Here is a 65771-nt window from a genome sequence, read left to right as displayed (position 1 = left end):
TTTGAATTACAACTTCTCTTTTCAGTGAGCCACATGCCAGACTGGTGTGGATGGGGTTGGGCAGAGTGGAGTCAGGAGCTTTGGTGGGACGTCTACATAGTAGGGGTGTCACACGGAGGCAGGGTCTGTGCCTTGCAGGCCCGCAGCACTCTTGTCTCTCTCTTCATGGCTGCAGTATTTTGAAAAGTGCGGCATGCAAGTCTGTCACTTCATTTACCTCCCTCTGCTGCTTAGCATTCTCGCTGTTTTGGCTGGAAGCATATCTGGTTCTGCTTTCCTCCACTCATAATGCCTTTTTAAGGCCCTTGACCTATATTCAGAAAAATGAGTAACAGTGGAGGATAAGTGTTGTATCTTTAAATACCAAGGCTAGTGGAGAGTTATATTCTCAATCACTTGAAAGTATCCTGGCAGGTATTTTTAACTTTATGTTGAAGGAGCATCTGGTTGTGCAGCTTAATATTCCTCCACCTCTATTTGCCCATTTTCTCCCTATGGTAAATGAAAGTAGCCAAGAGCTGGCCGTTTACTGTAGTATATCTTTCTATTAATACTAATGACATAGCTGTTTTTCAAGACCTGTTATACCGAACTATCTTTTAAGATATGGACAGTCTTGAAGGAATAAATACTTCTGAGTTAAAGTGAGAGTTGTGTTTTCTCCTGTGCATTTTGGCAATTACTATACAGTGTGAACTGCCGTTACACTCTTCAAATGTAATAGGGCTCAGAAAAGAACTACTCATTTGAAATTATAATATGATCTCGTCCTGTCCATACTTCGGCATGCTCCCTATACCCTGTCAACCTCGGCCTTCTGGTTCCTCTGTGATGACCTCAGGCGTCCTCATTTGCCAAGGCCCACGTGCTTTCTACAGAGGGAAGCATGGTTATGCATTTGAGAAAGCAGTGTCTCAAATCCTTTGCGGAATGAGGTTAAGTTTGACACCAGCTAGAAAGCCCCCCGAACCTGGACTTCAGTGCCCGCCTGCTTGTGCTCACCGACCTTTGCTCTACGTTTTTCCTTCCGCTCTTCTTTCCACGTTATCTCTTAAGTCAGGCAAATGGACAATGAAACTGACCCTTGAATAACAGCAGCTTCGCTGACAAGACTTGCAGCGGGCCCAGACCACCCAGAGTAATTTGAGAGTAACCTCTGACTCGTGCCTGTGCAGATGTGACCCTGGAGTGCCCTCTAGAATGAACAACGACTACATTTACCTCATTATAATACTACAACTCCCACCCAAGGAGGAGCAAGAGCCTCATTCACATACATACAATGCAGGTACAGGCCTGTTTCCTTATGCCCACCCCTACATACATACAAGGCTTCCTTATCTAAATATTTATCTTAACCCTAAATAAAAGGATCACATCCACCCTTGCTCTGGGAGTCACAGCTTTGAAAGTCATCCCCCGTGATCTCCTTATCTGTTGCAAATAAAGTTTTCTCTGTGCCACAACGACCCCCGTGCAGTTTACGACTCCCCAAGGAGTGAAGTCGTGTTGTTTCAGTTATAATCTGGGTGGGGCTTAATCTGGTCTGACTGGTGTCCTTCTAAGTAGAGGACACCCACAGAGGGAAGGCCATGTGAGGGCACATGGAGAAGAAGGTCATTGGCTAGCCAAGCAGAGAGGCCTGAGGAGAAACCAAGCCTGCTGAGACCTTAATCTCAGGCATCCAGCCTCCAGAACTGTGAGACTATAAGCCCTGGTCGTGGAGACCCCCAGTCTGCTACTCTCTGTACGGCAGTTCTGGCAGACGAATAAACCACCCATGATGCAATGTTCCCCGTTAGGCTCTGCGGTGCAGAGTGGGTGCTGTCATGTGCAGGGACAGTTCTTCATCCAGAACAAGAGGTCTTTCCCAGGAAGAGACTTAGATGCAGAAATAGACAAGGAGCGAGACATCTCAGGCTTGGGAAATCACGGAAGACTTCCCAGAGAAGGTGGTGCCTCAGCTATAATCAGACAGCCAGACTGAGGCCCAAACTGATCATGTGTTCAGTTTCTCACAAATGATCGCTTTTGAATTAGGACTGGAGACTCGATGTCCTAAGGTTGTATTCATTTACCCCAAACGCGTCTGTCCTAATTTGGAAGTGGAGAATGCTGTCCTGTCTTTCAATAACCAGATTTAAACAAAAGTGTAGAGATGCTACGGCTGCCTTGCCGACTCAGCATTACATCCTTCAAAGTGATTATTTTTTCTGTCACTGGTGTGTGCTGTCTTCATTAGTTAGTTGTGGATGAAAATTTTGTATGAAACCATTTTTCTTTGTAAGATTAATTCTTCAATGCCATGATTTTGGGGACACTGGTGGTCCCGAAAGTGCTTTTAGCTGAAGCATGGGCGGCAAGGGGCAACTGGGAATGGTGCCCTGAGGCCCTGCATCTAGAGCTTCCCACAGAGTGGTTTAGGGCTCTGTTCAGCTACCACAGATCGAATAAGTTTAGGTGGGAGTGATTAAGAAAATCTCTCCAAGGCACTTTGTGGCTTGCAAATCCATTCCCTTCAAAATGTCTGTCACTTCTCTAGTGCAGTGGTTAGAAATGGCCACCCCAGGTCAGCCCATCACACCCGCAAACCCAACTCTGGCACGGCAATGATTCAATGACTGACCTCCAGCCCGCTATTCAACCTCAGTTTTTCCATCCATAAAGAGTAAATGACTAATATCTCTATCTGCTGAGACAAGGGTCTAGATACAGGACACAGGAAACACTCAGAAAATGTGAGCTAAGTTCATTTTCACCAGGATCAAACCTCATCATCCCACACAGGAGACATTCTATTCTTGTTTTTAAAGGCTTATGACAAACAGCTTCCCAATTGTTCTGTCACAGGCTTTGCCTTCAAGTTTAACAAACTGCTCCTGCCCCACTGGCAAGGACATCCAGCCACATGTTCCTGGGGAGAAAAAGCAGTTCAGAGAGACACTGTCTGACATCTCTTCTGAGTGGTATTTTCCAGAACCCCAGTACTGAAAAGCACAAGTCAAACACATAGAGAGGGGCTTTGGCAGTGAACCCCGAGAAAAGCTAGCAGGTGGGTAGGAAGGGGCCATTCCACATGAAAAGCAGCAGAGCCGTCACAGAATGAGTACATATTCAATGCCTCCTACACGCTCCACAGGTTCCCGCACGGAAAGAGGGACAAGCCTATCCACATGTCTGGTAGTCTGGGAGTCTGGTAGGGAGTGTGATAACCTTGTGTACAGACATGGACATGAATGAGACAGGATGGGCGTGACAGGATGAAGACGTGGGAGAGTGGAGTGGAGGGAAGGGGTCAGGAGAGTCTCTCCGGAGGCAACCTCATGCAATACATAAAGCAAGGATGAGCAGAGTAACCCAGCGTGGTGGATGGGAGTGGCAGCAGCACAGAGGAGGCCCCTGACCCTATGTAGCACCGGAGGGACAAGCAGTCAGGTAAGGCTAAGAGCTGGGAGTGGTGACACTGAGGTGTCACTGTTTTTCCTCAGAGCAATGGGGAGGCTTTGAAGGTTCCAGCAGGACGGTGGTATAATCCTGTTTGTCTTCAGATTCTTATAGATAGATTTGAGGGAGGCAGCATATCCCCTCCCACCACTTCCACCCCACAGGGCATGAGAGAGCATATGTTGAGGACTATGCTGAAAGCCTGAACAAGTTTGACAGTAGAAGCCAAAGCCCCCTCATTTTCCTTTGAGATTTAGTTATTTATTTGAGGGAGAGAGAGAGCACAGTGGGGTGGAGCAGAGGGGAAGGAAGAGAGAATCTTATGCAGAATTGCCACATAGCCTAGAGCCCAGTGTGGACCTTGATGTCATGACCCTGAGATCATGACCTGAGCAGAAGACAAGAGTTGGATGCTTAACCAACTGAGCTACCCAGTCACCCCTTAAGCATTCCCCCCACCATATTTAAGGTGAGAAACGGGGTGAGAATTGCAGAATGGGGGATGGAAGGTCACAGCCAATGAGACTTGGCTAATGAATGAATGAGTAACCAATCTTTTATCAAAGCCCAGGACAGAGGGACCTAGAAGAAAACACAAAGTCAAAAGAGGATTTTGAGGCATTTTCTAGACAGGTATGATATAAACCCTCTCCTCCATCTCGCCAAATGATATTTTCTAAACTTTGCAAAGCCCCATCTGCCAGTCAGTGCAGAGGGGGGGAAACATGTGAGCATGGAAAATTTCATTCAAAGAACCACCAAGCAGACAAAGGTAGCCAAGACTGAAAGGAGGGATCAAGGGCTCTAATGTGTATAGAGAGGCTGGGATCACAGAAAACAGCTGGCAGCCCTGGAGCTGAAGGGAAAGACAGATTTTCCAGGGTTTCATTTATTTAAAGATGATGTATCATTTTTGAAGCAATTTTTTGTGATGGCTACTTTAAAAGTTCTTGTCAGGTAATTCCAATATCTGATTCATTCTGTGTTGGTGGCCCTTGTCTTTTCTCATTCAAGTTGTGATTTTCTTGGTTCGTGATATGACAGGTCATTTTCCTGTATATTGTAGACATTTTGTCTGTCATGTAGGGAACGCTGGGTCTTTTTCAAATCTTTTACTTTAGCAGGCAGTCACCTATTTAAGAATGTATGCCCTGGCCTATTCTGTGCTCTATGGTTCCAATGACAGTGTCAGAGTCTCTGCCGTGTTATTTTCCCCTGTTGGTTTCTCTGATGTCACTGGATCTCCTATGGTCCCTGTTGATGCTGCCTGATGGACAGAAGGGTCTTCCCCCAGCCCTGGGCATCTCTTGGTGAGGCAGAGTGATCTGTGCTGGACAAAGAGGCCTCTCCAGTGGAGTTCCCCTGCAGGTCCCATTTATTCATCCGGTATCCCTAGGTGGCAAGGAAGATCTCAGCTTTTGAGAAGGGAGAGTGCCTCCCCTGACAGTTCTTACTGGGGGTTCTTGGGATCCATTTCCCTTGCTAGTGGTGTTGAGCTGGAATTGTCAGAAGAACATCCTTCATCAGAGAAGGAACACGTCCATCCTGCCATCTTCAGCTTCTGGGCTAGGATCATCTTCCATTGGGCTGGAGAAACTCAGGTCTTCCTACCACTGTTCCTTCCTTCCTAGGCTCCCAAAGCAGCCCTCCACCCTCTGACCACCTTTTAGAGTTCTCTGATTGCCTCTTGTGTGTTACTCTAAATATCTGGTTGTGCTTGGAGCAGCAAGAAGTGGTCTATGCATCTTGCCCAAATGGCAGATGGGGTAGTGAAATGGGGACATCTTACATGTTTATCATAGACTGTTTTTGGAGGGGGGAATGCATGGCCAGGAATTGTTGGGAAACATGGAGTCCAGGAAGTGTGAAGATATTGGATAGATATCCCCAGGGCTATGGGCAGAGGAGCATCCTAAGTGAGGGAACCACAGTGCAAGAGGCACTCATGAAGACAGACGTGGCCTCTCCATGGTCTCCTGGGGTTCAGTTTAGTGGCTGCAGCATCACCGCATCTTTAAATAGTGCAAGATATGATTATCTTTAGCTCAAGACCTTTTTATTACTTTTCCTTTATGAATCCCATAATTTGAAATATCTACCCACTTAATCATTTCCCAGTGTTTCTAAAGAACGTTGATGATATGTTATTCATCAATAATCCTGCAGTACACAAAAACAAAAGAAGTGCTAATTTAGTCATATTTTGCATCGATTATTACTGATTTGATATGGGAAAGAGCAATGATGGGCAGGCACTGGTCTGGCGCTCACAGCTGGGCCCTGTTGCTCTCCTGACAAACGTGAACAATCACATTGCATGCAGCAGGCAAAGCCGTTCAGTGTTTGTGATGGATCAGGGTGAGAGTGAGACCAGTACATCATCATGTCTGAATACAGACAAAGCAGGAGCACTGTTCAAGCTACAAAACTGGCCAAACATCCCCCTCTCCCAGATAAAGTGAGAGTGCTGCTTCCTTATAATTAAAAGAATGCCACCTCACTTCTGTCTGCCCTTCTTCTAGATGTGATTTATTAGGTCACCAAGCAAAGCATTATGCTTCCTGACAGCATCCAATCCAGAGCAAAGCCCCACTTCTTTTAACCCTCCTCCAGAGTCACCCAACACTAGCCCTAGTCCTGTAAGGAATCCTTTCTGGCACCCCCTTACCCAAATGCCCCACAGTTCCCCATGGAGGCCCATGGGTGGTTTCTCCAGCTCCAACGGAGCAAAAAGCCTGCTTTGCTCAAATGCAGGCATGTTCCCAGGGGGTCTCCCGCTGAAGGACATTTTCAGTTACAATATACTCAGGTAGCATTTATGGGCTAATTTCCATGAGGCCTTTGAAATATGTCAAAAAACTGACATATTTAACTCCCACCTGGCCACCAACTTCATGACAATGTAACTTTTGCTAAACCCTAGGATTCTGGAACACTCCAGATTTTAACTTCTGAGCTAAGAACATCCTTGTAATTTTTGTGGTATATGAATAAATAACAGGAGTAACTTAATGAGATTGGAGATCACATTTTCTTCAATTATTAATCTGCTGATTCTACTAATGACTAATGAAAACCACCTGATGCCTTTAAACTCTCCTTCCCACCTCTCCTGCTATTTGTCCCCAAGAGACACACTCCATTAGCTTCCAATTACTTTGTATCTGCTTTCAAAGAACATATTTTTTCAAAAAACAAACCAAAAAAAAGGTGCTATAATGGATATCCACCACCAGTGTGCTCACTGAGTTGCACAAAAATTGTTCATTTTAAATGTTAGCATAAGGAAACAAAATAAAATAAGTAACTAGAACTTACTTAAAGTTTCTGGTTATAGACTTTTAGAACAATGGCTCAAAGGACAATATTCAAAATCAGGGAATCTTTGCACATCATATGAAGCCTTTGACACACATGCCTGAGCAGCCTACATATCGACTGAGTCTGGAGTCGAAGATGAAGTTAGAGAAGCTTCCAGAAGACATTGTCAGTTCTGCACAGTGGCTCTCCCAACTCCTCCCAGGAGTATAAGATGTGGAGGAAATCTGAACATGGACAGTGTCTACCACTGGGTGATCCTCCCTTCAGGGAATTCACGGTGTGGGTATGAAATCATCACCACTGCATCTTACATAAAACCCTAATCTAAATAAACAAACAAGTAAAGCTTTTAAACATGTAGTTTTGATACTATACAACCACAATAGGATTTCAGAAAATATCTCCTTGAGTTTGGGAGAGGGGAATGAAGGAAGGTAGGGTTTGTAGATCTAGAAAATAAAAATACGGGATGGGATAATAGTACATGAGACATCTTTACACTAAAAAGTTATTCAATGGAAATTCAAGTTTCACTGGGTACCCTGTGTTTTATCTTCCCAGAGGTCATCACAAAAAAATAATATTAACAACCAGTCAGGTGGAAGTGTTGTTCTAAATTAAGAAAGGTTTGGCCTATGATGGGACTCCAGGTGTGCAGTTCCTGACTGCTCTGAAAATGATCCAGAGGCTTTGGCTGGAACAGGAACCAATGGTTGGGCAAAGGAGAACATGGGAACAGTGTGAGTGGCCCAGGATTGCCTGTTGATGGGTTCTAGATAGTCTAGTCCTAGACTTCTTTTTTAAAGATTTTATTTATTTATTTTAGAGAGAGATGGGGTGGGAGAAGGGGGAAGGGGTAGAGGGAGAGAATCCCAAGCAATCTCTATTGAGCATGGAGCCTGTCACGAGGCTCGAACTCACAACCACAAGATCATGACCTGAGCCAAAATCAAGAGTCAGATGCTTAACTAACTGAGCCACCCAACCACTTCAAGATCTCTGACTTTTTAGGAAGGTCTGCTTACCCATCAGAGCCTAGAATGGTAGGGCAGAAGGCTGAGGTATGTGCTGCTAAGTGGAGTAAATTGAGTCAAGTTTCTTGGCTCAAAAGTGACTGGCTGTGAGGCAGTGTTCTTAGATAAAGCAAATGAAGAGGTCCATGTCTTGCTTCTCTACCCCAACAGGACTCTAGTCCGCCCTTGGGCTCTCCTGAAAGCCTAATACAGACACTGGCCTGTAGTGCTCAGTGTGGACAAGAGGGAAGACAGAATCCTGATAGAGGGACTGCCTGCTTTTATTTTCCTTGTCCTAGCAGCCGTCCTGTTCTGGGCTGGCCATGCCTGTCTCTGGTTGGAGCTTGCCAGTTCCAGCAGATACTCTGTCTCAGGTCAGCAAGGCTGCTTTTAATGCAGAAGTGTCCTGCTGTGAATGATAAATTACATGATCATCCTATTCTTAGCCCAGGGGCCTCTCTGGGTTGAACTGATTGCATCAGCTTTGTTTTAACCATAGAATCCACCTTTGCAATAGGGGGGCAATATGATTCTGGCAGACAGAACAAAGATGAGGAAAAATGGGACGAAAAGGAAACAAATAAGACGAAGACAGTCAGGAGAGAAAATGGTAGGAATGCAGAGGAAAAATCCTACCCTTCCCTCCTGGGTCTCCTGACCTTTGCAGGCCTCAGAGGGACCGGTTCACTGGAGCCAACCTGAGAAACTCACTCCAGAAAAGGATTCCAGGAAGCTGTTTCTAGAGATACTGAGATCCGGCTCTGGGCAAACTGAGCCAGTGTGGCTGCATCCAGGATCCGAAGTCTGAAGAGGGATCTAGCCTGTTTCCCAGAGATGCTTCATTTAGGTGGGGCAGGGGGACTGGGGCCATGGATACTGGATTGTGCAAGGCACTTAGCACATGTCCTGTCAACGTTGACGGGGAACATACATACAAGTTCAAACTGCCTTATTAGAGTTTCAGATACTTCTCCTCTGTAAATTATTAAAATATTTCCCTTACTTTCTTAGAAATAATTTTATATAAAACCCACCTGTGTTAGTTTCCTAGGGCCAGTGCAACAAATGGCCAAAACTCGGTGGCTCGAAACAATATAAATGGATTCCCCAACCATTCTTGTGGTCAAAATGAGTCTCATGAGGACAACACACCAAGGTGTTGGCAGGACTGGCTCCTTCTGGAGGCTCTGGGGAGGATCAATGTCCTTGCCTTCTCCAGTTTCTGAAGTCACCTGTGTTCTCTAGATTGTGACACCTTCCTTGCAGCACACAGCCCCTTCTTCTCCTACTTCTCCATCATACTGCCTTTCCTTTCTCGTGTCAAGTCTTCCTTTGGTCTCTCTTGGAATAGCATTTATAATTACATTTAGGGCCCACTTGGATGATCCTGGATAATCTCCCCATCTCAAAGTCCTTCATTTCATCACATCTGCAGAGTCGTTTTGCCATGTAAGATATTTATAGATTCCAAGGATTAGGACAGGGGCACTGAAAGAGCCCATCATTCAGCTGACCACACAACCCTTCTCTCAGATTGAACTGGTGACCTTGTCTGTCTCTCTTTCAAGGCAGAGGAAGGACTTCTGGGTCCCCTGCTCCTCACAGAGCTATCTGTAAAGAGTCTCATTCACATACACCCAGTATGCTCTTCAAAACCACCCACGAGCCAGTAGTCAGTCACAATTCCTTTGCAAATGAGAAATTGGGAAGGAAACTAACATTTACTGAGTTAAATCAGATACCAATTGAGCATTATTATGTGCAAGGTCCTGTCTTTTCATTGCTTCATGCAATCCCTTTACAATCTGAGAAATAGTTTTGTTTTTGACTGTTTTTGTTTCTGTAGAGAAACCCAACAATAGAAAGGTGAAGCACTATAACTAAGGCAGCAGAGTCAGACATGAAGGTGCTGAACTCAAACAGGGATTCGTAATTTCCAACCCTCACATGTCCTTTAGCCCCCTTCTGCCCTGTTCAGCATTCCTTGAGCGAGGTCCTGCAATGGTTGGAGTACGGGGTGGCCGCTGGCTGCAGCGGACCCTGTGACTGTCTCTCTGTGGCACGCAGGCACATCTTTGGATGTATCCAGAACCACAGAACAGTAAGGCAGAAATGAGTCCCGCTGAAAACCCTCTGCATGTGCTGCCCAAAGTACAACATATACACAACTATGTGGTTGCTTTTAAAACGTAAAAGATTCTGAGCCCCATTCTCAGGAATGTTAACTTAGAAGGTCAGGGGTAAGGACCAGAAATCCAATCTTTAGCATGCCTAGAGCATTTTAACATGCTCTGAAGCAATTGGATGGAAAAGAAAGACATCAGGATGAGAGGGGTAGTGCATGTTTTCTAGAATGGAGCATTAGCCCTTCTGAGAACACGGGTTTGTGTGTCAAGGAGGCTAGTTATGGTGAATCATATGACCATAAAATGGCAAATAATTCTTCTTTTAAAAATATTTTATTTATTTATTTGAGAGAGAGTGAGAGCAGGAGAGAGAGAGGGCAAGAGAAATAGAGCATGAGCAGGGTGAAGGGCAAAGGGAGAAGCAGACTCCCTGCTGAGCAGGGAGACTGATGCAGGGTTTGATACTGGGATTCTGGGATCATGACCTGAGCTGAAGGCAGACACTTAACCTACTGAGCCACCCATGCACCCCATCTTCTCTTTTTAAAAAATATTTAATTTATTTATTTGAGAGAGGAAGACAGAGACAGAATCCGAAACAGACTCCACACTGAGCACAGAGCCCAATGCAGGGGTTGAGCCCAAAACTTCGGGATTTGTGACTTGAGCTGAAACCGAGTCTGATGCTTAACCAATTAATCCACCCAGGCACCCTGGAAGGATTTTGGCAGTCTGGACTCTGATTTGAGTAAGAGAAACAAGTGAAAGGTGGACTTCAAGGTATGGAATGGGACATTTGGGGATGGCTAGCATCTAACTTGTGCATTTGCTGGAAAGAAATCTGGAGTGGCTGCTAGAGTTTCTACAGTACAGTGGGTCTAACTGCACTTTCCAGAATACAGGATCAACTGACTGTTGAGTAGTATTTCAAATCAGGGAGTAGATAGGCAGTATACAGAAGCCATATATTAGCCAGAGATTTTAGCACAGACTTGAGCTTTGTTACTGCTTAGAATATTGAGAAATGGAGCAACAAAACTTAATATTTAGGGCTGGGGGAGAATATGTCCAGACCAAATACCTTGACATCTGGTTGTCTTAGGCAAATTTGCCATATGGGCACCTGCTTTCTTTGTATTCATAAATTTACCAAGTCACCTGTTACTTTATGTTGCATTTCCCAAGCTGAATTCCTGGGGACAGAGATACAGTGAGTCTGTTTGACTGGCATATTCCTGGTGGTACAAATGAGACACATGAATGATGATTCACGGACTATGGTGAATGATAATGTAACTTACCACACTGGGATCTGACTCCATAGTTCACTTGGGCTTCCTACAAGCTGATTTCTTGAAAGAGCTCAGATTCCTGGCTCAGCATGCCTTTGCTGGAAGAGTATGCTCTGAATGGAAGAGAAGCAATAGTTTTGTTTTTTCTCAGTAGACAGCTTCTAAAGTCAAGTCAGAGTTTTAACCAATGTTCAATGTCTCCTTTTAAAATCCCCACGTCTCTGTTTCCCATAAGAAAAGATCCAGGCCAGAGTTTATGCAGTTTATTTTTTTGAGGGCAAGGTCAGCAAATTGTGCTAAGTATGTGTCCTATGATCTCCATAAAAGGAAATCATTGAATTTTCTGTCCACTTAGCAGTGTTTTTTTTGTTAATGATGGGCAAGAGGCTTGCATTATTTATGGAGAACTTTGACAACTCAGTAGTTTATGGAGTATTTATGAAGAAAAGGGGCTTTTTATCATCTAATAAAATGTTGCATAACAACTTCAGTATTGAACTTCTAAAGAAAGAATCCTGGATTATCATGCAGCCCAGTATAAAGGACATACTTTAGTCTCACATTCAAGCTAACCTCCCACCCTTTAAGACTGTGTGTCTATATGTTTGCTGGCAAAAGTGAGGTATTACTTCAAAGATAAGAAGATTTATTTTATCCATTATAAATCCTTCCCAAAGGAAAGAGCCATCTTATTAAAATGCTGTAAGTTCATCCACGTGGGATTTGGGTGAAAGCAATTTTGGATAAGCCACTGTGTACCGGTAATGAAAACAGAAATGAATTCAACCCTCTAATGGGAAAGTGACAAGCAAATAAATTAGTCTCCAGGTTATCCAATTTTAGAAAATTATCTAAGACAAAATATGACCAAAAATTGAAATAGAAAGTTAAAAGACACTCCAGTTTCTGTATGGATAATTTGTAATTTAAAATAGTTGGGGCGGACGGGGGTGTCCAGGGCAAATCTGAACATCAGAATTCGCCCCAGTCTCTCCAATTGCTGCTGCATAAACTTTTGCTGCACCTGTTCTCTCTGCACTTCCCCATAAGCGTTGGCAAAACTCACACGAAACTCTCACCAGCCTAAAGTATACAGCCCGCTGTCTGAGACCAGCCAGAGAGTCCCTTAGTTTCGTCTTTTACTTAAACAAGTTATCACCTCTGCTTAATTATAAGAAAAATAGAAACCATGTCTTGCAAGCCCAGGACATAAGACTAGCATTACATGACATCTTCATGTTTAGGGAAAGGAGTGGGAAGGGCCTATCTTGGACACGTGTTGCTCTTCTTCCTTAGGATTCTAGGACACTCCTTCCACTCTTTGTTCCTAAAATCCCGTCCTCAAAGTCTTACTTCCCTCAAAGTGCACCATGCCACAGAAGTAGCACCTGAACTTCCTCCCTTCACTTTGTCCTACCTCCTCCTCCTATAACCCAGTTTAGTCAGAATACCCAGAGTGCTGGCTTCTACAAGCAGGATGGTTGTACTGGTTTTCAAGACAGCGTGGCAAACTTTCCATTATAAAGTAAGTAAGTCATTACAGAGATACCAAGTATAGCTTGGGGAATATGGTCAATAATATTGTAATGGTTGGCATGGTGACAGATGGTGAGGACACTTACTGTGGTGATCACTGAGTAGTGTTTGAAATATCAAATTGCTGTGTTGTACATTTGAAACTAATATAATATTGTATGATAATTATATGTCAGTGAAAAAAAAAAAAGATCATGTTGAGACAAGTGTATAAAAAAGAGGTGGATATGGTTTTTCCATAGTTCCCCTCAGCTCTTCCTCCAGAGCAGTGGGACAAAAGCCAGGAGCGGTCCTAGTTTTTAATCCAGGGGTTCAGCCTGAAACCTGTCTGGTGCCAAACAGCTGAGATGCTGGAATGCCCAGACTGATCATGGTTTTAGGATACTCAAAGATCCTTCTTCCTGCCCCCAGGTGTTTTTTTAAGCCCATCTGATCAGATAGTCAGAAAAATCAATTTGGGGGCCTGGGTGGCTCAGTCATTAAAGCATCTGCCTTCGGCTCAGGGCATGATTCCAGGGTCCTGGGATGAAACCTGCATCTGGCTCCCTGCCCAGCAGGAGGCCTGCTTCTCCCTCTCCCACTTCCCCTGCTTGTGTCCCCAATCTCGTTGTCACTCTCTGTCAAATAAATAAAATCTTTAAAAAAAAAATTTTCTTTGTCCACAAAGAAAATCTTTATAAATTTCTGAAAGTAAAAATGATACATGCCATATTTCCTTTTATAAAACAATGAAATCAGAAATTAAGAATGAAGAGATAGCAAAAAAAAAAAAAAAAAAAGAATAAGATCTGTCCCCCTTTAACAAGCCCACCTTTCTTAATACTTCTTAAATTAGGGAGGAAATCACAACAAAATTTTAGATTATTTAGAAGTGTGTAACTGTGAGGACACCAAACCCAAATTCATGGAACATGCCCAGGCATCAGCTAGAACAAATCTATTGTCTCCACTATATACAATAAAAAGAATAAAAGTATGAACAGCATATTAATTATGTATACCAGTTTAAAAAAATTCAAGAGATTCTACTTGGTATAATAAATGGAGCTGATGTGGATGAAGTTCACTTTCAGTTCAAACTTTGAAATTCTACATAAAATATCCAAAGAGGAAAAAAAAGTATGTATTTCTCTAAACTGAGGCATGGGTTTTCCCCAATGGCAGAAATTTGTACACATTTTCCAAATACTGTTGACTCTTGAATAGCACATGGTTTCCAAGGCATCCTGGAAGGAGGTAGGAGGTAGGAGGTAGGAGGGGAGACCTTAGAAGAAAGTGTGATCATGTTTTAAGGGTCTGGCTTGGAAGTAACACCCATCACTTCTGCTCTACTGACTAAGACTTCAGTTACATCACCCAACCTAATTGCAAAGAGTGCTGGACAACAAGTCTGGCTGTTTGCCCAAGAAGAAGGGCAAACTAGATTTTAAACTTCCAGCAAATTCTGCCACAAATCTAACAAAGAATGTACAAGGCTTATGTGAATAAAACTTTAAAGTTTGCTAAAGGTCATTAAAAAATACTAAGAGGAGAAACATATTTTGTTCTTTTATGAAAGGTACTAAGTTCTCCCCATATTAGTCTAGAATTCACATGAAACCTCAACCAAAATCTTAACTGAATGCTTATGGAACCTGACAAAATGATTCTAAATTTCATATGATAGAAAATATCAAAATTTTAAAAGAGGACATTATAATGTTATTATCACTATAGATCTATCATAATTAAAACATAGTGGTATTCGTGCAAAAATAGTTGTGTAGACAGATAAATAGACTAAAGGATCCAGAAATCTGGATCTGTTGCACAATAATGTGAATATACTTAATACTACTGAATCATACACATTAAAATGATAAATTCTGTTACTCTTTTAACCACCATTTAAAATTAATTAAATTAGGGGCTCCTGGGTGGCTCAGTGGTTTAAACCTCTGCCTTTGGTTCAGATCATGATCTCAGGGTCCTGGGATCGAACCCCACATCAGGCTCTCTGCTTGGCAGTGGGGACCCTGCCTCCCCCTCTCTCTCTGCCTGCCTCTCTGCATACTTGTGAACTCTGTCTGTCAAACAAATAAAATCTTTAAAAAAAATAAAATTAATTAAATGAGTTTAAAAACAGATATTTTATTGTACTGATAAGACAGTAGCTTATGATAATAAAAAGGAGTGTTTCAAGTTAGTGGTAAGTGAGTAGTACATTTAAGAAATAATGTGATAGTAATTTCATACCCATATGGAAGAAAATGTTCCTTTATAAATAATTACAAAAACGATAAAGTTTATGATAAAAAGCAGAACTTGTAAACTTAGAAAAAATATTACAGAGTGTTTTTATAATATAGAAGTATTTCAAAAGCCAGATAAAAATCAAAATTGTGCACTTGATAAATAAAATATAGGGAACTGTTGCATTATGTTGGAGTGGCATAAAAGTATGCCCAAGCAAAGTGTAAAATTCAGAATCCACAAATAAATCTAATGAAATATTTGCCTTCATAAAACCTGAAATCTTTTGTAGAGAAAAAAGTTTCTGTAAAGTTAAAAGGTAAGTGATAGACTGGTGGGAGATATTTGCAACATAGTTTAATCAATAAAGCATTAATATGCAGAGTGTATAAAGATCTAAAAAAACAATAAAGAGGAAAACATTTTAATAGAAAAATTTAGACTATGGACATGATTCTCACAGAACTCTGAAACAGCCAATAAGCAAGCGTATGAAAAGATGTTAAGTCTCACTCAAAATCAAGAAATAGCAAATTACTACCATAATAAATTTTTTCCCTAATCTATTAGATTGGGATTAATTTAAAATATGAAGAATAATGGGTGTTCTTATTCATCTTCGGTGAAAATCTCAAAGTTCTGGTTTCAGAAAAAATGGATATATTTGTCAAAATCTAAAATGTGTATGTATTTTATTCATGAACTTTGCACTAGGCATCTATCTTAAATATTCCTATATGTGAATAGAGGTAAATATACTGAAATGTTCATTGCTGATTTAAAGAAATGTTCATTGTTGATTTAAAGAAAGATCTGAAGTTAAATATTCATCAACAGGGGTTTCACTAAATAAATTGTGCTACTTGCATATTGTGGGATACTATGTCACCATTAAAAATGATAAGGTTAGATTATATGTACTGACCTTGGAGGATCCCTAAGACATATCATTAAAAAAACAATGCATATAGAATGATCAATTCTGTAACTATGTAATAAAATGATGGAAAGGATGCATCTTGGATCAGTTAGATTTTGTCGCAATCCTGTCGTGTAACAAACTCAGTGGGCCTGAACAACAATCTCTTATTCTCGTGAATCTCTGATTTATGGAACAACTCTGTCTTAGCCTGTAAGCCATGTTTTGGTATGCACCACCTGTTTCTCCTCCTCTTTGGATCAACAGACTGGTTAGGACATATACTTCTCATCCTGGTGGCAGAAGCTCAAGCTCATGTTTGAACAGAAACATGCAAGACTTCCTTAATGCCCGGGTATGGAACTGGTGCACCATCACTCTCGCCCACCTTCTCTTGGCCAAAATGAGTGCTAGAGATGAGCCCAAAGTCAAGACATTGCTGGTCTGACATCCTTGCCTATAAGAGTGGAGGACTGGGGCCAATATGTCAATCTACTACATATACTAAAGTGTTAGTCCAAATCTTGTTAAGATAAGATTTTGCATGATTATTATATGCATTTATTTGATAAATACTTATTAGCTTCTACTGTGTACCAAGCTCTATTCTAGGCATTGGGCAATTAACAATGAACAAAAGTCATCACCCTATAAACGCCCTTCCCTCATGGACCTTACATTCTAGTAAAGGAGACACCATAAATGAGGTCAATAAGAAAATATATACTGGATTAGATAGTGATAAGTGTTCAAGAGGAAAATAAAACAGAAAAGAGACATATCATTTGGTCTGCAGGGAGAGGGAATACAAAAATTGAGATCACGTGTTAGGGAAGGCCAATGAGTGAGAAGATGACTTTTAGGTAAAGCTGTGAAGGAAGTCAGGGAAGGACCCATTTGTATATCAGGGGGAAAGTACCTTCCAGGATGGAGGAACAGCAAATGCAAAAGCCCTGAGGTAAGAGCACAGCCAAAGTGTTCATGGAAGAGGAGATGCCATGTTGCTGAAGCAGAATGAGCAAGGGAAAGAGTAGAAGGATTTAGTCAGAGAGGTCACAGAACTCAGTCATGTTCCTGACAAGTGCTTGCCAGGGACTGTAGCCCAGTTCAAAGACGTATACTTGGTAGGCACTTGGATTTTCCTGCTTTGGATTTTCAGGTATTCTCAGCAACTTATTTTCTGTTCCCATGCTCTGCTCCTAAGCAGGTGTTGTTTTGTGACTTTTTTGTGTCCACTGGACTAGGCTTTCCAATGACAGTAAATCCCTCAGAACTATTTCCTTGTTTATGTGGGTCTCTTGTCCTAGTTCAGGCTCCACAAAATAGTTTCTTCTTCCTCAGTTAACCAAGATGTAACAGATCAAGATCAAGAGGTCTATGGATTATGCCTTGACTGGTAGTAAATGGATCAGGGATTTGGGGAAACTGCTCTATGACTAAAAAGATTAGAATTTCTCTGATCAGAAAAAAAAAATTATGATCCAGATGATTCCTGAAAAGCCCAGTAAGTTATAAGATGGACAGATGGCCTAAGCATTTCTAGCCATGGCTACCATATTCCAGACACCAGAAGTTGCTTTCAGGGGTGACAGCAGGATTGAACCCAAATAAGAAAAGCCATTAGATCCATTGGGCGCAGAATAGCACTTGTCAGCCCAACACTGCAGAAATGGCCAGACAACAAAAACCCCTCCTGCTTCATGAAGCACATAATATGGGATATATATATATATATACATATATATATATATATATACGCACACACATCTATATACATATATACAAATGCACACATATATAATTATATATATATACGTGTGCGTTTGTATATATGTATATAGATGTATATAGATACACAAACACACATAATAAAAATGGCCCAGATATAACATTTTTCTTACTCTTTTAGTATCAAAAAAGTGGGGGTCAGTAGGGAGGAATTCTAAAAGACAAAGTATTTTTCCATTGCATTTAAGTGGTAGTGCATTTCAGCTAATTCCTATAATTACCATTGATGTAGTAGATGGAGAAATCTATTAAGTCCTTGAATTTTAATAACCTTAATGGTACAAGCCACATTAACGATATTAACATTGCTCCTTCTGAATAAAGAAGTTAACCAAGTTTGCCCTTTTGGGCCTTACAAAGACCACAGACTGCATCCAGCCAATATTGTTGAGTAAGGATCCTAGAGTTTAGATGTAAGCAGGGTCCCTATACACAACCACAAACAGGCGGTGATGTGGTGTGTGGTGTATCCAGCCTTCTGGATACTACCAGGACAGATATTTACTGTCCTGGAATATGGCTTATTCCATTCAAAGACACTGAGGTGGGGATGAAGTCAAAAGGGCACTCACTAATAAGTACTTATTGATGAGTTTGCATGGTAGTAGAGCTAATGGTTACAGTACAGGAAATCTGCACTGACCAAAACATACTCCTTTATCCAGTAAGTAGTGTTTAAAAACTGTTTTTTTTTTTTTTTTTTTTTTTTTACTTAAACAAGATAGTTCTCCTTTAGTAGAAGCGACTTTTTTTATAAGAGGTTTGACTTCAAACTGTCTTACTATTTCTCTTTTTGGCCTCTAATTTTTTGAATTTAATTTAGTTTTTTTCAGTGTTCCAAGATTCATTGTTTATGCATCACACCCAGTGCTCCATGCAATATATGCCCTCCTTAATACTCACCACCACCTGTATTTTTGAAGCTTAAATAATCGTTGAACACCACATCAAAAACATCAAAAACTAATCAAAAGAAAAACTAATCAACACATCAAAAACTAATGATATACTATATGTTGGCTAACTGAACATAGTAAAAAAAAATCATGAACTCCAATAACAATGAGTGTCCTTCCCCAGAGCTTTCCCACCCCTTTGACTTTTTTAAATTATTTTTTAAAACTTTAGTAGAGTTAATATCCAGTTAACTCTCTCTCTCTCTCTCTCTTCTATATATATATATATATGTATGTATGTATAGATATACACAGATCTATATCTACATCTGTATCATCTGTATCTTTATCTATATATCTATATACACACACAGCTAGTGTGAGCCTGTTACTAACATCCGATATGGGATTTCAGGATTGATTTGGCTATGCCCTTCACCTTGAATGTAATGCAGAGTGGAAAATGGAATTCTAATAATCCACAACGAGCAATGACATTAGGATTCAGTTGTCATCTGAGGTTGCCGGGGAAGAAATGCCTATTGAAGCAAATGCTTTGGGTGCTGTACTTGACATTCGTGGTGGGGACAATAATGACAAGACCTACATGGAGGGATGGGAAAACCACATGGTAACTGCGCAGGGAAGCAGTCCCAGACAACATGACTGACTTTAAACCATTGACTCCTGTCATGATCAGAGAATCAGAAAGCTTCTGCAGTGATGCTCAAAGCAAAAGAAGACAAAACATCTTTTTCCTTTTTTATTAGCAGGAGAGCAGATATGACTGCAAAATGGACTCAGAGTTTAATTAAGTGGATTGCACAATCACAACGACAGTTGAATTCTCAGACTCGTTTATACGTTTGCGTATAGTGAGGCTCTGATTGTGGTACAGATGGCACTTCTGAGACTTGGAATTGGGATATGTGTGTGGATTCAAGGAAAGCTGAGGACTTTGAACTCCCAAGACTCTTTGATCCACCCTTGCTGGAAGAAGCAGCTCACTCACCCTGTATGAAGAACCTTTCCTTATTTAAAAATCCCTTAATATTTACATGGGGTGATGCTTATGATCCACAAGAACTGCCCCTATCACTTGGTATTGACTTGGGACCTGAAATTAGGGTCACAAATATCAAGTAAGATTCAGGGAGACAAACGTAAAATCTGATCCATGAAGAGACAGTTTATGCTAAGAGAAAGGGGGAGGGGAGACAGAGGGAGAGAGAGAAAAAGGAATGTACAGAAAGAAAGGGAAAAGAAGGAAGAAGATAAAAAGGGAAATATTTGCTAATTTAAACCACCGGAGACATATGTGAGTATACAGGCATGGACTCTAAGAATGCTAAACCATAGAGTGAGAAATTCAGCACTGGGTGAGGCTGAATTTGTGCCCATGAGAGCATTTACAGAGATTCAAGCTAAATGGGTTAACTGAGCACCTTAGAGTAGTTCTCAGTTCGCTGTTTGGCAGAATGAAAACCAGATTCAACAATGCCCCACACCCAGTGAGGCCAAACTGTCCAGCTCTCTGTGATAGCCCCTTGTGCAGAAATCTCTGCCTTCTGTAGAAGAACATACTCCTCCCCTGGTATTGACGAACCTAGCAAGCAGGTATAGCAAGAACTTTAAATGTCTTAATGAGACACATGTGTAGCAAAGGATGAGAAATAACCCACATGAAATCTCAGGGGCCCAGACCTTGGAGCAGTTTCTAATGACCAGGTGGTCTGAAACATGTTGGAGCATTCCCTCCAAAGTAAAAGAAAAGTTGCTATTTCTTCTACTGCCTACCACTTAAAAATAGACCATTTAGGATGGGTCTCTTTGAAGACAACATATACCATATTTGAAAGTGCTGTTATATACATTTACTGAATAATCTACAAAATTCCAGATTTGAGTGGGACCTGGAACAGGTGTCTTGGGCCTAATGGACCAGCATAATGGTAATTAAAATGTCTGTTTCCAACAGGGATGCTGTATGGAACTTCTGGCAAGCTTAAATGAGAGAATTAAAATACAAATATCCAGGTTTGGGAGCAAAGCCATGTTCTATGCTGTATACAATTATTATTATTATTATTATTATTATTAATTTTAAGAATCAGGTCTTATATTGATATGCTACTAAACTTTGTAAAGACAGAATGGGGACTCAGAGACAATGTGATCTAAGCTACTCATCATGACTTTGGTGTACTCTGACACACCAGGCAATTGAGTGGAAGTTTTTTATAAGAGAGTAGATTTGAGCAAGTCTAGAGGGTACAGAAAGTTTCATGGCCTATTAGCTCAGACTCCTACTGCATCCTGTCCTGATTCTCTGCCTTTTTTTCCACAATTTACTTGTATAACTTCATGGGTATTCCTTATGGTAGTCAGGTTTATAGATGGTTCTGCCTGATACACTGGCACCAACCGTAGGTAGAATGCTGCACACTCCAGCTTCACTCAAGGGTGGCCCTGAAGAACAAGGGAGAAGGATATTCTCTAAGTGGACACAAGTTTTAACAGTACATTTAGTTTTTCACTTTGTCTGGATAAGAAATGGCCAGAAATAGAGATCTACACGAATTCATGCACAGTACTTTGACTAGATGGGAAAGAACAGAATTGGATGGTGAGTGACAAAGAAATTGGAGAAGCAGTATGCAAATGACCTCTGAGAATGGAAACAAGATGCCATATTTGTGTCTTATGTGAATGTTTATCAAAGGTCAAACTTCCCTCTATAGGGAAGTAATTAGGTGGGCAATTTGGTACATTCTATGGGTGTCATGAAAGGCTCCATGATGCCATGTACAAAGTGGCTAAGGCTGCAGTGATGGAAGCCATGCATGGGCTCAACAACACTGACCTCCTAGAGGAATCAGTCATATGGTAGCAAGCATATTACAACACTGATTTCCCTAAATTGCTTCCTTGTCCTTTTTGGAAAAAAAAACAAGAAACAAAAAACAAAAAACTTTCCAGATGTGAATTATGATTTTTTCCATATTGGTAATATTTCTCCCAGCCCTAACATTTCCAGATGTGGAATGCCATCTCCACAATAAGTTATTTCATACAACACTGCTTCTGATCCAGGAATTCACTTCATAATCAAAGGATTATGGCCATAGGCTTATACCCGATTTATACATCCTACTATATTCCTAGTCACTCAGAAACGGCTTGATATAATGTCAGAATGACCTGAGAAGACTCAGTTATTCCACCAATTGGGAGATGGCATCCTGGAAGTGGTATATACTTTGAGATAGCAACCAATGATCAGAATACACTAATCTGGAAATTGAAGAGACATTATTGGAAATGGTTCTTCTCATTATTATGCCTAATATAATTTCTGCAGGATTTTGGCTTCCCACCACTATAACTTTGTGCTTTGCCGGTTTGAAAGTTTTAGTTCCAAAGGGAGGAATGCTTTTGCCAGAAAACACAATGATATATCCATTGAATTTGAAGTTGAAGCTGTATCCTGTTATTTGGGGCTCTTTATTCTGCCATAAAGAAGAGAATTACTGTCCTGGCCAGGGTGATTGATTCTGATTACTAAGGAGGAGCTGCATTTCTGTTACACAAAGGATTTGGGAGGACTCTATCTGGAACACAGAGGATGCTCTGGAATGTCTCCGTCATGTCCAAGAGTAGATATTAGTGAATACTTTCATGAATTAAGTTGTGTGCCTCACAAAGATAGGCTGAAATCCTAAACCCTGGTACCTGTGAATGTTATCTTAATTGGAAATAGGATCTTTGCAGATATAGTCAAGTTAAGGTCATACTGGCTTAGGGTGAATCCTAATCCAAAGTGACTTGCGTCCTTATAAGAAGTGTAGAAGAAACGTAGACACACACACACACACACACACACACACACACACACACACACAATGCGATGTGCCAATGGAGAGAGGTTGGAGTTGTGTAGAAACAAGTCAAGGAATGACAAAGATTGTCAGCCACCACCAGAAACTAGGAGAGAGGCATGGGATAGTTTCTTATTCAAGAACTACAGAAGGAATTGCCACTGCTGACACATTGATTTGGGGCTGATAGCTTCCAGAGGTGTAACAGAATACATTTCTATTGTTGTAAGACACCCAGTTTGTGATGATTTGTTTGGCATCCTTTGGAAACAGATGCAGACAACAACAACAGTTTCATAAAGGTGGGACAGCTAAGGACACAGACCCTCCAGGAATTAAAGTTTAGGTCTAACTGGGAAAACAGCCACAACTATTTGAGACACATATCAGCTATGACCCCGTGATCATTACAGAAATAAGGACAGTAGCAACTAGGAGTTTGTGTGTGTGTGTGTGTGTGTGTGTGTGTGTGTGTGTGTGAGAGAGAGAGAGAGAGAGATAGGGAGAAAGAGAAAGAGAGAGAGAGTCTATTTGATCTTTCTGATGGGAGTATGTGAATGCTTGGCACTAAGATATACTATAAGGTGAGACACACCTTTAATGCAAAGTTGACAGAAACTGTCATCAATTTTACCAGAAGGTGCCCACCCAGCAGGGAACTAAGGTAATCTAATCACTGTTTCTTTTGAGCCATTTATTTGCTCACTCATTGCAAGTCTGGGTGAGACTACTGCCTTCATTCACTTAGTCCTGAACTCAGCATAGCAAAGCTCTTACCCCACTTAGAGATCAGGCTCTACATTCTGTATGCCCCTTATCAGCCCTCCACATGTCCCTCAAACCTCTCTCATCTTCTCCCTGATCTCAACTATAAGCTCTCCCTTTCATAGTGTAAACTTCTCTAGTCCTATGAGTTCTGTGATCATCAGGAGCTTTGATTTTAGTCACTTTTCCCCTCCCACAATACTACCTCCTACATATCCAAAGACCCATCAATTTCTAAATGCTCGGCTCGCCTACCATACCTGTCCCAAGATCTTCACCTGGCTCTAAGCCACTAGTATCACATAGTGAGTGCTTAATGCCCCTCCTTTCATTTGATGAGCTTTTGTTTCATCACCACATGCTTCCATATCCCATAACATGTCTTTCATCTGGCTTGAATGTTTCCTTCTTTCTCTTATGCCCCCTAAAGTTGAAAGGTCACCAAGTCACATTTACTGTCCTCCAAAAATGTTTTTATGACTGTTGCCAGTGCTGCTAACTCTAGTCCTTCTGCCACAGCAAGAGTAGGAACTTGTAAAAATAACATTATGTTCATCTAAGTCCTCTCCATGGGTCATTTTGTACAATCCTCAGCAAAACCTCATGAGATGGGTGTTCTCTTTATTCTTGCTTTACTCCCAAGGAAACTGAATCTTATGGAAGTTAAGCAACTTGCCCAAAGGCAGAAAGCACAGAAAACTAGAGTTTATTTGTGACAAAAAGTGCTTAAAACATAGACTGTCCACTCCAAAGATATTTTGGGTGGTCTAAATGTCTTAAAGGTTTGGAGTATCTAAGACCCACACTCACTGAACTCTCATGGTTCTTTTTTTTTTTAAATTTTTAAAATTTTTTTTAATTTTTTAATAAGCATATAATGTATTTTTATCCCCAGAGGTACAGGTCTGTGAATCGCCAGGTTTACACACTTCACAGCACTCACCTAGCACATACCCTCCCCAATGTCCATAACCCCATTCCCCTCTCCCAACCCCCTCCCCCTTGCAACCCTCAGTTTGTTTTGTGAGATTAACAGTCACTAATGGTTTGTCTCCTTCCTGATCCCATCTTGTTTCATTTATTCTTTTCCTACCCTCCAAAACCCCCATGTTAACTCTCATGGTTCTTAACGGAAGTTTGCTTTTTGCCAAATTTAGTTCCTAAAAATAAAATTTAAAAAAATTGTCCCTTTTCCTTCAAGAGATTTTGGTTTAAATAGTATTGATTCATGTGAAGGTCTGCGCTTTCAGATTTATTGGCAATATCGTTGGTGGAGACAGGCCTTTGACTTTGAATTGTAAAGCTTGGCAATTTTAGCAGAGTTGGGTGGAATCTAAGAATTTTGTGAAAGTTCCTGGGGTCACCATGAAAGCTAGACTGGAGACAGGTAATGAGTTTCAACCAAAACAGTTGTGCTTTTTATATGCATGCGTCTTTGTGTATCTACATGTGTGAATGTATGAATAGATATACATGTGTGAACATATACACATATGATATGTATGTATTTGTGTACATGTGCATAGGTATATAAATTTATGCAAATATGCATATGCATTTTCTGAGTTAATCTTCATTTGGAAACAGAATTCTTATGCTTTAGAAACAGTAAGATGCACTCATTGCAGTGAAAGGCAAGGATAAAAAATAAACAACTGAGGATCAGGGAGATTAAATATATAGCCAGCGACAACATGAATATTTAATGACAACTCCTCAAACTCACGTTTCCTCACTGTGATAAGATGATTGTTTTCTAAGGTCTTCTCTCTCAAAAGCCAGAGTGGGAACCCCTGGAGGATAAGGATGAGTAATTGGTACATTTCAGGCCCAGGGCTGGGCTGTAAGCTGTAGGTATGGGGTGAGGTTCAAGAACTCCTCAGTGAATGACTTAATGGCATGGAGCAGGCCATAGTATGCTGCCCAAGGCACTGACACCTCAAAATCCTCTCTTTGGGTGGGCAGGGGGATCGTGCTGCTTTCATTGCTCTACTTCTGCTAGTCTGGGGACCACGGCATCTTGGGGCTTGATTGTCTGTATATTGCACCTTTTATCTTCTGGATAATTTTTATAATTTGCTTGTTACATGCAGGCAGAGTTAACTGGTCCCTGTGAACTGAGCTGGGATCTGCAACTTTACTCTTAAATTAAGATCTTATTAAGAGAACAGGTCCCACAGAACTAGCATAAGGATGATAGAAGCCAATATTTCAAATTACAAAATGTTTATATTTTTTCACTGAAATTTACCTCTCACTGTCCCCAAGGGAAGAAGAAAATAACCTCAAAACTTGCAACCAGAAATGATGGATCTCTTAACTCGATGTCTAAGATAGCCTGACCTTTAGCTAGAAATGGCCAGTCCCTTCTCAACCCAAGGCAGGGGTTTCACATAGGGGTGGGGGTGGGGAGTCCTGCCAAGGTCTGCCTTCCCATCATTCTAGGGCAAAGGAAGTTCTATCCTCCTTTACAAATTAGCACACTGAGCTCATGAAATCAAGTATCCCTTCTAGATTGGAGCTGGCCTGGTGCCGTCCATTAGGTGGTTCAAAAAGTCCTAAATGTTTTGCTTGGGCAATATGACTTCCTCCAGACTCAAAGAGCAAATAAATATTAAAAGGCTGGTGCAGACTTTTGCCTTTTAACAGATACTAACAGAGCTTTAGATACTTGGTAAATATTTACACAAGAAAGCTCATTTTAGTCTTGATCTGGAACAGAACTTTTTGTGAAATGTAATGCAAAAACCTTGTCCTAGGAAGAAATAAGCCTTCTGCACAAACACTTTAGCATTTTGATAAAAGATTTTGATGGACTAAGAATTGTTCTAGATGCCAACATCAAATTCATTCTGCTGACCATCAGCCTTGAGAGGTGGCCACAACCTGGAGTTCCATTCTGCCTTAAGCAGCTGTACTGTTCCTTGCATCCATGCCTGCAACCATTTACCCATTGTTTTGTATATAATATCCCACCAGAAGTCAGTCTTGAAATAGTTTGATAGAAGTCTTGTCCCTTGTAGCTTGCATAATTAAAGTTATAAGAAACATATAACGTAGTGAAGAAGGAATGAAAGGCAGAGTAGGTGTACATTATGTTTTCCTTGACATCTACAATTATTTGCAAATACCCATTATCTCCTCTGACTACATCCATGTGTAGATGTTATCAGTGATCCCCCTTTAGTGGTGAGAAATTGTTAAGTTAAATGATCTCTCTGCCCCCAAACTCATGACTAACAAGGAAATGCTCAGGACTTACTTTGGCCCCTATTTTTTTTTTAATTTGATGTCCCCAGGTCTTTCCTTAATACCACAAATTCATTCAGAAGGATACTTATAAATCACCATTGACTATGGAAGTGGAAAGAAGCAAGTGTGGAGACCAACATACAGATTTATGGGGAATCAGACCTACTTGGAGTATACAAACCTGCTCCGAAACTCTCTCCTTGCTCCCTAGTCAAGGACAGCACATACAGGAGAGATGCCTAGGTGTCAGTATGAAACAACTTTGTGCCTGGGGACACACACCACACAAAGAAACGTGTGATACTACAGGAATTTGGAAATGAAGAGTCAGGGTACTTTCTTCAATGTGTGGTTTGTGTCCCAACTGCAATTGTTCTGAGGATGCAACTGGGCTCGTGTTTCCCGTCCTCTCCCCACAATCCCTCCGATGAGCACCCTCTGTCCTCATTCTGGAAGGAAACATAAGAAGGGTTGCTGACTTTTTTAACCTTGGTGTTAGTAGACATACTGATAGCACACAACTTGCATGGGCTTTATGGAGAAGCCATTTTTGAAGAATTGGCTCTGGAAATTCCAGAATACGTGCACTGATACATTATAAAACCAAGTCTTCCAAATATAATACTCTAAGAGATTGTTAACAGAAGGAAGGGCTTTGAGTCAGCCTTTTAAAGCTTTTTAATTTGTGTTTTTAAACTTTATAGTGGGAGTAGAGAGAAGCAAAATCTGCTCATCAGGCACAGAGATAGCATATCTGATTTTCTCCCACAGACTTGGAGACTGAGTAGAAATGAACCAGCCTTTAGGGACTCAATACAATTGCAGTTCTCTGAGAACCAGGCTTATATCACCATCATTTGAGTGCTGAGAAAGGGTGACAGCAGTAAGAAGGGCCTTGAAGGACCTTGGTATTCAGGCTGGCAAACTCTAGAGTAAGAATGCTGAATGAGGCAGAACTTCCTTGGAAAATTGTTGAATCAGTGAATTTCAATGAAACAGCCCTCGGAGGCATAATATTTAGTGATTTCAGCTTGCATTATTTATTGACTAGTGGGGAGTTTGTGGGTTTAACATTTTATTAATATAGCACCAGGTCATCTGAGAAAGTCATAGCCACTGAGAAAGTTCCCTAGAAACACATTTTCATACTATCAACAGTGCACTTTAAGGATTGAGCAGAATCTCCTGTGTGTCTTTGTGGACAGAAAGTGCCAGGTCTTGTACAAGCCATATCTTCTCCAAGGAAGTCAAATGGGAGTGAGGAAACTCCACAACTACTTCATTTCTTTCTTGATGATTTTGAGGTTCTTACTTTGTGCCTTCAGACTCATGCAGGGCTGGGCAAGCCATTATCTCTAGACCTAAGATAGATCTGGGCAACCGAATGAGTCACTTCTATTTTCATTCATTAAATGACCCTAGGATGTCTGGCATCAAAAACAGCTTATATGTAAAGGCTCATGGCCTTCTATCTCACTTAAAAAATGTGATGATCAGTGCCTAAGGACTCAGGTCCACTAAGAAAACCTTGAAATTTAATCACAAGATTATAGAACACTTCTCTCCTGCCCTTCTTCTCCCTACCCCCCTTTTTAAAAGATCGATTTAGTTAACTTATACTGTATTATTAGTTTCAGGGATAGAATTTAGTGACTATTTAGTTGCATGTAACACCCAGTGCTCATTACTTCAAGTGCCCTCCTTAATGCCCATCACCCAGTTACCTCATCCCCTCACCCACCTCCCCTCCAGCAATCTTCAGTTTGTTTTCTAGAGTTAAGTGATAAAAACAGAGAGGGAGTTAAACCATGAGGGACTCTCCTTCACTTCTCACCATTGCATTAACAGGACTTCAATATGTTAACAGTGAGTTACAAATAGAAGACCTAAAATTGCTGCAAAGAACAGACCCTATTTGAAAAGTTCTTAAGGAAACTCAGACAACAAGAGAAACAGAAACATGAACACTAGACAAATTTAAAACCACTAGCATCTACAGCTATAGAAAACACGAAACACTTCTAGTCAGATTAACTTAAAACCTTATACTAAAGGCAAATCTGAATAAAACTCACACCTGACATAGATTTTGGACTTATCAGAGAGGGAATTTAAAATAATTATAATTAATTTGCTAAGGATAATAATAGGAAAAAAGTAAACAATATTTAAGAACAGATGAATAAAGTTAAAAGAGACTGAAAGCTCTAAGAAAGAATCAAAAGAAAATGTTTAAAAAAATAAAACAGTGGCAGAAATAAAGAATACCTTTAATAAGCTAATGAGTAGACTGGAAACAGCCAAAGAAAGAATCAGTGAGCCTAAAAATGTGTCAATAGAAACTTCCCAAATTAAAATGCAAAGAGAACAAAAAAAGAATAAAAAAAAAAAAAAACCATAGCAGAATATCCAAGAACTTTGGGATAATTTCAAAAGATGTTACATGCATAATGAAATATCAAGAGAAAAAAGAAGGAATGGAGTAGAATAAATATTAGAAACAATAATGGATAAGAACTTTTCAGAATTAATGGCAGGCATCAAACCACAGATCTAGGAAGCTCAGAGAATACAAAGTAGGATAAATAACAAAGACTCTGCATCCAGGCATATCATACTCAATATATTAAAAGAAACCCCCCTTCAAATCTAGAATCTATATCCAAAAAATCATTTTTCAAAAGAGAATTAGAAATACAGACTTTACCAGAAAACCAAAAAATGATAGGAATTCATCACCTACAAGAAAAGAAGATCTACACAGAGAAGGAAAATCATAGCCCGGAAACTTGAATCTACATTTTCAAAAGATCAGAAAACAGATTGGAGAAGGAATAAATGAAAGTAAAATAAAATCTTTTATTTTTATTATCCTTAATTGATCTAATGGAGAAATGCTTGTTTAAAACAATAGCAGTAACAGAACAGTGTACTGTGTGATTACTTGATACAATAAGGGAAATAAATGACAGCAATTTTATAAAAGAGGCAGGGAGGAATTAAGAATATTCTTTTATAATTACTGTATTACCCATGAAGAGGTATCATGTTATATAAATTTACATTAGTTGTAAATATATATTGCAAATTATAGGGCAATCACTAAAATTTTTTAAAGTATAACCTATGCAAAGAGAGAAGAAAAATTTAATTATATGCATGCAAAATTAAAACTAGATAGGAGCAAAAGAAGAAAAAAAACCAGAAAGAACTATAATAAACAGAAAACTGTTCTAAACATGGTAGTTATCAATCCAATAATATCAACAATCATATTAAATGTGAAATATCTTAGTATGCCAATTGAAGGACAAAGATTGTCATACGGGATTAAAAATATCCAATTATATATTTTACACAACATACCCCTTTTAAGTTTGAAGACACAGACACATTACAGTAAATGGGTGGAGGAAGATGGCAGAGTATGAAGCGCCAAGAATCCCTCTCCCCACCTGGACAACAACTATCCTGCAGAATCTGTCCGATGTAACTGATTTGGAACTCTGGAATGTACTGAAAGTTTCAACTTCCAGGGGAAGATTTGAATGGTAAATGGCAGTTAATTTCAGTCCATTTCCGCTCATAGTAGAACTCAACCCTCACGCAGGCAACTGTGCAGGTGGTCCTAGGGCAACCTTAGGGGAGCCAGGATAGGCAAAAAGTTCTTCCAAATGTCAGGAATCAGTGCTGGTATTGCTGCTTCTGATCACAGAGCTGCAAACAGAGAGGTGGAGGACATTGTTGTTGCATGGACCCCATTTGTTGCAAGCCCCTCCTTCTCTGACTGAAGGTTGCTCCATGGCATTTAAAAGACTGGCACTCTTTTCTTTCACCTTCATTTTTCTCTTTTTTCCCCTTTGGGAAGGGGGCTACTAATCAGGCTTATAGAAATCCCAGATGTGAAGAAACCTTATAGACAAGCTATTAACCAGAGAGAAGGGAACCTAACATCCACCATGTTCTTTCTAAATATAGACAAGATATTCTCATGATACTTACAAATTCAGTACCTTTGACATGTTATTGACTAAATATTTATCAGTTTCCCTGATCAGTTTTCTTTTCTTTTTTTTTAACATCTTAATTTTATTTTTTTTCAATGTCCCAAGATTCATTGTTTATGCACCACATCCAGTGTTCCATGCAATACTGCCCTCCTTAATACCTGATCAGTTTTGTATAAAAGACCAACCATAAAACCCTCAGTGCTAATCCATTCAGGACACTTTTCACTCTGGAGAGCTTTTTTCCCTTTCCTTTTTGTTCTCATCTTTACTTAATAAACTTTCACTTCATTTCATCCATTTGTCCATGAGATTTATTCTTCGACTGCCTGAGACAAGAATCCTGCAACCCTGCAACCAAACTACCCTTCAAAAATAAGGGGAAATTTGAGACTTTTCCAAATAAACAAAAGCGGAGGGAATTTTGTTACCACTAGACCTGCCCTGTAAGAATTGCTCAAGGGACTCCTGCAAGATGAAAGGCCACTAGACATAACTTGAAGCCTTATAAATGAATTTACCAATAGAGATAAATAAAAGGACAACTTAGATGGCTCTGATGAAGAAAAACAGGAAAAAAAGAAGCGTTGGTGAGGATGTGAGGAATTGAATATTTTGTGCAATTTTGGTGGGAATATAAAATGGCACAGCTGCCGTGGAACACATTAATTGTGGTTCTTTAAAAAAATAAAAATAGAATTAATGTGTGATTCAGCAATCTCACTTTTAGGTGTATTCCCAAAAGGTTTGAAAGTAGGGTCTCAAAGAGATGTTTGTAAGTTCATAGCAGTATTATTCAGAATAGCTAAAGTATGGAAGCAACCCAAGTGTCCATAGACAGACGGATGATGAAAAATGTGGGATATATTTACAATGAAATAGTACTCAGTTTTAAAATGGAAATTCTGAATCATATAATATGGATAAACTTTGAAGACATTATGTGAAGTAAAATATGTCAGTCACAAAAAGATAAATATTATATGATTCCATTTATATGAGGTACTTAGAGTGGTCAATTTCATAGAGACAGAAAGGATCATGGTGATTGCCAGAAGCCTGGGAGGGAGAGGAATGGAGTTATTGTTCAGTGTGTTTAGAGTTTCAATTATGCAAAAAGAAAAGAATTATGAAGATAGATGGTGGTGATGGTTGCACAAATTTAAGAACATATTTAACACTACTGAACTGTATACTTACAAATGGCTATGAAGGTAAATTCTGTATTATGTGTATTTCACCGTTTTAAAAATGAACGGGAAAAAAGCCCTCTGAATGGAAGGAGAAAGACCTAATATGCTAACACTAATCAAAATAAATCTAGGGTAAATTAATTTAAGACAAGTTAATTAAAGACCTCAGGACAAGGAAAACTATCAAGAATAATGTAGATAATTACTTAATGATAAAAGAGGCCAAGTCTCCAAGAAGATATAATAATACTCATTGTATGTATTTATAAAAGAGTGTTAAGATACATGTGACAAAACTTGATAGAACGACAAATAGAAATAGATGAATTAATACTTAGAGTTGGGGACTTCAACGCCCTTATCCATGATTGGTAAATGAAAAGGAAGAAAATTAGTAAGAATATTGTGGAACTGAACAGTACCATCAATCAACAGAATCTAAACATTTATAGGCTACTCCATTAAACAATAACAGCATACACATTTTCTTAAACTGCCATGAAAGATTCATCAACATAGACCATATTTTGGACCATAAAATACACTTAATACTTTTAAACAAATACAAATTATATAGTATGAACTCAAATGATAATGGAATTAAACTAGAAATTGTTAACAAATATGGCTCAAAAATCTGAAAATATCTATAAATTGACTTCTCAATAACATATGGGTCAAGAAGGAGTGTGAAGATAAACTTAAAAAAAAATTTGACCCAATTAAAAATGAAAATGCAGGGGCAGCTGGGTTGGTTGTTTAAGTTGGTTGGTTGGTTAAACCTTTGGCTCATGTTATGATCTGAGGGTCCTAGGATTGAGCCCACATTGGGGCCCCTGCTCAGGGAGCCTACTTCTCCTTCTCCCTCTGCCTGCTGTTCCCCCTGCTTGTGGTTGTGCTCTCTCTATCTCTATCTCTGTGAAATAAATAAAATCTTTTAAAAAAATGAAAAGGCAAATTTTAACATTGCATGAGATACAGCAAAGCAATGCGCAGAGGAAAACTTACAGCATTCAATGTATTTATTAGAAAAGATCAATACCAATAATTTAATCTTTCACCATAATAAACTACAGACAGAAGAGACATTTAGGCCTCAAACAATCAGAAGAAAAGAAATAAAACAGAAATCAATGGATGTGAAAACAGGAAAATGATAGGGAAAAAAATAAAAAACAGATTCTTTGAAAATATCAGTATAATTGATAAAATTCCAGTGAGGCAAACCAAGAAACAATAGAAGACAAAAATTACCAATACCAGTAGTTAAAAGTTAGTTAAGGATGTGAGGTTGATCTGGCTGTGATATCTGTCACTTCATTGATCACCAGTGTTGACTTGGCTGGTCTAGCTGGCTGGGTAGGTGTCCCCTTTCTCCCTCATTTCTCCTCCTGAAGCTGAGTGCTTGGCCCAAGAGAACAACCTTCCTCAATACAGGAGGACCATTTTCCTCAGTCAAGGTATGGGAGCACCTGCACTTGCCTGGTAGACTCTCCAAACAATCTCTCCAGGTCCATTTGTAGGAAAACAGTAGAGCAGTCAAGTTTCCAAGATTCCAGACACATCCAAATGAGGCACTGCATGCGGCAGTCTGTCTTTCCAAAAAAAAAAAAAAAAAAAGTTGAAGGTGTTGATCCTTTGGATATTAAAAGAAAATTGTAAATAAATCTAATGAACCACTCTATACCCATAAATTTGATAATTTGGGTGAAATGACCATTTATTTGAAAGACACAAGCTACCAAAAGTCACAGCATAAAAAGTATTTATTAAATAAATTACATCAATAACTAATAATCTTTCAAAAACAAAAGCACCAGAACCAAATATGCTTCACTGACATATTCTGTCAAACATTTGAGAAAGAAGAGATATCCAATCTCTACATTCTCTTCCAGAAAATAAGCAGAAGTAACACTTCTTCACTCATTCTGAGACAATCAGTGTCCTTACTTCAAAACCAGGGGTATGTATGTTTTAGAATTTTGTTCAGGATCCCACTTTACATTTACTTGTCATTTTTCCTTGGGTTCATTCTTTCTCTTTCTTTCTTTCTTTTTCTTTCTTTCTTTCTTTCTTTCTTTCTTTCTTTCTTTCTTTCTTTCTTTCTTTCTTCCTTTCTTTCTTCCTGAGCTATCAATTCAAGAAAAGACATGGATGGACTTCAAATGCATATAGCTATATTAAAAAAGCCAAATTGAGAAGGATAAGTATAATCTGATACCAATTTTAACATTCTGGAAAATGAAAAATTATAGAGTTAATTAAAGGATCAGGTACTGTCAGGGGCTCAGGAGTGTGGAGCAGTTGAACAGATGAAGCAGAGGGGATTTTTAGAGTGGAGAAACCATTTTGATGTGCTTAAAGCCCCACTCCTTAAATGTGACCTCATTTACAGTGACTTCATTCCAAATAGTATAGTATGAAAAGTGGGAAAGAGACATAAAGTTTACAGTGGAGAAACCTGACAAACTATCCCAACCCCGTATTCAAGGTCAACACTGACAGTGATAGGTAATGTTGACAGTATGTATCTGTGATATGAAGAGATGAATATGGCACTTTACCTCTGCAGTTTTCCTCCCAATAACCTACAAACCCAGTATAATCATGAGGAAAAAATTCAGACAATTCCATTTGAGGGACATCCTATAATATAATTCACCAATGCTCCTCAAATCTGTCAAGATCATTAAAAACAAGGAAAGTCTGAGAATTATGCCACAGCCAAGAAAAATCCCAAGGGTTGTCTCTTTGTTTTGTTGACTGTTTCCTTTGCTGTGCAGAAGCTCTTTATCTTGATGAAGTCCCAAAAGTTCATTTTTGCTTTGTTTCCCTTGCCTTTGGAGACATGTCTTGAAAGATGTTTCTGTGGCTGATGTCTAAGAGGTTACTGCCTGTGTTCTCCTCTAGGATTCTGATGGATTCCTGTCTCACACTGAGGTCTTTCATCCATTTATCTGAGAAACAAACTGAGGGTTTTAGAAGGGAGGGTGGGTGGGGGGGTGGGATAGCCTGGTGTTGGGTATTAAGGAGGGCACATATTGCATGGAGCACTGGGTATTATACACAAACAATGAATCATGAAACACTACATCAAAAACTAATGATGACTAATGGTGACTAACACAACATGAAAGAAAGAAAGAAAAAAAAGAAAGAAAGAAAAGAAGAGGGAAAGAAAGAAAGAAAGAAAGAGAGAAAGAATGAACCCAAGGAAAAATGACAAGTAAATGTAAAGTGGGATCCTGAACAAAATTCTAAAACAGAAAAGGACATTCTGGAATTTGCTCTCAAGCTGGGAACTGGGGATATGGCTGAGAATGACCCCAAGACCTTACAGGATCTCCCCTCAGTGGTGCAGACACTCCTGCAACAGATGCAAGATAAATTTCAGACCATGTCCAACCAGGTCATTGGAAGAATTGATGACTTGAGCAGTTGCATTGATGACCTGGAGAAAAAAATTCCAGACCTCATGACACAGGTTGGGGTGGAAGAGCTGGAGGTTGAAAACAAGATCCCTGACACACCAAAGAGTTGAAGGTGGCTAATTCACACTGTACTGAGTGTACTGACACACAATGGCTGTGTGTAGATCGGTTTTCTATTCTAAAGTGTGAGTTCTTCTTACCACACACTATATAGTAAGTCTATAGAGTGATTCGCCCCTCAGTTTCTTGAACATGCTAACTCCACATCTTGGACCTTGGTCAGTCATGCTGTTAAATACTAAACACTAAAACTTTGGCAGTTCCTGAAAAAGAAGGCATTCTGTGAAAACTGAGGAAATCTCAGTAAACTATAATAATAATAATAACAAGAAGAAGAAGAAGGAGGAAGAGGAGGAGGGGGAGGAGGGGAGGAGAAGAAGAAGGAGGAGGAGGAAGAGGAGGGGAGGAGGAAGAAGAAGAAGAAACATTGATTGGTTCATTAACTGTTACAAATGTAAGAGACTGAGTATGAGGGTATTGTGGGAGCTTTGTACTATCTTCTCAATTGTTTCTATAAATCTAATAATGTTCTAAAAATTAAATATTTTAATGGTGCTTCATGTTGCCTCTATCCCACTTAACGTAGATACAAAGTCAAATCACACATGAGCACATTTAATTCACAGACTTAAGTTATGCTTGTAATCAACGGAGCTTAGCAAATACAGTTTTGAGCTTTCCAACCTCTGTAGTACAGGAAAACATATAAGAAGTTTGGAAATTATGATGAATGAGCCAATTCACAAGAATCAAATACAGGTGTTTTTATCAAAATTCATCAAACTATTGTCTTACTAGTCGACCTCTAAGCCCTATCCATTTTTTTTTTCTGTTATCAACAGTGCATCTAAGTCAGTGTTTCTACAAGATAAATAGAAGAGAAATTAGAGATACCACAAGAAAAAAATCATTGAATTTATACGCCCAGCCGAACTATTGCCATCAGTTTACAATCATTTGTTCATAATTTTGTGAATCTGTTGCGTAAAATATCCCACCTTGTTACTGTTCCAGTAAATGTTTCTCAAATTACAAATGAAGTAATGGTTCTGATCACCTGTATACTCACACTTAAGTGGGAGCTTATTTACAGTGACTTCATTCCAAAGAGTACAGTCTGAAAAGTGGGAAATGAGGGAGGGAGGATCCTCTGTCCTAAATAGGATGAGACAGATGACACCTGACACTGGGCAGAGGAGATTCTTAGCAGGTTATTATTCACATATGCTCATGGTCTTAGAGAGGAAGACACTGAATACCATGCAGGGGGCCTGTGGGAGACAGGCTTTCTAGAGGATGCAATTAACTTGTTTGAATAATTTCATGGGCTGGCAGGGAAGTGAAGGCCAGTAGGGTGAGGACCAGGTGGACTGCATCTGGTCCAGCGGAAATGGGAATTAGCCAGGTTAGGAGACTTTCCCTACTGGGTGGGGGGGGCTCTCAAGGGAAAGCAGGGGAAGAAGCTACAGATAGACATTTGGGGCCGCATGAGGTTCAAAGATGTCAAGGTAGTATATTAAATTTTAGGCCTTTTAGTGTTTATCTCTCAGTTTTGTGTCATTTTTCCAGGATTCAGTTGTTTTTTTCTTTTGTTTGTTTGTTTTGTTTTCTGGTTAACAACTAGTTTTTTCTTACCCATATTATAAATATTTCCCCCTAGTCTGTTTTTGTTTGTTGTTTGTTTGTTTTTCTTTCTTTTTTTTTTTTTTTTCATTAAGAATGTTCTTTAGGGGCACCTGGGTAGCTCAGTGGATTAAGCCTCTGCCTTTGGCTCAGGTCATGATCTTGGAGTCCCAGGATTGAGCCCCGCATCCTGCTCCTTGCTCAGTGGGGAGTCTGCTTCTCCCTCTCCCTCTGCTCCTCCCCCTGCTTGTGCTCTCTTTCTCTCACTCTCTCTCTCAAATAAATAAATAAAATATTTTTTTAAAGAATGTCCTTTAAAAACTAAATCTGACATTGTCATTATGTACTTAGAACACTTTAGAGACTTTTAGAGCAAATTCCAAAATATTTGATGTGGCTGGGTACCCTGCCTGAGCTGCCAAACTTTCTCATGCTTATGCTCCTTCTGGCCTCACTTCTGTCCTCATTCCTTCCCATGCTCTTTTGACCCTTCACATACCCGATTCTTCCATCTTGGCCTCTTGCTGAAGATTCTCTTCTCTTCATGCATTACCATGATAGACTCATGTACACTGAGAAATAAACAGCAGTGGGTGCAGTAGAACTAATGAAAGATAGTCATAAACCCCAAGCATTGTGAGCATTCATCATGTTTCTTATATTTTTCTCCTCTGAGTTTTCCAATAGCCATTTTACTTATTAATTTTAAACTGAGAACCATTTGCATGGTGCAATTTCTTTTCTTTCTTTTCTTTTTTTTTTTTTTTAAATCAGGTCTGTAGTGAGAAGAAGGTCATCATCCCCATTTGTTTCCCAGCCCGTTTTTTTCCCAGGAAGCAACATCAGAAATTGGTTTCTTGGGTCTTCAAATTTATAAGCATGTGTGCTCACACCAGATGCATTGTTTTGTACCTTCTCGTTTTGGTTTTTACTTGTTTCATCCCTTTGCAGTATATGTAGAGCTTCGTCCTTTAATTTGCTTCATATTAAATCACATGGATTCTCTGCACTTTAAGCCAACAGCTCTCTATTGATAGCTATATATGCATCACTGGTATGTTTCTATTACAATGTTGCAAAAAATAATCATGTTCATACCTCATTTAGTCAGGTGCAAGTTTATTAAAAATATATGTGTTAGTCAAAGAAAATGTGAACTTTTAAATTCTGATTAGACAGGACCTTATTGTTTTTTACATTGGTTATGCCAAATTGCACTCCTACCAGCAATGTATAAACCATAACTTCTCCAATTGTTTATCAAATCTGATAAGCAAAAAATGTATATTACTGGTTTTAGTCTGCATCTTTAACTGATAAAAGAAGCACAGTAGTTGTTTTGTGTTCTCTTACTATGTACTTTAATATTTTATTATTTTTTGTTCACTTTTATTGAGCATTTGGTCTTTGTTCTCATTGATTTATTGGTAAGCTTTATATATTATGGGACTATATATATCACTCTTTTACCATCATTTAAGTTGCAAATATTACACTTCTGTTTTTCATTTCTCTTTTTAATTATCTATTTCAAGCAGAATATATCATATTCATTTAAATATCAGATTTATCAATACTTTCATAGGTTCATTGTTGTGTAATAGGTTAAGATCCTTCCCTATTCTACTTCTTCATCAGAAATGTCATTGCTTTTCTAGTATTTTTATGTTTTCTCTCTTAGGATAGCAAAGTTAGATTATTTAGGATTTGTGCCCCATGTCAACTAGGGCCCTAACTTTTTTTCCATATAGGTACAAATTATCAACATTATATTTTGAAGATTATATTTTTTTCTAACTTATTTAAAATGTTGCCATAACTGACTAAATGCCTTCATATATTGTGCTGTATTTATGGACTTTTAATTATATTCTGTGGATTTCTTTATTTATGTACCAGTAGCACATTCTTTTATTAAGTGTATATTTATAATATAGTTTAATATCTGAATGGGTATTCTACCCTCATAATTTTTCATATCCAGAATTTTCCTACTACTTTCCTTTTCCATTTTCCTCTTTCAAATCTAGAATCAACTTCTCTGGTTCCAAAGGAAAAATCCTAATGGTACTTTTATTGGCTTTCAAATACAGCTTAATGTAATTGACATCTGATTACTGTCTCTTTCACTTCAACATCACTGTACAGTTTTCCATTTGTTTCAGTTTCAGACTTCTTTTAAGTCCCTCAGTAGCACTTTACAATTTTCCTCATAAAAGTCTTGGATTTCTTATTCTAATGCTGGATAATTCTTTCTGTTGTCCTTGGTATCACTTACAAGTGTTGTGTGCAGATGGAAATATATGTATCTATATGTATATATATACATATAGATATATATATCCATATCTATATATAGATATATATATACACATAGATATATATATTTCCATCCATATAAAAATTATATATATATATATATATACATATATATATATATATATAATATCTTTTACCTAGCTCCTTTATCAAATTCTTTTTACTTATCTTATATCTGTTGATTACTTAGGTTATCCAGGTATACAATCATTCTAATTGCAATCAAAGATAACTTTCCCTCTTCCTTTCCAGTTTCCACATGTCTTCTTTCTTCCTAAATTTTTCAGCTATTGCTCTTATAGCAATGTTTAATAGCCGTAATGGTGCCTGATATCCTAATCTGGGTCCTGACCTTAATGGGAAAGCTTCAGTGTATTATAATATAATAATTATAATAATGGATTTGAGGTTGATATATATATTTCATCAGTCTTGATTTCTTTAAAAAATCGATTTTTTAAAAACCAAGAATAAATGTTGAAGGTTATTAAAATATCTTTTTGGAATTTGTAGAGATAACTTTTTTCATTTTTTTATTTAATATAATACATCATTTGAATACATAATAAATTAGACAAATTGGTTTTGCAGCATTAAGCCATTCTGGTATTGTTGGAATAATGAATGCTATACTCTGACTTCTGTTTCTAATATTTTATTTAGGACATTTACATTAATATTCATGATAAAGATGGATATGTATCTTTTTGTGCTATCTGGTTGAAATAATTATAAATTTTGTTTGTTTCATTAAGAAAATTTCATTTTTTTACTGTGCTCTGAATGGCTTAAATATAGCATTTATGCATTTCTTTTTTTTTTTTTTTTTTTTAAAGATTTCATTTATTTGAAGATCACAAGTAGGCAGAGAAGCAGGCAGAGAGAGAGGGGGAAGCAGGCTCCCCGCCGAGCAGGGAGCCCTGTGCGGGGCTCGATCCCAGGACCCTGGGACCATGACCTGAGCTGAAGGCAGAGGCTTTATCCCACTGAGCCACCCAGGCGCCCCAGCATTTATGCATTTCTTAAAGATTTGGTAAAGTTTACTCCATGTAAGTATTTGGGCCTGGTGTTTGAATAACTTACTTACTGACAAATTATTCTAACTTTTTTATGAAAATTGTTATGTTTGCATTTTCAATTTCCTCTGAGATCATTTTTGGTATTTTTCCAAGAATTTCTTAGGAAGTCATCTAGTTCATTTAGGTTCTTCCATATGTTTTTGTTTTTGTTTTTGTTTTTTTAAGAGGAAGAGAAAGAGAGTCAGGGGGAGGAGCAGAGGGATACAGAGAGAGATAATCTTAAGTAGGCTCCATGCTGGGCATGGAGTCTGACTCTGGGCAGAATTTCAGGACCTGAAGGTCATGATCCTGAGATCAGGACCTGAGAAGAAATCAAGAGTCAGATAATTAACCAACTGAGCCCCTTTCCATATGTTTTCATGAAATTGAGCCAATTAGTCTTATTTATTAATGTTCTCTTTTTTTGGTATCAAAAAAACTGTTTCCCCTCCCCCTTGATTATGTTAACTAAAACTAATTAGTTTTAAAGATCTGATTCTGGAATTTGGTTCTACAATTTTCCTATATTTATTTTATTATTATTATTATTTTTAAAGATTTTATTTATTATTTTGACAGAGAGAGATCACAAGTAGGCAGAGAGGCAGGCAGAGAGAGAGAGAGAGAGAGAGAAGCAGGCTCTCCACTGAGCAAAGAGCCAGATGTGGGGCTCAATCCCAGGACGCTGAGATCATGACCTGAGCTGAAGGCTGCCGCTTAACCCACGGAGCCACCCAGGTGCCCCTCTATTTTATTATTTAAAAAATCTTTTATCCTTATTACTGGCTTTTTTCTGTTCCAGTTAATTTTGTTGTATGTCATGAATTTGATCCTGAGCATTGTTCTAGCTGGATCCCATAGTGCCTGATATATATGTTTCATTATCATTTTCCTTATAGCATACTGGCTTTAATTTATTTTTTAATCCAAGAGATTTTATTTCCAGTTTCTGATATTTGTGTATGGATATTTTTGCTATAATATTTTAGTTTCACTGTAATGAATTCAGAAAATGTCTTGTCTGTTTTTCTTTTACTTTTTGGAATCTATTGGGTTTTACTTTGTGGTTTAATACATGGTCAAATTTTGTGTATGTTTGGTCACCTGGAAGAACGATGTTACATTCTCTATAATCTGAATGTGGAAGAATGATGGTACATTCTCTATCGTCTGAGTGTATATATATATATATATATATATATATATATACACACACACATACCTTACACACATAAGTATATATTTATATATGTATCTATCAATGAATTATACATATGTGTCTATACATATATGTACAGATAAATAGGTATATGTGGTGTAATTCACCTGATAGTTATATATGTAATATAAAGTGCAACTCACTATGTATACAAATTCCAAACTCCACATTGAAATACAATAATAACTTACTTGGGGGCACCTGAATGGATTAGTTGAGCATCAGACTCTTGATTTTGGCTCAGGTCATGATCTCAAGGTTGTGAGATCAACCCCGTGTCAGGCTCTGTGCTGGGTGTGGAGCCTGCTTAAGATTCTCTCTCTCAGGGCCTCTAGGTGGCTCAGTCTTTTGGGCATCTGCCTTTGGCTCAGGTCATGATCCTGGGTCCTGGGATCGAGTCCCACATCAGGCTTTCTCTGATCCTGGGGAGCCTGCTTCTCCCTCTCCCTCTGCCTACCTCTCTGCCTACTTGTACTCTCTCTCTGTCAAATAAATAAATAAGTATTAAAAAAAAAATTCTCTTTCTCTGTCTCTCTCTGCCCCTCCCCCACCACTCACACACACACTCTCTCTCTAAAAAGAAAAATAATAATAATTTACTTGATCAATAATTTACCTGGTCAATTATATGATTTAAATATTTTTTAGTCTTTTTGGTGGCAATACTGCCCTCTCTAGGACCAAGTGTGAAGCATCAAGTCCCTTACCATTCTTTCCTGTATTTTCTATAGCTTTTGTATTCTAACTGTTGATATTGTATAATTAGGTGCAGGTTTTCATGACTGGTAGTTCTTCACTGAGAATCATACCTTTTTTCATAATAAAGAGCCCTCCTTTGTCTGAAATAAAACTGAAGTTGTTTTCTTTCTTTTCAATGGGCAGGAAATTAACCAATGTGGAGATAGACTGGTGCTCTGACCTGAAAAATGTCAGAGCAGAAAATGCCATCTCTTCTGAGGAAAGATATTCTCTGGGCTCAGAGGGCAATCAGGGGTGGCAGGAAGGTCAAAGGCTAACTCTCCTGCTGGCCACTGAACCATAGCAGGAAGGGAACTTTGAGATGACCTATTTTCACTGCCCCTGTGGAAGGCACGAGTGTCAGAGTTCACCAGGAAGATTTCACAGAGAAAAAGCTTCATGAAAATATTTGGAAAGCAAAGGATATTATCTGGCAGAGAGAGCAGGGAGGCCAATTCCAGTAAAACAGCTTCATCCAAGAAGAAGTACACAGCAATGAGGACGGGCAGCGTGTTTGCTTGCCCCATCAAAGCCAGCGGTGTGGACTGGAAGGCTGGGAGGTTTAAACCATCAGGGCAAAGCTGCACCACTCCTGTATCTTTTGCTTCTCTGCCATCGTTTCTTCTAAAATCATTTTCAAAACTCTCTAGGTCATCATACTTAGTTTATGAGATGTCCCCCAGGTCTATCTGCCGATACCTGATTGAATCATCCACCTCGTATTTTTTTTTAATTTTTTTTCATTTCTTCATAAAGATTTTTAATTTCTGTAGTGTTCTTCCTGTTTTCCAACCTCTGAACTCCAAAGCTCTGTTCACATCTTCTCCCACCTTCACCTGGCCCATTATTTGAGCATCCTAACTTTTATAGGAGCCCTTATTTCAAGACATGACATGCTATCTGCTACACAATATTTTTAGTCAGAATTCCTCTCTGTTTCCTTGGATAATGGCTTTTGTGCTGTGTGTCTTTGATATTTCCCTGTCTAGTCTTTTCTCCTTCCATCAAAAGATGCAGCTGATTGGCTGCTTGATGGCAGTCTTTATCCATAGGCTCAGACTCTTTATCTTAGTGTGACTTACCTCTGAAGAGAACAGGCTGTAGCCCTGTTCAGCTAGTGGTAGAGTAGGTGGGAGTGGGAGTGTGGCTGGAAGTGGTTTGGGGTCCTGGCTACTGTTTTCACTTGCTTTTGTTCTTGAATATCTTTCAATAAAAGCTGCTATTATTTATGTATGTGTTTTTGCCCTGAGGATCTCCCTCCCAGCTCCCAACCCTCCTTTAACCTCTCAAGTCTTTCCAAGGCTCTCCAACTTGACATTGGCAATTGCTGCTGCCCACCCTTTGTGTCCTGTACATCTTTTGCTCTCTTCCAATGGAGGAAGCATCTGAAGACTGGAACTCAGAGATGGAGCATGGACTCTTCCTTTGAAGAGCATGGCTAGGCTGGCCTGGGGTCTCAGAGGACAGAGGACAAATTTTTATGTACTCCCTAGCTCCAGTATAGATGTCAAAGCTTTTTCTTTGGGGTGCCTGGGTAGCTCAGTCAGTTAAGTGTCTTCCTTCTGCTCAGGTCATGATCTCTAGGTCCTTGGATTCATCTCTGCATCAGGCTTCCTGCTTAACACGGAGTCTGCTTCTTTCTCTCCCTCTTCCCCTCCCTCCTGCTAATTCTGTCTCCCTCTCAAATAAATAAAATCTTAAAAAAAAAGAAAAGAAAAAGAAAAAAAAAGCTTTTACTTTAAATTTATAAATATAGGGACACCTGAGTGGCTTAGTCTGTTAAATATCCAACTCTTGGTTTCAGCTCAGGTCATGAACTCATGGTTGTGGGTTTGAGCCCCATGTCAGGCTCCATGTTGAATGTGGAATCTGCTTCAGATTCTCTCTCCCTTTCTTTACCTCTCCTCTTACTTGTGCATTCTCTTGCTCTAAAACAAATAAATAAATAAATCTTAAGAAATAACATAAAATTGTTACTATGTTCCTGTTTTAGAGAATGGATACCTCTTGTTCTCTATTTAAGATGGTTATCTTTTTCCATATACATATATATATTTGCTGTTGTTTATATATATTTTTGGTGAGTGTTGAAGAAGATTAAGAGTAAGAAAAGTCATCTTTAAATAGATGTCAGCTTAAAATTCTGGTCCTCATCCTTGAGTTTCCCTACATGAAATGGAGGAGGGATAAGATTAGAAGAAATCAGGAACACTAAACTAGTCTGACCCACTTTTAAAAGAAAAACTAAAGCTTATTTTTATAAACATCAAATAAGCATGCATTAAGTTTCTCTGCTTACTGTGGTCCTTGAAGTTCACTAGTCATTTATAACCAGACATGCACAAGGCCACCTGGCACTGCTTCCAGGTCTCTGCTTCTTTTTATGTAAAATGAACTGATTGCAATAAATATAGTGAGAAAAAAATATAAACTTCATTATTTGCTTTTAGAGTAATTCTCAAAATATGAAGAAAAAAATCTAAATTTCTAGAGATGGTTACTTGCTTTTTTTTCCCTAGAATAACTGAATTCTTAAAAATCAGAATCTACAGGGGGAAATAAAATCAGTCAGTTCAAATGATAGACTGATGCACTGTTGCCTTAATACAGAGGTCAGTGGATAATTAATAATTGAGAATCTGTCCTGGCAGTTCCCTGGTGCATCGTTGCTGCTGAAGACCTTGAGATCCCTCAGCAAGTGGGTGAGCACACGGTATTAATTTTTTATTAGGCTGTCAGCCCTGTATATCTCCTCAAAAAAATGTAGCCCATAAAAAAGTACTTCAGTTCTTTTCAACTGATTTGATGCAATTTTCTTCAGGGCTGTCTAGTTATATTTAATGCCTTTTTTTATACTTATGTCCAAAAAAGTGGGGGGGGGTAGACATGCAAAGAAGACCATATTCTATTTTTTTTTAGAAGACCATATTCTAAAGTAAGAAAAAATATAGGGTAAAATAATTAAAGTCCTGGGTCCCTCAAAAAAAAATGTAGCCCATAAAAACGTACTTCAGTTCTCTTCAACTGATTTGATGCAATTTTCTTCAGGGCTGTCTAGTTATATTTAATGCCCTTTTTATATTTATGTCCAAAAAGGGGGGGCATGCAAAGAAGACCATATTCTATTTTTTTAGAAGACCATATTCTAAAGTAAGAAGCAATATAGGGTAAAATAATTAAAGTCCTGGGTCACTAAAAAAAAAAAAAAGGCAGAGCAGAGTGGATTTTATTTTATGAAGCCTTTATGAGAAGAATTTTAAAGTTTGTAAAGCAATAGGAAACTCGTTAACTTTTACAGCTAGACAAAAATAAAAAGCACTTGTAGCTATGGAGGTATAATTGGGCTTTTATTTAAATGTGGCAGGGAGTGTGTACTCATTATAGGAAACAAATGAACAACAACAAATCATCCTTTGGATTAATCCCCCATGAAGTACTGGTATTGGAGGACCAGAGAACGCACCCAATGCCATTTACTTATGTTGCAATGGATAGATAGATAGATAGATAGAGCTAGGACTTGATAGAAAACAGCACTCTGCAAGTGTGAATAGTAATAGTAATTATAATCATCATGATCATGATCATGACAAAATATTCTCATTGTGTTTAAATAGAAAAAAGTAAAGAAAGATTGTAGATCGTAAATGCAATTATTAATATTGTCATGGGAAAACACTAAATTTGATCATCCTCTTGTCTCTACTATACCTAAGCCCCTTCCCTGACTTGAAATTCCTGTTACCCTCCCAATCTGGCAATTTCCTTTAACTTTATTGTCCCCTTATCCAATTAGCTAGAGGAACATGGAGTGAAACCTATCTGAAAAGTCCCACAGATTCAGATTCTTAATAGATAATGAATGTTGAAAAGTCCTTGATATATCCTATGTACTTCCAAAAACAGGTCTGTGCAATGCACCGTAGTAGTGCCTTGCAAGGACACCTGGAAGGATGGACTTGAGCCTGGTGCACATAAAAAGACCAGTGGGGCTTTGAAAAGGTTAAATGAGAGGCAAAAATACTTAGCACCATGCTTTTAACATGCACAGTTTACTAAATCCCGTGAAGAAGCAGGCACTATACCAAGGGTTTGAAAACCCCTCAAAGGACTCTCCTTCCAGAGCTAAGAATGGAGGACAAAAACAACCAGTGAACTTTGAGGACCAAAGTAAGTAGGGAAACTTAACTTGCCTTTATGAAACAGCCATTAATGGAGGGTTATAGCAGTGGAAAGATTGATGGCTGAACTGAAAGTGTCTGGTGGGAGAAAGGAAAGGAGCCTGGGGTGCAGCCTGGCAGAGTGCCATTTGCCAATGCTGCAGACTATAAGTTGAGTGCGAGTCTATGTCAGAGTGATGACTGGTAAGAGCAGAGGCTAGATGAATGGGCAAGAAGGAGATCTTGACATGAATTCACTGGGTTTCAGTCATTTCCCATAGTGAAGTGGGACATAGGGAGGAGTTTAAGAAGAGGGTAGAGTAATTCAATTTATATTTTATAATCATCATCCTGACTTCAATTGTAGAAGCATTGGAGTTTTTGAGACTGAATGGAGGAGACCTCTGAGGAATAAGCCAGACAAAAATTTATGAGGGTTAAACTTTGGTGGCCATAGCAGAGAGGCTGAGAGAAAAAGAGGTAGTTGGTGGGAAGTCTTTTTCTAGGTGTGCCTAGGTCATCTCCATGCCCCCATTCTTGGTTAAGGAGTGAGCTTCTCAAGGACTAGCTATCACCTTAATCCAAGCACCCTTTCATTTTTCAGTCAGGGCTGAGTCAATGGATGTGCCCTTTGCCATTTCTATTACTTATCACCACCTGTCTTGCTTAGACTCACCTGAGCACAGGCTGGTTAAGGAAGATGAAGGAGGAGAAGGAGGAGGAGAGCCAGAGGAGGAAGAGGAAGAGAGAAGAAGAAGAAGAAGAAGAAGAAGAAGAAGAAGAAGAAGAAGAAGAAGAAGAAAAAGGAGAAGGAGGAGGAGGAGGGGGAGGGAGAGAGGGAGGGGGAAAGGAGGGGAAAAGCGAGGGGGAGGAGGAGAAGAAGAAGGAGTAGAAGAAGGAGAAGCGGTGATGACGGCGGTGGAGGAGGAGGAGGAAGAAGAAGGAGAAGAAGAAGGAGGAGAAGAAGAAGAAGAAAGAGAGGAAGAAGAAGAAGAGGAAGAAGAAGAAAAAGAAAAACAACTTAATTATAGTGAGAAGTCCCAGAAAGAAGAAGAACTTAACTGTAGTGAGAAGTCCCAGAGCCCACACCTTAAAGCTGTTCTTCAGGAGTGTGCATACATGTGCCAACCCCTTATCAACCAATGGATTCTAAAACCAGCCTTTAAGTGAAACAAGGATGTGTTATCCAAATGTTTACTGAAGATTCACACAGAAACCCAGCTTCTGTCTCAAGGTTATTATTTCCTATATAAATTCAGAATTCCCTGTAGACCTTTCTGAGTGATTGATCAGAAGACTTTTTATATCATTGCAGGGAAATATGGATTCAAAATAGTTTTAAGTGTATGGGTTGGAAACAGTGTCTTTTTTTTCTTTTTTAAAAATCACTTTTAATAGTGGTAAAATACACCACCTTAACTGTAAGCGTACAGTTCAATGTCATTAAGTACAATCATTATTTTGCAACCATCACCACCAGCCATCTTTAAAACCCTTTCATCTTCTTAAACTGAAACTCCATACTCATTAAACAGTAGTTCCCCACTCCTCCTGGCCCCTGAAAATCACTATTCTACTTTCCACATCCAAAGAACTTGATGACTCTAGGAACATCATATAAGTATTTTTCCTTTTGTGTCTGGCTTTTTTCACTTAATACAATGTCCATAAGTCTCATCCACATTGTAGCAGGTGTCAGAATTTCCTTCCTGTTTAAGACATTGTGTACATATCAAATTTTGTTCATCTGTTCATCCATTGATGGGCACCTGAGTTACTTCCTCCCTTTGGCTATTATGAATAATGTTACTGGGAACATGTAACACTCTTTATTTTTAAACATGGGAGTTTGTCCTAATCCTGGAGACTCATGAGATTCCTCTAACTTCTCTGTTCTTTTAACACTCCTTCCCTTCTATGTTCCGGGATATTTTGTCTCTACTAAAAGAAAAAGTATGAAAGGCTAAACACACACTTTGAGCAAATCTTTTAATTTCTTCATGACTTAGTGTTCTTGTCTGTAAAACAGAAATACCATTGCCTACCTCCTAAGCTTATAAGGAAGATAAAAGGAGAATATTTTCTGTAAGGAACTTAGCACACAGCCTACCACAGCATGACTATTGAGCAAGTGGAGGCTAGTACTTCCTTCCTTGTAGTTAGAGGCAAAGGGCAGGGTAGAATTCATTCATCTGGGGGCATGAGGAGTGGAGAGAGACATACTTATAGCTAGAAATACCCTGAGGGCAAATCCACACTTAGAAGATTTTCATGCAAAAAGATTGGCCTTAGTCACTTAATACTGGAGGTTCTTGATGTGTTCAGCCAGTAGGACTTTTAGGGGAATTGCGTTGCAAGAGAGAAACCCAAGCATGGCAAATAAGGGCCCTTCATTCCTCAGCTCTGATCCTGGTACTCTGCCTGGGATAGTATGGGTAGAATAGCTCCCAGAAGGGGAATCTATCTTGTTATAGGTTGGATTTTGCATCCCCCTCAAATGCATATGTTAATGTCCTAACCCCCAATACACCAGAGTGTGACCTTATTTGGAGATAGGAATGAAAAACGAGGTCACTGGAAGGATCTTAATCCAATATGACTCTTGACTTTATATAGTGGGGAAATTTGGACACAGAGCTATGTATACTTGGAGGGAAGAAGGGGAGAGGAATAGAATGGATTCTTCCTCAGAGCTCTTAGAGGGAACCAAAACTGCTGACATCTTGAATTCGGACTTCTTATCTCCAGAGCTGTGAGACAGTAAGTTTTTGTTTTTTAAGAGACTCAGTTTGTGATACAAAATTCCTAGGAAAATAACACACACCCCTAAACCCTTTCAGGGGTGGCGATGGAAGACCATGGTAAGTCAGCAGAACTTAAGGAAGCAGATTGGCTGACCAAGCAAACTTCTGGTCTTCAAGGACAATATAATGTCTATTTGGCATACACGTAATAGCCATTTGGCAGGGGAGCCAGAGGGTGACTAAAGTATTTTATTAAACTAAGCACATAATTTGCAAATGGTTTTATAGGAAATTTTAAAAAACAAATGATAAAAAATTTCAATAAAAATGTACAGAGTTGACAGCAGAATTACTTTATCTTTATAGTACAAATAAAAACATTTGTTTCTCACATACTGGCTAAAATTTTTATAATGTATTCCCCAACTGATAGCTGCAATATTACATTTTAATGAGTAGTCTCACAGTTAATTCATTCATTTGTTGAAAACAGTTTCACCGTTTGGACTATACAAATCAATTGCTCAGTGTAAAGGACAATGTTGATAAAATTTATCATACATAACGCGAAGTCATAAAAAACCTTTCAGTATGCAAATGTATTCTGGATTGGTTTCTCTACTAAATTCTTTACATTTCTAAGTCAAGGAAGTTGCCTTTACTTCAGCATGACTTTCGAGCAGCATGGTCTAATTTTGGAGAGCCTGAAGCGGTGCTTGGGAGGAATTTACTGGTGACTGGCTCAATGCCAAAGACTATTCCCTGGCTATGCTTTCCTCTCCCTGTAATCACAGAGAGGTAGAAATTACCACCATTCTTCTTTAATTCTTCAGTTTTTTTGCTGCAACACTAACATGGAGTATTCTCTCCCTTTGTCCCCAAGCAGCCCATGGACGTCTGAAACATTGCATGGTGCAAGGAGGAATTGACTTTCTCAAAGAACTCTGCAGTAGCAGGCAAATGACTCCACTCATCTGTTCCTGGGGATTTCCGTGGTGGTCATAAAATGTGGCAGCCCCTCCGCCTCCCCTACACTGCCCATTCAATGAGCTGCTTCTGCTTTGCTGTTTTGCTGCTCCAACCTCTCTTCTCCTGGTGCTGGAAAGCCACTGCCCTGTAGTCATCCTCCTCAGGGAAACAATCCAGTAGGTATATTTTCAGTTTCTTTCTTTCCTTTTCTTCTCTTTAGCCTTCTATGCAGAAGTGACACATTTTAGTGAAAAACTTGTGTGCATTTATAATGGTTTTTATAGGGTCCCTTTCAAGAACACTGTTTAAATATTGCACAGTGAATCCTAAGAAATATTTATCGTCCTTGAAAATGTCTACCAGAAAATTTTGGTTAATGACTACAAATATCTTGAAGAGCTGCTTTTTAGTTTGGTGACAATCTTTTTTTTTTTAATCATTTTTTTAAATTTATTTTCAGCATAACAGTATTCATTGTTTTTGTACCACACCCAGTGCTCCATGCAATCCGTGCCCTCTCTAATACCCACCACCTGGATCCCCCAACCTCCCACCCCCCACCTCTTCAAACCCTTCAGATTGTTTTTCAGAGTCCATAGTGTCTCATTGTTCACCTCCCCTTCCAATTGTGACACAATCTTTTATCAACATAATTGATTTCCTTTTCAAATCCTGCTTTTTCCGTAAGGCAATTTCTTCTGACAGTACTTCTCAGTAACACTTTTTTTTTTAATTGAAGTATAATTAACATATAATGTTATATTAGCTTCAGATGTACAACATATTTATTCAATAATTCTCTACATTACTCAGTGCTCACAATGGTAAGTGTAGTCACCATACAGTATTATTAAAATACTATGGACTATATTCCCTGTGCTGTACTTATCATCTCTGTGGCTTTTTTATTTTATAACTGGAAGTGCGGACCTCTTAATCCTCTCTATTTATTTCACCCATCCCCCACCACCCACTTCCCTCCTGGCAACCACCAGTTTGTTCAAAGAAACAAGCTAAATTAACCACAAAATAGACTCAAATACAGAGAATGATCAAATTTTAGGTTTGAGTTTTCCAATGATCCTAACAGTCGCATAAAAAGGGATGCTAAAATCTTTAGTAATCTTTCGTTCTCTTTTCTCTGAGATGATGTTTGTTCAGAGCTATGAAGATCAATATGCCTAACCAAGGGTAGCTCTGGCATAAGCTTGTCATAGGACACTTCTGTTTTTGTGGCTCTAAACACAAGTACAGAGCAGGGAATTGGCAGAGCATGGCTGCATTGGTAAATATTTATATTATTTTTGTCTAGAAATTATATCGCCTCATAAATGTAGGGTAAATCATTCCTAGTAAATCTAAGTAAAGAAATAAAACTAAATAAAATTATGAGGTATGGTTAAATCTGTATTATCTCTCCACTTATAATAGTTCTGCATTTAAAAAAAAACTGTTTCTAAAATCATCAATCAGCATTGCTGTCTTTCACATAAGGAATAGAAAACTCATTGTTGTTGTTTTTATTCTCAGGAACTATAAAAAAAAATCATACTGGGTTCCATCTCTAATCATTATAATTTGGCAGGTCTGAGGATAATCTAAAACCCTGAACAGAGGGTGGAAAATTGTACCCCGTTCACTGGGAAAAATTAATTCATTCTCAAAATCAAAATTCAATAGGATTATATCATATAATGTGGTAGATTTTCTTGGAGTAAAAGTAACAAAATTGACACAAAAGGAATTCTTTATAAAAATAAGTTTGCCGGCCATTACAGATTCTTTTAATTTTTTATGAATCACTTTTTCTAGACTCAGATCTATGAGCCACATTATCCTCAAATGTTAAAGACCCTGAATCAATACCTACAGAGGAAACTAATTCATTGTGCTGAAAATCCATTTCAGCAGGTAATGGCAATTCCAGACTCTCTCATAAGAGATCCCTGGCATGAGATTCAACATGATGGTTTTTTTTTTTTGACACCAGATTACAAAGTATTCCAAGCCATTAGAATTTTTCCCATTTCTTGTTCATCTTCATTTATAAATTATTCTGTGGAATTCTGAAATCTCACAAAATCCTATGGAAGATTTGTATTTTTCCTTATTTCAAAAGGGTCAGTAAAATTAATTTCCTCATTTAATTCATTTGAAGTGCTCAGTGCAGACTTTAAAATATCAGACCAGTTCAAAGAAGATTGTAGACCATTTCCAGGATCTGTAACTACTAGATTGTCTCCACTTCATTCACGACCTTCCGGTTGTAACTTTTAGACACCTAGGAAAGATTGCTTGCTGCTATATAAAACTGTAACTTCTGCCTGACTTTTAGGAAGTGATTCATTGATACTCTTTATCTACAACAGTATTCTAGATCTACAACAGAACTAAGAACACACATGTTATTAATTCAGGTTTTTAAGGAGTTATAGCTCTTATTTCTACCTGAGTTTCTCCTTTCTGCATCACACACAGGCTATGCCCATATTTGCATTACTCATTCAAAACTGAATATGAAGTTAAGGAACTCAGACTTAATGTACAGGAGGAATTGTCTAAGTTTTCATTGTTCAAATCTATATTCTGTGTATAAAGATTTGGAGTCGTAATACTAAAATCACTAGGGTCACTTAATAACATCTTGTAAAGGCAAAAATAAGTGTATCTGGTCATCAGAAGGGTTCAATTTCTGAAAAGGATTCTGCATTAAGGACTAAGTTTCCAATTAGCTATATGCACCCAAATGAATCCTTTTTAGAATCTTCACTCTTTTTTTAAAAAGACACTTTTCCATTATTTTACACGAGATGATTCTTCTTTCAGATAATCTTAGTAGAAAGCCCCCTACATGTTCAATTCAGAGGATTGTTGCAAGGATTAAATGAGATAGCTATGGAGAAAATGCTGTGCACAAGTCTGGGTATTTAAGAAGTACCCGACTCTGTTCCTTGTGACATCACATTCAAAAAATGCCTTACAATCTGGTCCAGGTCTGAAAACATATCTGAGACCAGGGAAGAGTTCTAGCTCCTTGATTTTCTTAGCTGGCAACACCAGGGACAACTCCCTTGGAGTTTGAAGGCTCTAAAAAGAGCTACTTCCAAGATTTTTTTTCTTTGTCATTCTGACTTCCAAAAACTAAAATGCTTCTCCTTTATTATTTAGTATTTTTGATAATCAAAATTGTACCTGAATGAAAACAGGGTTACATTAGTTTATAACCCAACAGTACTAGGACTTTTTTTTTTTTTAAGAATTTATTTATTTATTTGACAGAGAGAAATCACAAGTAGGCAGAGAGACAGGCAGAGAGAGGAGGGAAGCAGGCTCCCCGCTGAGCAGAGAGCCCGATGTGGAGCTCGATCCCAGGACCCTGAGATCATGACCTGAGCCGAAGGCAGAGGCTTTAACCCACTGAGCCACCCAGGCGCCCCTAGGACTTTTTTTTAAAAAGAAGAAATACATTGTATCCTATTACTTTCCACTTTCTAGAAATGCACTGTCCATCATGGTATGTGCCTTTATGGAAATATATTCAGGAAATAATAAAATCCTCCCTTCTGTCTAGCAGTGATGTTATGGACATATTAAGATCACAGTGGATATTCCTGTTATTCAGCATAATATCTTTCCATACCTGAAATTCTCAGTTCCATTAATATAGGACCTGTTTTTCCCATAAATCAAGTACTTGTGCCAGACACAGACATTATCTAATTTAATCTCCCCTTAAACCAAGCTGTTTTGTAGGAACATGATACATTATCATGGAGTTATAGACCTCTAGAGATGGGCAGGACCTTAACAGCATTGTCAATTTTTATAGTCAGTGGAGAAATTCCCTCGTGACTTCTCTGACAGAAACTGTTCCTAAGTGGAATCAGGCTTCAGTGACACTCACACCTCTCAAAGTACCTCTTCCATCTTTGTATAGTTCTTCTGCTTTTTAACATTCATAAAATGAAATGTTCAAATATCCACTAAAGTTGGAAGAATAGTACATTGATAAACCATATACTAGATAAACATTACAACGAACAGTTGTAAATATTTGTGAAATATTATATTTTTATTGTATTTTATGTTGTTGAACAGTCAGAAAAATCTTATAATCTCATAATCAAAGATAAGAAAATTCAAGGTAATTTGCTAATATTATCTAATACACAGTCCATATTCAAATTTTTCAGCTGCTTCAAAAATGACTTTTACGACTTTTATTAAAACCAGAAAACTATCTACATTAATGCATTACATTTTGTTAATATATCTCTTTAATTAAGAAAGTCCTCTCCTTTTTCCTTTTCACTTTTTCTTCTTTTTTTAATTGGTTTTATTGAGGTATAATTGACAAATGAAATTATATATATTTAAAGTGTACACTGTCACACTCTGTCACACTATATAATGATTACCACAATCAAGTTAACACATCCATCACCTCACTTCACATATTTTGTGTGTGTGTGTGTGTTGTGAGAATGCTTAAGATTTCAAGTGTATAATACAGTTTTATTATGTATAGTAACCATGCTGTACATTAGACCCTCAACTTACTCTGAAAGTTTATGTCCCTTGACCAACATCCCATTATCCCCTCTCCCCTGTCCAGTCCCTGGGAACCAACATTCAACACTTTGTTCCTGAGCTTGACATATATATGTCTAAAAATGTGTAACATTTATATATATGAAATATATAAAATTATATATAAATATAAATATGCAAATATTTATATATCATTAATAATCATATAATTTATATATCATTAATAATAATATAATCATATAATATAATAAATATAATTATATTTATATATTTTATATATTAAATATATATTCATATAACCATACATAATCATAGCAATAATTATTAATAACCATACATGATCTATTATATATAATATATTATATAAAATATAATACATTTATATAAATATATAAATAAAATATAAATTGTATATAAATTATATAAAACATATGATAAAATAAAATAAAAATAAAATATAAACGTAAATATATATTACACATATAACTGGTTTATTTCATTTAGAGTAATGCTGTCCAATTTCTTCTTTCTTAAGGCTGATTAATATTTCTTTGTACATATTAGTATTTTATGATTATATATTATGATTATTTATAATCATATGCAATATAATGCTATATTACATGTTATATATAATTATATAATATTTATTTGTGTATATCCCAATATATGTCACAATATTCATCTCATATTCTTTATTTGTTCATCCATCAACAGACACCTAGGTTGTTCCATATCCTGGTTATTGTGAATAATGCTGCAATAATCATGAGAGTGATATCTCAATATCTCTTTGAGATATTGATTTTATTTCCTTCAGATATAGACCCAGAAGTGGGATGGCTAGCTCATATGGTAGTTCTATTTTTTTTAATCATTTTTTAAATTTATTTTCAGCACAACAGTATTCATTGTCTTTGCACCACACCCAGTGCTCCATGCAATCTGTGCCCTCTCCAATACCCACCACATGGCTCCCCCAACCTCCCACCCCCACCCACCTCTTCAAACCCTTCAGATTGTTCTTCAAAGTCCATAGTCTCCCATTGTTCACCTCCCCTTCCAATTTCCCCCAACTCCCTTCTCCTAACTCCCCATGTCCTCCATGCTATTTGTTATGCTCCACAAATAAGTGAAACCATATGATAATTGACTCTCTCTGCTTGACTTATTTCACTCAGCATAATCTCTTCCAGTCCCATCCATGTTGATACAAAAGTTGCGTATTCATCCTTTCTGATGGAGGCATAATACTCCATAGTGTATATGGACCACATCTTCCTTATCCATTCGTCCGTTGAAGGGCATCTTGGTTCTTTCCACAGTTTGGTGACCGTGGCCATTGCTGCTATAAACATTGGGGTACAGATGGCCCTTCTTTTCACTACATCTGTATCTTTGGGGTAAATACCCAGTAGTGCAATTGCAGGGTCATAGGGAAGCTCTATTTTTAATTTCTTGAGGAATCTCCACACTGTTCTCCAAAGAGGCTGCACCAACTTGCATTCCCACCAACAGTGTAAGAGGGTTCCCCTTTCTCCACATCCCCTCCAACACATGTTGTTTCCTGTCTTGCTAATTTTGGCCATTCTAACTGGTGTAAGGTGATATCTCAATGTGGTTTTAATTTGAATCTCCCTGATGGCTCGTGATGATGAACATTTTTTCATGTGTCTGATAGCCATTTGTTTGTCTTCATTGGAGAAGTGTCTGTTCATATCTTCTGCCCATTTTTTGATATGATTATCTGTTTTGTGTGTGTTGAGTTTGAGGAGTTCTTTATAGATCCTGGATATCAATCTTTTGTCTGTACTGTCATTTGCAAATATCTTCTCTCATTCCATGGGTTGCCTCTTTGTTTTGTTGACTGTTTCCTTTGCTGTGCAGAAGCTTTTGATTTTGTAGTTCTATTTTTAATTTTTGAAGAACCTCCAAATGTTTCCCATAATGGCTGAACCAATTTGCATTACTACCAGTAGTGAACAAGGGTTCCCATTTCTCTCCATTCTTCCCAACACTTGTTATTTCTTGCCTTTTTGATAATAGGTGTGAGGTAATAGCTCATTGTGGTTTTGATTTGTATTTCCTTGATGATCAGTGATTTGAGCATCTTTTCCTGTGCTGTTGGCCACCTGGATGTCTTTCTTGAAAACATGTTATTTAGATCCTCTGCCCCTTTTTAAATTGGATTATTATTATTAATAATTACTTTTGCTACAGATTGGATGAGTTCCTTACATATTTTAGATATTGATCGTTTATCAGACATATGATATGCAAATATTTTATTCCATTCTATAGGTTATTTTTTCATTTTGTTGATGATTTCCATTGTTGTGAAGAAGGTTTTTAGTGTGTTGTATTTCCTCTGTTGATTTTGGTTTTGTTGCCAGTGCTTTCGGTGTCATATCCAAAAAATCATTCAAAAGACCAATGTCAGAGTACTTTTCCACTGTTTATTTCTAGATATTTTATGGTTCCAGGTGTAAGATAGAAGTCCAAGTTCATTCATTTGCATATGGATATCCAGTTTTTCCAATATTCTGTATTGAAAAGACTATCCCTTCCCCATTATGTTCTTGATACCCTTGTCGAACACTAGTGACTGTATGTGCATGGATTCATTTCTGAGGTCTTTAATCTGTTCCATTGATCTATATGTCTCTTTTTATACCAGTACCATACTGTTTTGATTAGTCTAACTTTATAATGCAGTTTTTTTAATACAGAGATTTCTTCATTTATTTGTTTTCTTCAGTTTCTTCATCAATGTCTTGCACTTTTTCATGTATGTATCTTTAACCTCTTTGGTTAAATACATCTCTAAATATTTTATTATTTTTGATGTTATTGTAAATAGGATTGTCTTCTTATTCTTTGTCACATAGTTTGTTTTTTGTGTATAGAAACAAAACTAATTTTTGAATCCTACAACTTTAGCAATTTCATTTATTGGTTTTAAAAGGTTTTTTTTTTTTTTTTTTTTTGAGGGGTGGGGGCACCTGGGTGGCTCAGTTGATTGAGCATCTGCCTTTGACTCAGGTTGTGATCCCAGGACCCTCTCCCCTCTGCTGGTATGCAGGAACTTGCCCTTGCTCTCTCTCAAATGAATGAGTAAAGTCTTTAAAAATTTTTTTCTTTAAGTTTTTATTTATTTATTTGACACAGAAAGAGACAGTGAGAGAGGGAATACAAGCAGGGGGAGAAGGAGAGGGAGAAGCAGTCTTCCTGCCGAGTAGGGAGCCCGACGCCAGGCTGGATGTGGGGCTGGAGCCTGGGCTGGAGCCTGGGATCATGACCTAAGCCAAAGGCTTATGCTTAACGACTGAGCCTATGAGGCACCCCAACACTTAGAAAGTTTTAAGCAAGATTTGCCAGATCATAGCCCGTTGGATTCCAAGCTTGTTTTGACATCTTTCTCGTAACCCCGTCTTCTACTCCTCTAAGTGTAACTAAAACCTGTTGGATAGTGCTTGCTGAAACTCCTTGTCTGGTATCACCCCACTCCTGTCTTTATCAACCCACTGGAAAACGTTCTACAAGAAGCTCTGCTGGGGCAGCCCCGCGCCTGGAGCTAGGCCTGCTCTGGCTGGGTGGTAGGAATAGATGGCCATGGGCTCAGGCACTCTGCTGGGCTGAGGGCCCCCTAGGAAGGCCCAGGGCTAAAAAAACCTTTGTGTGTGTGTGTGTGTGTGTGTGTGTGTGTGTGTGTGTGTGTGTAGCCTTTAGGATTTTCTGTATACAATATTACACCATCTACAAACAGAGACAATTATATTTCTTCCTTTCTAATATGGATATTTGGTTCCTTTCCCCTTGCTAAATTGTTTTGGCTAGGGCTTCCAGTACTATGTAGATAGAAGTGGCAAGAGTGAAACATCCTGTCTTGTTCCTAATCCTAGAGGGAATGTTTTCAGGTTTACACTATTAAGTATGATGTTAGATCGGGGGTTGTCGTATATGGATTTTATTGTATTGAGGGACATTCCTTCTACACCTAATGTGTTGAGAGTTTTTATCATGAATGGATGCTGAAATTTGTCACATTTTTTTTCTGTATCTATTGAGATGATCATGTATTTTTAGCTTTCATTCTCTTAATATGGTATATTTTTAATTGATTTGCATATGCTGAAAGCCTTGCAACCCTCAATTATATCCCACTTGATCATAGCATATAATTCTCTCAATCTGATGTTGAATTCTGTTTACCACTACTTAGTTTTGAGAATTTTTGCATTTATGTTCATCAGGAATATTGGTCTACAATTTTATTTTCTTGTAGTGTCCTTGTCTGGCTTTGGTCTCAAGAGCAGCACTGGCTTTGTAAAGTGAGTTTGAGAAGATTCTCTACTCAATTTTTTTGAAGTGTTTGAGAAAGATTGGCAATAATTATTCATTAAATGCTTGGTAGAATTCATCAGTGAAGCCATCTGGTCTTTTTGGAAGAATCTGATTACTGATTCTATTTCCTTATTTATTATAGGTCTATTCAGAGTTTCATTCATGCTTCAGTCTTAGTTGGTTATATGTTTCTAAGGATTTATCTGTTTCTTCTATGTTGTCCAGTTTACTGACATATCATTGCTCACGGTAGCTTTTTATACTCTATCATATTTTTGTGGTATCACTTGTAATGTCTCCTATTTCATTTCTAATTTTATATATTTGAATCCTTTCCCTTTTGTTTCTTAGTTTATGAAAGATGTGTCAGTTTTATCTGTTTAAAAAAATAGCCCTTAGTTTCAGTGATCTTTGTTATTGTCTTTTTTGGGTTTCTATTTCATTTATTTCCACTCAGATCTTTGTTATTTACTTCCTTTGTTATTTACTTTGTTTTTTACTTTATTAACTTTGAGCTTCATCTATTCTTTTTCTAGTTCCTTGAGGTGTAAAGTTAGGTTGTTTACTTGAGATCCTTCTTATTCCTCGATGTAGGCATTTATCACTATAAATCTCCCTTTTTTAAGTGTTTTTGTTGCATTCCATAAATTTTGGCATGTTGTCTTTCCATTTTTATTTGTCTCAAGGAACTTTTTCATTTCTCTTTTGATTTCTTTTCTAACCCATTGGTTGTTTAAGACCGTATTGTTTAATTTGCCTGTATTTGTGAATTTCTCAGCTTTCCTCCTGTTATTGAGATTTTTATCTTATACAGTTGTGGTTGGAAAATATACTTGATATGATTTAAATCTTAAATCAGCTAAGACTTGGTTTGTGGCTTAAGATAGAATGGATCCTGGAGAATATTCCACTAGTGCTTCATCTTCTATGTCACTTGTTACAGGTTTTGACTTAAAGTCTACTTTGTCTGATGTAAGTATAGCAACTTCTGCTCTCTTATGGCTTCCATTTGCATGGAATATCTATTTTTACCCATTCACTTTCGGTTTGTGTTGTCCTTAGAGATGAAACAAGTCTCTTGTAGGCTGCATAGAGTTGGATCATGACATCCATTTAGCCACTCTATATCAGTTGATCAGAGATTTGATCCATTTCTGTTTAAATAATTATTGATAGGCAAACAATTACTGTTGCTATTTTGTTCATTGTTTTCTGGGTGATTTGTAGTTTTTTTTTTTTTAATTTTTAAAATTTCTTTTCAGTGTTCCAGAATTCATTGTTTATGCACCACACCTAGGGCTCCATGCAATCCGTGCCCTCCACAATACTCACCACCAGGCTCACCCATTCCCCCACCTCCCGCCCCTACAAAACCCTCAGTTTGTTTTTCAGAGTTCAGAGTCTCTCATGGTTCTCTTCCCCCTCCAATTTCCCCCAACTTCCTTCTCCTCTCCATCTCCCCATGTCCTCTGTGTTATTTCTTATGCAGTTTTTTTGTTCCTTTCTTTCTTGCTATTGTCCTTTCGATTTGCTGTAGTGATATGCTTGAAGCTTTTCTCTCTTTTTTTTAGATTTTTTTCCCTTATACTATGGTTAAGTGATTGACATATCATGATTATACTAATTGAGTATTCTGAATATGACTATACACTTCCTTTTATCAATGAGTTTTACACTTTACGTTTTCATGTAGCTACTTAGCATCCTTTCATTTCAGCTTGAAGTACTTCTCTTAACATTTCTTATACAGAAGGTCTAGTGGTGATAAATCTCTCCACTTTCATTTATCTCAGAAAATCTTTATCTCTCCTTCATTCATGAAGGATAGCTTTGCCAAATAAGTATACTTGGTTGGCAGTTTTTTCTCTCAACACCTTAAATATATCATTTCATTCTTTCTTGTCCTGCAAGATTTCTGCTGTGAAATCCAATTAGAGGCTTATTGGAGTTTTCTTCTATTCTCTGCTGCTTCCAGAAATCCTTTTATCTTTGATTTTTGACAGTTTGACTATATTGTGTCTCAGTGAAATCTTTTTGTGTTGAATCTGTATAGGGAACTATTAGCTTCATGTACCCGGGTATCCATATCTCTCCCAAGATTTGGGAAGTTTTCAACATTTTTATAAAATACACTTTCTGTCCCTGTATCTTTCTCTTCTTCTGGGACCCTAAAATACAAATATTGTTTCTCTTAGTAGTGTCCTATAATTCACATAAGCTTTCTTCTTCCTTTTTTTCTTCTTTCTCCCTCCAATTAGATACTTTCAGATGACCTATCTTAGAGTCTACAAATTCTTTCTTTTACTTGACCAAGTCCTATGCTGATGTTTTATATGGCATTTTTTTATTCATTGTATTCTTTAGCTTTCTGTTTTCTATTTTTTATTTCTTTATGTTTGACTTCTTTAGTCTTATATTGTTTTTCTGATTTCATTGAATTGTCAATCTATGTTCTCTTGTAGCTCACTGAGGTTCCTTAAAACAATTATTTTGAATTATTTTAGGAAATTCATAGATCTCCATTTCTTTGAAGTCAGTTACTGGAAAACTGTTGTATTCTTTTGGTGATGTCATGTCTTTGATTTTTGTGTGCTCTTTGAAGTTTTCCATTATTGTCTTTGCATTCAAAGAAACAGTAACCCCTTCTAGTCTTAACTGAGTGACTTTGAGATAAAACTTCACAAATCAGTTCAGCCAAGGATTTTGATGCTTTCTCATATCTTTTCTATGGATATTCCCACTCTAGACTTCTTCCCTCCTGGGAAATTCTTGAGATCATATGCCTTCCCATAATCCCACAAAACCATGTTAATTGCTAAGATCCTTCTATTTGTTTCCCCCAAGATAGTGTCTTGGAATGCTCAAGTTTGTAAGCCTTCTCCCAATTACATAGAGTTGATCTGGCTTTCTGGACTTGCTTGCTAGCTGTCTGCAACTGGCTTCCACTTACCGTTCACAGTGAGTATGTGCTGGTTGGCTGGACATGGTGGGGAGAAGTATGTGCCTGGAATGAAGTGTGCAAAGTGTTGGTGGTTCCTGTGGGAAAATTGGGAGGTTCTGCAGGTGAGGTGTTCCCAGTGGCTCATGGGTGGTCTTCCTGATGCACTCCACAAATTAGTTAATAGGAAGAGCCGAGGAAGCCGTTAGTAGCATTCTTTGATGAGTTCCAAGCTTGGCTCTTGTGCTCACAGGCTCTCAATCCCTGAGCCTTGGAAATCACCCCAATAATCTGGGTGAGGCAAGAAAAAGTGGTCTTCTTGGGAAGCATCTTGTATAACCCGTCAGTCACTCATATGTTCTTATTTTCTCTGTGGGAGAAATCACAAACTGAAGATGCCTCTCCTGCCACTGAGCTGTCTGCTTTGGGGAAGGGGTGATGTGGGCAAAGTGAGAGTTTTCCCTCTTACCATGCTCAGTGTATCTATTCTCAGGGAGTTTTTTGCTTCAACAGTGTGCTAGAATTTCTCTGCTGGTCATTCTGACTCTTAAAAAGGTATTATTATCCATGGGTGTTATAAAAATTGATGATCTGTCAGGAGATGAAGGCAGAGAACTATTACTATTCTGTCATCCTGCTGATGTTATTTTTTCTCTTCTTTCTATTTTTTTAAGATTTATTTACTTATAAGAGAGAAAGAGCGAGCAGAGAGGGGCAAAGGTAGAGGGGAAGAAAATCTCAAGCAGACTCCATGCTGAGTGCAGAACTGCATGTGGGGCTGTATCCCACAACCCCGGGATCATGACCTGATTCAAAACTGAGTCAGCCACTTAACCACCTGTGCCACCCAGGTGTCCTTAACCCCCCCACCTTTTTTTTAAATGAGCCTGATTTATTTAAGAAATTAAACTTATGGAATATTCTATATTCTGGATTTGTATGGTTGATTGTTCTATTTTGTTCTATTTTCCACATTTTGCGAAACTATAAAATCAAATTTAAAAACTTGTATAGACTTAGACTAAAAGCTTTTGGCAATAATACAGCTTCTATATATTTCTTTTCTTTTTTATTTAATTTTATTTTTTATAAACATATAATATATTTTTATCCCCAGGGGTACAGGTCTGTGAATCAACAGGTTTACACACTTCACAGCACTCACCATAGCACATACCCTCCCCAATGTCCATAATCCCACCCCCCCTCCCACCCCCCTTCCCCCCAGCAACCCTCAGTTTGTTTTGTGAGATTAAGAGTCACTTATGGTTTGTCTCCCTCCCAATTCCATCTTGTTTCATTTACTCTTCTCCTACCCCCTTAACCCCCCATGTTGCATCTCCTCTCCCTCATATCAGGGAGATCATATGATAGTTGTCTTTCTCCGATTGACTTATTTTGCTAAGCATGATACCCTCTAGTTCCATCCACGTCATCGCAAATGGCAAGATTTCATTTCTTTTGATGGCTGCATAGTATTCCATTGTGTATATAGACCACATCTTCTTTATCCATTCATCTGTTGATGGACATCTAGGTTCTTTCCATAGTTTGGCTATTGTAGACATTGCTGCTATAAACATTCGGGTGCACGTGCCCCTTCGGATCACTACGTTTGTATCTTTAGGGTAAATACCCAGCAGTGCAATTGCTGGGTCATAGGGTAGTTCTATTTTCAACATTTTGAGGAACCTCCATGCTGTTTTCCAGAGTGGTTGCACCAGCTTGCATTCTCACCAACAGTGTAGGAGGGTTCCCCTTTCTCCGCATCCTCGCCAGCATCTGTCATTTCCTGACTTGTGAATTTTAGCCATTCTGACTGGTGTGAGGTGGTATCTCATTGTGGTTTTGATTTGTATTTCCCTGATGCCGAGTGATGTGGAGCACTTTTTCATGTGTCTGTTGGCCATCTGGATGTCTTCTTTGCAGAAATGTCTGTTCATGTCCTCTGCCCATTTCTTGATTGGATTATTTGTTCTTTGGGTGTTGAGTTTGCTAAGTTCTTTATAGATTTTGGACACTAGCCCTTTATGTGACACTAGCCCTTGATATGTAGTTTGCAAATATCTTCTCCCATTCTGTCAGTTGTCTTTTGGTTTTGTTAACTGTTTCCTTTGCTGTGCAAAAGCTTTTGATCTTGATAAAATCCCAATAGTTCATTTTTGCCCCTGATTCCCTTGCCTTTGGCGATGTTCCTAGGAAGATGTTGCTGCGGCTGAGGTTGAAGAGGTTGCTGCCTGTGTTCTCCTCAAGGATTTTGATGGATTCCTTTCTCACATTGAGATCCTTCATCCATTTTGAGTCTATTTTCGTGTGTGGTATAAGGAAATGATCCAATTTCATTTTTCTGCATGTGTCTGTCCAATATTCCCAACACCATTTATTGAAGAGGCTGTCTTTTTTCCATTGGACATTCTTTCCTGCTTTGTCGAAGATTAGTTGACCATAGAGTTGAGGGTCTATTTCTGGGCTCTCTATTCTGTTCCATTGATCTATGTGTCTGTTTTTGTGCCAGTACCATGCTGTCTTGATGATGACAGCTTTGTAATAGAGCTTGAAGTCCGGAATTGTGATGCCACCAACTTTGGCTTTCTTTTTCAATATTGCTTTGGCTATTCGAGGTCTTTTCTGGTTCCATATAAATTTTAGGATTATTTGTTCCATTTCTTTGAAAAAAATGGATGGTACTTTGATAGGAATTGCATTAAATGTGTAGATAGCTTTAGGTAGCATAGACATTTTCACAATATTTATTCTTCCAATCCAGGAGCATGGAACATTTTTCCATTTCTTTGTGTCTTCCTCAATTTCTTTCATGAGTACTTTATAGTTTTCTGTGTATAGATTCTTAGTCTCTTTGGTTAGGTTTATTTCTAGGTATCTTATAGTTTTGGGTGCAATTGTAAATGGGATTGACTCCTTAATTTCTCTTTCTTCTGTCTTGTTGTTGGTGTAGAGAAATGCAACTGATTTCTGTGCATTGATTTTATATCCTGACACTTTACTGAATTCCTGTACAAGTTCTAGAAGTTTTGGAGTGGAGTCTTTTGGGTTTTCCACATATAGTATCATATGATCTACGAAGAGTGATAGTTTGACTTCTTCTTTGCCGATTTGGATGCCTTTAATTTCCTTTTGTTGTCTGATTGCTGAGGCTAGGACTTCTAGTACTATGTTGAATAGCAGTGGTGATAATGGACATCCCTGCCGTGTTCTTGATCTTAGCGGACAAGCTTTCAGTTTTTCTCCATTGAGAATGATATTTGCGGTGGGTTTTTCATAGATGGCTTTGATAATATTGAGGTATGTGCCCTCTATCCCTACACTTTGAAGAGTTTTGATCAGGAAGGGGTGCTGTACTTTGTCAAATGCTTTTTCAACATCTATGGAGAGTATCATATGGTTCTTGTTCTTTCTTTTATTTTTGTGTTGTATCACACTGATTGATTTGCGGATGTTGAACCAACCTTGCAGCCCTGGAATAAATCCCACTTGGTCGTGGTGAATAATCCTTTTAATGTACTGTTGAATCCTATTGGCTAGTATTTTGGCGAGAATTTTTGCATCTGTGTTCATCAAGGATATTGGTCTGTAGTTCTCTTTTTTGATGGGATCCTTGTCTGGTTTTGGATCAAGGTGATGCTGGCCTCATAAAATGAGTTTGGAAGTTTTCCTTCCATTTCTATTTTTTGGAACAGTTTCAGGAGAATAGGAATTAGTTCTTCTTTAAATGTTTGGTAGAATTCCCCCGGGAAGCCATCTGGCCCTGGGCTTTTGTTTGTTTGGAGATTTTTGATGACTGTTTCAATCTCCTTACTGGTTATGGGTCTGTTCAGGCTTTCTATTTCTTCCTGGTTCAGTTGTGGTAGTTTATATGTCTCTAGGAATGCATCCATTTCTTCCAGATTGTCAAATTTGTTGGCGTAGAGTTGCTCATAGTATGTTCTTATAA

At 38.3% G+C, this 65771-nt stretch overlaps 1 pseudogene; it reads left to right on the top strand.

Moving 5' to 3' along the window:
• The first annotated feature begins 34975 nt into the window (after positions 1–34975).
• LOC111152527 lies at positions 34976–35206 on the top strand (annotated as a pseudogene).
• Positions 35207–65771: the final 30565 nt, after the last annotated feature.

The sequence above is a fragment of the Enhydra lutris genome, unplaced genomic scaffold, assembly GCF_002288905.1.
Source record: "Enhydra lutris kenyoni isolate GAN:26980312 unplaced genomic scaffold, ASM228890v2 scaffoldscaffold29, whole genome shotgun sequence".
NCBI classification, from domain to species: domain Eukaryota; kingdom Metazoa; phylum Chordata; class Mammalia; order Carnivora; family Mustelidae; genus Enhydra; species Enhydra lutris.
This window is presented reverse-complemented; position numbering and strand designations above follow the sequence as displayed.